This window comes from Mytilus galloprovincialis, chromosome 8 (genome assembly GCF_965363235.1).
Source record: "Mytilus galloprovincialis chromosome 8, xbMytGall1.hap1.1, whole genome shotgun sequence".
NCBI classification, from domain to species: Eukaryota; Metazoa; Mollusca; class Bivalvia; order Mytilida; family Mytilidae; genus Mytilus; species Mytilus galloprovincialis.
Genome location: NC_134845.1, coordinates 58126424 through 58186017, shown reverse-complemented (window position 1 = coordinate 58186017; position 59594 = coordinate 58126424). Strand labels below are relative to the sequence as shown.

The window sequence follows — 59594 nt, the reverse complement described above, 5'->3', positions numbered from 1 at the left end:
TACGTTAAATTTTTCCATCGCCATGCTCGTCCGAATTTAAAACTTCTCTTTACCAAAATCCTTGGTATAATAAATTTTAAAAAATCTAGATATAGGTTTAGTTGATCGTAGTAACTTTTTTTTTCCAGTAAGCAATGTTTAATAACATTATAAACCAACATATTATAAGAACAAACACAATTGTCCAATACATTTAATGGACTGAAATAAAACTTGGTATTATAATCATATACATTCTTATGTGATAATAAACTGCAGACTGTCGTAGTTACTGTGAGCACTTTCGATGAAATGACAACCACTAATTTTCTTTATATAATACGATGTACGAGGTACGAGGTACGAAATGATCAATGTACGAAATGACTTGCTGCCGATATAGACCCTTGTTATGGTGCCTTGGTAATGAATTATATCGGCATATGATGTTATGATCTAAGAAGAATGGGTCGAAAGAAACTTTTTTATGATGCTTAAAGGGAGGGGCCCATACAGTTCTTGGATGGTGTAAACTTTCAACTAACACCATAAACCATTACACCATACACCGTGTGCCATTACACCATACATGTAACACCTTTGCATCATACACCTTACACATTCTATCTACACCCACCCAAATTTCCAATAATGCGATTTGATTTTAAAGAAAGCGTGAGACTTTAAAATCATTTATTTATTTAAAAACAACTTATTTTGATCAAAATATTGTAAATTAATGTATAAAATAAGAAATCAGTTCTTTTGCATAGTTTTAAACGTTGAAACCCACACTTTATATACACGTTACACAATCACACAATTCCTCATACACCACTTCACTATTCACTTTACACCATACACCATAGCACCATACACCTTCTACCATTGCACCATATGCCATACACCATTACACCATACACGTTGTTTTTTTTTAAAAGTATACACCATCCAAGGGTTGTACCAGCAGGTATTGTTTTAACTATAGGAAGGATCGATAGAGATTCTTATTATTGTGCCTAGAGGTAGGGGTCTTATCACCAGATGATGTTAAATATGAGCAAGGTAAGGATCGTTAGAGACAATTTTAATGTGTCTAGAGCGAGGGTTTATATCGGCAAAATTATGTTATAACACGAAGTAAAACAACACGATATAAACACTTGTTATTATGCATAGAAAGAGGGGTCATATCACAGTTGTTATAAGTAGAGACAAGATCAAAAGAAATAATTTCTAATACTTAAGCTTTGCTTCTTAGAAAAAGCTGTATTTGACAATACTTTAAATAATATTTGGTTCCCAATGCTCTTCGCTTTCGTACTTTATTTGGGTTTTTAACTTCTTTATTATTTGAGCGTCACTGATGAGTCTTTTGTAGACGAAACGAGCGTCCGATAAAAAATACAGAATGTTAATCCTGGAATACGGATGAGTTTATTCTATGGTCCTAGTGAAGGTCATATCATCAGGAAGTAATGCCATAAACAAAGGAAAGGTCAATAGAAACAATATTATGGTGACTAGAGGGAGGGATCATATCGGTAAATGATGTAATAAGTAACAAAAAAAAATGATGTTTTATAAATTCACAGACGATATTGGATATGACATTCCTCATGTCGTAACTACAATTCCCTTCTCTTTTCACGAATGTGACCTACTGAATTATACTATTTATGGGGTTTGTAATAACATTAGCAACACGACGGGTGCCACATGTAGAACATGATCTGCTACCCTTCCGGGGCACATGAGATTACACCCGGTTTTTTGTGGGGTTCGTGTTGATAAGTCTAGTTTTCTATGGTGTGTATTGTGTACTACTTTTTGTCTGCTTGTCTTCTTCTTTTTTAGCCATGGCGTTGTCAGTTTATTTCAATCAATGAGTTTGACTGTTCCTCTCGTATCTTTCGCCACTCTTTTTTAATTACAGAAAGAGCTGATAGAGACAATGTTTATGGTGCTTAGGGGAGGGTCTTATTACATGTCAATTTAGTAGTCTTGTATTTATTCGAATTCAGTTGAGGACTAATTAAGCTTTTGCTACTGAATTAAATTATATACATCATTTGAAGATAGTTTTAACCTTTGTCTTACTATAATATTATGGATAAGTAGCATTATATGTTATATAAATACAATGGATAAGCATTCGTTCTTGAATAGAAACCGTGAGCTTAAACTTTAACTATTGTATTAATTTCTTTTCCAAATTAAAGCCTATTATTAATTGTAAGGTATTTTAAGTTGGTTTATTGACCATGATTGTAATCGTGTCCAACGATGCATTTATACATCTAAAATCACAACTAAATGGTTAAAATACAAATATATCTGCCTTTATAGGCACACTAGCTGTCAATTTAATGTTCACCTATTTGACTCAAATATTTATACTTGATTTATAACCATGTAAAACATTTATCTAAAATATAAAAAGTATAAAATAAAGAATTTACCTGGCAGGGGCGTGAAAATATATAGCTTCATTCCGTGTGTATTATAGTCTTGACACCATCTAATTAACTATCGATTTGACCTTCGAATATCTCCAATGACCATATAAGCGATAGAAAACATACATATAGATATAAATAAAAACCGTATTATATTTTTGATATGTCTGTTTAATTTCATATTATAGATTAAACATATATGTTTATCATCGTTTTTATCTGCATAATGACTAACCTTTATTTCAATTTTGACATTCTCTTCTTTTCAATAACCGAACACGGAAAATGCATGCGTTACCCATCTCTAGTTAAGGAGTTAAATTGATGTTCACACACATTCAATGAGGTCCAATTATTCACTTGCAAGTGAATAATTCATCATCAATGTTTTTAAGCTAAATTTGACAAAATTGAACCCTACTGACTGCTAAAAGGGAATTAATATTTCACTATTTCACTTTCAAAAAAAAAGTCATACTTTTGATTTGTTTTATCTCGTAGCTATTGCCCCTTTAAAGATTGTTATATTATCAGGCATCAAAATATTAATTATTTACATAATAAAACATATTCGATATTTAAATTTAGAATGAAAATAAGGAATGAATCAAAGAGACAACAACCCGACCAAGGAGCATATTTAAACTGATTTGTTTTCATTGTCAAAGATGGCGTCCAATCGTCAAATTTCAATGTTTTCATTTGTCAATCGGGGAAAAAAAGGCAGATGATGATTAAGAAAATACCAGACCAAATAAGTAAAATAAAATTGATAGTTATGTTGAAGTTGTGGAAATTGAACAAAAATCAAACAAACAATGGAAAAGACATGCAAGTGAAGACAAATATGAGCAAGACTTCAAATGGCTCATAGTCACAAAGGAAGGATACTACTGTTCTGTGTGGACAAAGAAACAAAGTCTGTTGTTGTTAAATCCATGCTGATGCATAAAATTGTACATGAAAGAAGAGAGACGAGATATATTGTTGAAAAAATCAAATCAAAGAATATTTGACAATTAATATGATTACTTCTATTTATGTTTGTTCAACTCCATTAAATGTGAATATTATACTAATCTTTATTTTTGTGACCCCCACGTGCACCCACATTAAATTAAAAAAAAAACGGTTGGACATTTAAAAGTTAACACCCGGTTGCAAGTGATTTTTTTAAAACACCCACCTTACCTTAGTGAAAAAAGGAAAACACTGATTAAAAGTATATATAATAAGTCGGCTACTGAAATTTCTAGCAAGAAGCCTAATTATAAACAATCACGATTTTTGTTGTATAGGAATTTCTTAATAAACATGTGTAAAATTATGTTGTAAAACAGATGAAATCATACTATATTTATGAAACAAAAATTGACAAATAGATTGTAATCATTTGCGTTTCAAATATGTGAAATAGCCAATAATAATAATAAAAAAGGTAAAACTCACTACTATTACAGAAATATCCACAATAACACACAAAACAAGAAAAAGAGGAAAACATGAGAAAAGGGACAACACAGAGAATGCAGGGATTCGAACTTAAACCGACAATTTTAACGAACTGATCTTAATCATGCTAACCTCGCGGCTACCAAGTTATACTATACGTTTGCCTATTCTGTGTGGAAGCATGTCATTTCGTACCTTGACCATTTCGTACCTCTTCCATTTCGTATCCTGATATGACATTTCGTACCCAACATTTACCATTTTGTACCCACGACAATATCCACTTCGTACCCTATGGGCAAAATGCATCTACCATTTCGTACCTCATGGATTTAGTACATGTTAGCTATTTCGTATCATATTTTTGTAAAGTTTTATATGATTTTAATGTTTTTAAAAAAGTTATTCATCAAGACGTCAATTTTATAAAGATCGATGATTGGTTTGATAAAGCAGCTCTTGGAAACTTCCGTATTTATAATTACACTTTATTTGTTTGCAGGATTTGATCTTAATTAATTGATAAACTCTAAAAGTATGAGGTTAACTTTAGTTATTTGTTATTTATGAAAAACTATCTGACAAAAGAATTAGCATGACTTCATTCAATACAGCACGATTCTGCATATATAGTGCACATTTAAAGATTACATGTTTCTCATCTTAAGTTGTATTGTCATTAAAACTCACATATATTCTATCATTAATAATATCTACTAACGTATACATAGACATCGTCCATAGTGTACGAAATGGTATACATATAAATCTTAAAAGAGGTTCGAAATGGCATAATATAAATCTTCCTTGAGGTACGGAATGGCAAACATGTAAATTTCCCATGAGGTAAACTAGCATACATTTAATTCTTCCATAAAGTACGAAATTGCTCACCAATGAAACAGATATAAATCTTCCATGAGTTACGAAATGGTATACATATAAATCTTCCATGAGGTACGAAATGGCAATCATATAATTTTTCCATTAAGTACGAAATCGCACATCAAGGAAACTGATCTAACTCTTCCGTGAGGTACGAAATTGTATACATGTTAATATTCTATGAGGTACGAAATGGTCAAGGGACGAAATGGTCAGGGTTCGAAATGGTTTTTGCCAAGGTACGAAATGGGGGGTACGAAACGGTTAGGGTACGAAATGACTATAATTCTTATGTATCCATAAATTTCTCGTTACATTGAAGACCTGTTGGTGACCTTCTGTTGTTGTTTTTTCTATGGTCGGGTTGTTGTCTCTTTGATACATTCCCCATTTCCATTCTCAATTTTATAAAGATACAAGCACTGTGTGTCCGTTGTACCGATGAATATCATATGTTCATGTATATATATAAAATAAACATTTAAGTTGTAACCCATTGTTACATCCCAGCTCCTTTGTTCTAACAGGGGTGATCTGAGCCGGATCACCCCTACCAGATCACCCCAGTTTGTGTGTCTTTGTTATGCATGCTTTCCTTTGTTCTGAAACATTTTGGCGGGAAGGACACATCCATTGTAAAACTTATAATTAATTATACGGAAAAGACTATGTATCAAAATTCACGTAGAAAAAATCCAGTGTATATGCTGGGATTCGAACTCAAGACCTTTAGCATATCAAGCCACGACACATACCACTACACCAGGACGACTGGATATAAACGAACAGTAATTTGACATACTTAACGGAAGCAAGATCTTTTGATAAATGGGTCGAGTTGGCAAACCTTTATTCAGTGGGGTTTAAACCTTTTTCGTTAATAAGTGAGATATGAGACTGATTGTTCAATTTGATTTTACACTTTTTTAAAAGTAGGGAGAGTCGGTAAACAAGAGTGTGACGATTTTTTTTATATAGTGGCGATATAGTGTGGGCCGATTGGCAAGTGGGGCGAGTTGACATTGTTTGATAACTGCTCATCGTGTTCGGGGGGTCACAAAGGGTATACATCATATAGTAATATATAAAGTATATTGTAATGGTTGTGTGGCGTTCTAAACTAGATTTTATGAATTGTAAATGGTTTTTCGTCTAATCTAAAACAGCTTGGATGTAAAATAGTTATCCCACTCGGACTTGGTGTGTCAGTGTAAGATCACCCTCTGGCCTCCGGCCATCGGGGTGATCTTACACTGACACACCGCGTCATCGTGGGATAACTATTAAATAGACGAGAGATTTCGCCGATATGTTGATGTCAGTCACACATAACAGATTTCAAGGACAGGTTCGATTGCCAGTGACGGTATATAGAAATTGAAAAAATAAAGGTAAGTTCTTAAATCAATTCCATTTGTGAACAGAAATAAGTAAATTAGCAAATTCAAACTTTATGAAATTAGGCGTAGCCGAGGGCTTTAAATCTTCATAGAACATGACCAAGTATTGTCTGACCAATTTAGAACATATTCGCACTTTTTGGTGACCTTACAAAATTATCCTTTCCCGTTGTCATATTTAAACCAAAATAAAAATCATTTTTTATAACGAAGTGAATGATAACATAGGTAAACATATCAAAAAATGGAATGAAATAGCACGAAAATAGTTTGTGAGAACAAAAATGATAAATTGTTCTAACATTTGAGTTTTTCTTCTGCTTCAGGTAAAATCTAACACTTTTAATTACAAAATGGAAAATTCTACAACCCTTTCCATCCTAAATAGAATAACGTGGTCAAAAATTGTAAAAGTTGTAACTTCTAAGATAGTACGGTTGTTGCATATCAAATAAAAGTCAATAAGGCGTGCCGTAGATTTCAAATACAATAGTTTTTGTCCCCAAAAATGGGCTGAGGAAACCATTAAGGGAAAAATAAATTGTCTTAGAAAGTAGGGTTGTTTCATAACAAATGAAAGGTCATCAAGTAAACACTACAAATATCATAATTCCGATTTCAAACATTAATGTAGATAGTGTCTTTACGTTAAAAAAAGGAAAGATTGAGGTGGTACCCAAACACCTTCACTAAAATTAATTTGGCTCGTTTAATTTTCATAAAATTTTGACAAAGTATTTACTTTAACCCTTTGACAAAAATATAAAAAATTCAAAAAAATTTGAAACGACCATTTCATCAGAAAAATTACACTGGTTATATAGCAGTTTGACAAACACTTATTTTGATAATTGAGAAGCTTAATATTGCCTTCACCACGCAATGTACTTAACACGTTTAGCTGATTTTACAGAGTTATCTTCCTGTAGTGTTAGGTACCACCTTAAGATGGTATTCTTGTCGTATATCAATTGAAAGGAGGTAAAGAGTACAAAAAAAATATCCGACTGTATTAGGGGAAAACCCTTTTAATTGATTTATAAATAATTTGGTAGTTGTTTTTTTTTTGTTTGGTTAATTCCTTTCGGTTTCATTTTGTTTTTCTTTTTTTTATCTTTACTTGCAGTAAGGCCAAATGAGATTTTCTAACGTCGTCGTCAACTTTTACTTAAAATGCTCTCCTCTGAAACTACTGAGGCAAAAATTATCAAAACTTTGTAACAATTCAGTCGGAAACCAGGTTGAAATAGAACAAAAGAATCGAAGCTCTTTGCTAGAGAAGGCGATAAATGTTTACTCTACTGTTTACTATAGTGACAAAATGTTTAAAAGTTAATAGAAACAAAAAAAAAAAAAATGCAATTTTCTTCTCAATTACGAGGTGTTTTATTTTAAAAACACCATTTGCATAAGTTTTCAATTTATCTAGTACATAGTTAAGCAGAACAATTAGATATCAAGTCGACGACATGGGTATCTTTCAAGTTGGATGAAGAAAATGCATAACCTCCGATTTTTTTGAAAAAATTACCACGGACGAAAAACATATCAATCTATTAGTTCAGTAATTTTCGTGTCTGCCCTTCCATTATGTGTCTCAAGACAAAAATTCCAAAAAATGGGTAATAATTGAATCGAAAAGAGAAAATCGAGTCCACCTTTTTATGTTAGGGCGTGTTTGAGTTGAGTATTTTGTCTTGATATCGTACAAAGTAAGAATATTTCATACATCGTCTCGCTTCAGATTTTATCATTTTTATATATTAAAGCTACAGGTTGACTTTATAACACAAAAAATCACAGTACTAAAAGATGAAATATATGGGTCAAGTGAAATACCTATCCAATGAGTCACAAAAACAGAGAAGGTGTGTTCGAATAGCTATTTTTTTACTGAAGTTGGATGATGAAAATGCATATCTTCGAAAAATTCTAATTTTTTGTGTGTGATAACTAGGGTTTATAGTCTTCATACACTAAAAAAATCTAGTCTGCCCTTCCGCGAAATATTTAATTAGAATTTTTTTGAATGTTTATGACTTTTGGAAAATTCCACCTGACAACCGATGAGACAATAGTTTTAAGTTGAATCAATGCAGACAAGATTATTAACTGATGCTCATTAGCTAGTTGATACATTTTTCTTTTAAAATACAACTGACATATAAGGATCGTAATGGTGCAATGTGGATAAATCATTTTCCAAGGGCAAAATTGGTAGCGCGTCATCCTTACAATGGCTTCCATTTCTACGATTGTGAAAATGAACTGGCGTAATGGGGAGATAATTTTGACGAAGTAGAATCCTGACTGAATTATCATCAGGTGATTTAGTTTTAAATATGTGTCACATGACCCCGAATGCCAAACAAGATAAACGCCATGGCTAAAAATAGAAATATGGGTAAAATGCAAGTTATGTCTTTAAAGCTGAAATATGATAGTTTTGTATATTATTCTGAGAACTGATATAGGAAGAGAAAATCTGACCTGAAGCGGGACGAACGTGCGAACTGGCGAACGGACGAACAAACGGACGGACGGACGGACCCACAGACCAGAAAACATAATACCCATAAATGGGACATAAAAGAAGCTTTAATCAGACACAAATATCAGGAAGACAATATATCTAAAGAAGTCAGACGACTCCTTATTGACCTTTTAGCACGATTTTTACCATATAATTTTACTTTTTGATGAATATCTAATCAAAATCTCTGAAACCACTTGCTAAATTTAATCAAAGTTTCTCCCAATCATCATTTTGGTATCTTATTTAAAAAAAAATGTCCAATGTTCCCTCAATTGCCATGCGACTTCTTTTTGGAGTAATTGCTTTTTGATAACAATGTTAACATATTGCTTCCTTAATCTGAAAACGACATTTCATGTTATACATGCATCATAAGTGTTAAAACTGAATGTTCCAAAGCTTTACATTTTTGTACCTACAGCTGTAGTTCTTCCTGGTATATGTCTTAGTACAGAATAAGTACTTTGTTCGTCCTGGTACATATCTTAGTACAGCATAAGTATATTTAGTTCGTCCTGGTATATATCTAAGTACAGAATAAGTAACAAGTTCGTCCTGGTATATATCTAGTACAGAATAAGTAATAAGTTCGTCCTGGTATATATCTTACTACAGAATAAGTACTTAGTTCCTCCTGGCACATATCTAAATACATAAAAAGTAATTTTCAAATCTATTTAAGATAAATTATTACAACATATTCATGTCAATCTAAGTTACACGTTGAAAACTTGAAATCTCTAAACGCAACCTTCGCGTTATTTCTAATGCAAATATGACTTTTAAAAACACTACTAGTATCTTATAAATCAGAATCATTAGTAGGGTGCCCAATCAACAAATTTTATCGATTTGCCTTAACGGAATAACATACGGCTATATTTTATATCCTTGTAAAGAGGAGAACAAGCCTCATCGAAATAGCGTTGTCGTCGTTGTCTGCCGTGGTCACGTTTTTTTTTAATCAGGGTCAAAGGTCAAAGCAAAAAATCAAGAAAAATGCACAGTCACATATAGATAGCTAGTTTCTCCTACATATATGCGTTTGGAGGAAAATAAAAACAACTAATTTAGAGAAAAATATCTTTTGTATCTACATTTAGAACTGATTTTATATTTTTATCGCCAAAAATGACTTTGAATTGACTTTTTTGCATATAGGGTGCAAATTTTTTATTTTCGAATAGCTGTGACCTTGACCTATTTCAATTTCTAAATTTGATTTTTTTGTATTAAATTCGCTACAAGTACGATCTAAAGATGTTTTTTAGATCTTAACTTTAATCATTTGTCGAAAAAAAAATGTGATTTTCACGTCTTTTGATAGTAAGGTGTTCGTCAATTTCTAGGTAAAAATCAAATTTCTGTTATTGTGTGTTAAAGAGTATCTATAAATGATTTGTTTCAATATTAACATCACATTTGGTTGAATATAAAGCTCTGTGTATAGCTTTGCTTTACAGAAGTAAAAATTACTGCAAACAGAGAAAAAGGGGGAGGGGGAAAAGTTTTGAAAACAAAACAGGTATTAGAAACAGGTAAAACACCCTATCCTACATATACAGATGAAAAAATAAGCAACAATTGGCTATAATGTTTACAAGTATTCCAAAAATATAATAAGGGAGAGGGTTATGTTCAGCATTAATGTATTTTACAAATAATTGCAAACAAAATAGGCGTGAGAAACCAAAGGAACATTAAAAATTTATAAACTGAAGACAAGCAGACTTCAGCATGGCAAAAACACGAAAAAGAAAAACAAATGCAAATAGAAAATTATGATCGAGGCTAGTATTACCTACACTGATCTACACTACATTCTATGGTCTCCTGTAGTTCCCCGGCCAACGTCAAAGAACATATTGCAGGTTTTTTTATTTTTATTTTTTTACATATCTTTCCCCACTAGATAGATTATTACTATATTTCCGACGATTTCAAAATTGAGAAGATGTTTTATATATTGTTTAGAAAATATTATGGACTGCGTTATTTTCATTCGATTGCTAACAATGATTTATAAGACACATACAGAAAAATGAAATCTTATACATCGTCATCTTCGTCGTCATCAATGTGTCTAACTACAACCACACGAGTATTTACATTTTGGCATATGTCATTTTCCTGACATGGGCATACATCTATACATGATAGATTTTGATCAAAGCAAATGCAACCCTTTGAAAACACAGAATTCCCCTTACAAGTAGAAACTAAATCTTGCAGAAATTCGGATGACATATGACCTCCGAGATAGAAAGGAACAAGTCATTGCCCATTTTGAAGAATGCTAAGGTGTAGTTCTGCTACACGGGAAGACATCACACTTACGTCTGGAGTGAAACTATTATTACATATTGTTTAAAAGTAGATTCGCTAAGAGGAAGTTTGACAAGGGAGAAATTTTAAATTGTCGCCAATTTTACGCTCAAATTGTTTAGGTCGCAGTGATCTATTTTTTGTTTTGACTTGAGATCATTCAACCTGACAACAAGATCTCGATCTGCATCTATAGGTTCAGCGATGTCACAATAGGAAAGGTTTGACAAATCGGTAAAATCATCTGGGCTGTCCTTCAAGACTAAAAAACAGTGCGCTTACTGATCCTAAACAGGGTCCAATACGTTGTATTGCATCATGTAACAGCACGTGTGGTAGAAAGTTACAGATGGCAAACCCGAGACTTTTACATATTTCGTGGACAGGTATACAGTAGTTGTCAATTGTTTATGTAATTTATACGCGTTTCTCGTTTCTCGTTTTTTTATATCTATTAGACCGTTGGTTTTCCCGTTTGAATGGTTTTACACTAGTAATTTTGGGGCTCTTTATAGCTTGTTGTTCGGTGTGAGCCAAGGCCGTACATTGACCTATAATGGCTTACTTTTTTTAATTGTTATTTGCATGGAGAGTTGTCTCATTGGCGCTCACACCACATCTTCCTATATTTATATAGATGCGAAAATCTTGTATTCAAGTAATAGTGTCTGTTTGAAACCATAGGTCATGTGTATGCTGCATGGAGTGGATGTAAGGGACGCATAAGATTAGAACATCTGTATCTTGTGACTTTGTTATTATCCTACCCTTGATTCCTTTTACACCTATCTCTTTGTCTACATGAATAGCATGCATATGTAAAATCATGCGAGTATCTACTTCATCGGGCGTACCAAATAATTCTTAAAACCTAAATACTATTTCTAAGCTAATTTAGGGTCCTTTGAAGTGCTAGCTAGAATATGACTTTCTCGTGTTTCATAGTAACTGTTGATCTACCATGATGCTGAACAATCGATTCCCCAAGAAATCTGATTAAGGCCTGTTGTATCTCACTGACTCAAAAAAACTTTTTCCAGGCAGGAATTTGACGACCTTCTATATGTTATGTCCTGAAACACTTTAACAGACGATCAAGAACTTCATTCAGCTTTAATGAAAAAAATTTCAGTTGTGTCTGCTAGTGTAAGATTTGTAGCAAGAATGATGCTACAACATTTTGTAATCATCAGTACGAAAATGGTCTAGGTCTGAAGCATCAGGCAATAAACTCAAATATTTCCGTGCTCCCATAGCCTCGATAAAGCTTTTGTTTGTGCTTATTACTCAATTATTAATAAGCAATTCAGTAAAAGAACCTTGAGATATAACACACTTATCCCATTGTATTTCATTCTTACTTCGCTTATGGTTTGATTAGCTTAGTTTAACAGGACTGTAAATGTGTGCCATATTCCGGGTCCGAAACGTGATCGAAGGATTTGATTTGTATATTACAATTATAACAAAACTATCAATAAAAAAAACCAATTAAAGTTATGGAAACCAACAAAAAATATTTCCAATTACAAAAGAACGATCTTCAAACTGACTGGACTATTCCAAATATACAATTTGACCATACGACAAGCAAAAAATAGAAATGAAGTTAGTGAAAATTGTCCTAGTTAATGACCTGGTAGTGTAAGCTACAAAACGGTTAACGGCACGAGAAAAGGCGTGTTTGAAACAAGGCAGAATGATCACTAAATTTGTGTTTTAAATCGCTATTTTCTTCTCACCGATTAACATTACACAATAGATATTTGGCACACATATGAACCACGTGTTATTGATGTAATCAGAGTAAAAATCCCGTGAAAGTAACACGTAATAAATTTTCTTTTGTTCAAAATGTGGTAAATTTCAGCTAAAAAAAGTAGCCATACTAAAATCATGAAATACTTATTTTTAAATTATATAAATCTTTTCAGCTTTCATTATATGATAAATTTAATTTTTAAGCTAAATGATGAGTATCATTTGAACAAATAACATAGAAATCAATAAATTTTTTTTCGTGTTGAAGATGGTCTGTATGACGAGGTTTCTGTGGGTACCCTAAGAAACCACAAAAATTTGAAAAACGTGACCACGGGAGCATACGACGACATTCATGATTAAAAAATATAATGATTTTCCAATCGTTTGCATATAAATATAGCCGTATGTTATCCGTTAACTTAAACTCGTTAACTAGACGTCTTTTTCGATACTGGGCACCCTACTACATGTCTTGTAATGGATTACTTTTACAAATTATAACTTGCATGGAGAGTTGTCTCATTGACTTACCACATTTCCATTATCTATTGTTTGATAATATTGTTTGAAATCGATAAGTCATAAAGGAAGGGCCAAATATACCAAACTCATAGATCGAAAATAAACTGACATAACTGTCAACCAGATTTCAAGTGACCATTAAAAGCCTATTTATATCAGCAAAATTTAAAGACTGCTTTGCATTAGAAAATATCTTTCTATTTTTAGGTTTGTTATAAGTAGAGGATCTATAGAGCCTGTTGTCGCTCACCATACCATTTACCGCATACAACAGGCAATTTATTACTTTGAATAATTTCTTTTATCATATCAGCAGTTTATGTTATAAGTAAAGAAAGGGTCATTAAAGACATTTTTTTTGGTTTCACAAGAGGCAGGGGATATATGAACAGGTAATGTTTCAGTGTCAATATAGACAGATTCTTTGGCGTTTTAGGGGAGGGTCATATCATATGTCATATTATATGTCAAATATCCCTTTCATGAATGAGATCTACCGAATAAGACTATTTACCGGATTTGTTATAACATGAGCAACACGACGGGTGCCACATGTGGAGCAGGATCTGCTTACCCTTCCGGAGCACTTGAGATCACCCCTAGTTTTTGGTGGGGTTCGTGTTGCTTATTCTTTTATTTTATATGTTGTGTCATGTGTACTATTGTTTGTCTGTTTGTCTTTTTCATTTTTAGCCATGGCGTTGTCAGTTTATTTTCAATTTATGAGTTTGACTGTCTCTCTGGTAACTTTCGTCCCTCTTTTAGCAGACTTGTATTTATTCTAACTCAATTGAGGATAACTATATCTTTCTGGTGATATGAAACTACTAAAATTAATTGTTAACATTATGATTTAAAGATGGTGTATACCCTTTTCTAACTATACATTGCAAATATGTGGCTAAGTAGTATGTTATTATAAAATATATTATTTTGCATCTTACAATTATTCGTTACATGCATACCTGCCAATTTTTCAAAATGCCCATGGGATTTCACGTGCAAGATGGATCATCTAGTCCCACAAAACCTTCAAGGAAGCCTTTAAATATATTTTAATGTTGTTTTTTACTTCTTCTTACTTTTACAAGCCTATAGCCATTATAAAATTGATTGTTTTGTTTTAAATTGTGAACAAAATTGTTGTTTCAAAATTACCATTTGGGAGCCTCCATGAGGGAAATCCCCCGCAAATAGTGACAGTCTGCAGGTATGTACATGATATCATTGCATGTTTACTTGCCTGTAGCAACCAACGATTTATCATATTATGTACATGTAATTTTCATATCTTGAATTTATCTCCAAGCATGTTACCGTTTCTTATAATTCTTTATTATAAAGAGAATATCAATTTTAATAATTATAATGTGATTCTTTATTCTAGGTATTTTTCAAATGCCGTTTTTGTTTATTTCAGGCTTTTATACGTGAGGGAGCAAAAATAACTGAACATTAGTTGCAGTTTCTACAAGAGAGAAATTTAATGAACTGTAAAAGCAAAAGAGGCGAAATATACCAGAGTTACATTCAATCTCATCAGTCGAAATTAAACTGATTACGTCATGGCTAAAAAAAAGATATAGAACAAACAGATAAACAAGAGTACAAAAACACAACCTAGAAAACAAAGAATGTACAACATGAACCCCATCAAAAACTGGGAAAATCTCATGTGATCCGGAAGGGTAAGCTACTGTTTTAGTGCTTGTACTTGTCAATTTGCAACATGTAACACTGCAGCCGAACATATCAAGAGCTTCCTTTTAAAGTGGGTATGTAAAAGGTAATCATTTCTGATTAAAAGAAAGACCTAACGATCATTTTTTTATTATATAAATTTTTTGGCAAATATTATTTTCTGTAATAGAAATCACAGAAAAGTACAATATGTTTATAAATGTAATGTGAGTTTATAAGTAATGGCAAGGATCGATAGAGACCCTTTTTAAAAGTGCCTATTGGGAGGACTTAAATCAGCGGGTAGTGTTATAACGGACGTGAAGGTCAATAGAGACATTTTTTATCTTGCTTTGGTTTGTAACCCGGAATTGTTTTTTTCGCAATCGATTTATGACTTTTGATAATCGGTATACTACTGTTGCCTTTATTTATTCATTCCAAAAGTTCCGGAATCTCAATCTCCATAAACTGATCTTTACAGAAAAAAGGCGAAAGCATTATTAAAGTTATCATAGGTATATCCCAATAAGCTTTCATTGTTACATATATTATCAGAAAGAAGAAAGGGAAAACTTTTCAAAAGACATATAAAAAAGAAGATGTGATATGATTGCTAATGAGAAAACTCTCCACAAGAGACCAAAATGACACAGAAATTGACAACTATAGGTCAACGTACGGCCTTCAACAATGTATACTTCAGTAAGGGAATTTTAGCATGTTTGGGTTGAAATAAAGTGATAAAATGATAAGATAGAATAGACATAGTAAGAACTAAAAATAAACCTTTCATTCAGTTGTTGTCGTTTATTAATGTGTTATATATTTGTATTTCGTTCATATTTTTTATATAAAAAAGGCCGTTAGTTTCCTCGTTTGACATTTGAATTGTTTTACATTGTTATTTCGGGCCCTTTTATAGCTGACTATGCGGTATGGGCTTTGCTCATTGTTGAAGGCCGTATGGTTACCTATAGTTGTTAATTTCTGTGTCATTTTTGGTCTCTTGTGGAGAGTTGTCTCATTTGCAATCATACCACAACTTCTTTTGTATACATCTTGTCGGAAACAGGATAAAATAAATATCATACCAAAAACAAAATGAAATATTAGGTACTAGATCGAAAATTATTTTTTTGCCTGCCCCAAAAATGAGACTGCATAGAAAGCTGTAAACATTAATGACACATGTATAGCAGGATCTGCTAACCTTTCAGAACACCTGAGATCACCCCCAGTTTTTATAAAATTTGATAGGGTTCGTGTTGCTCCGTCTTCAGTTTTCTATGGGTATTTTTTTAAACTATTGTTTGTGTGTTTGTCTTTTTTTAACCATGGCGTTGTCAGTTGATTTGTGAGTAATAAGTTTGAATGTCCCTTTTGTATATTTCGCCTCTCATTTAAAAAGATGCAAATTGAAACTTCAATGAACAGCCTTTACAGATACTTCTCGGTAAAGGCATAATCCACACTAAAGTAAAAATATTTTATTGACAGTTTATACCTGCCGTCGTAGCATTTTTTACTGATTTTAAATCAATTTTATAACTACACAGTACTTATATTATATACAATTATTTTTGACCAACTTTAACATCCCAGATTAAGATAAGACCAGGTACCCCAACCTCTGTTGAGAAACTCGAACGTGTTTAGAAATTAGGCATTAGGAGCAATTCAGAGGCAACATCGGGTTCCATTGCCAACGTTAATAATGTCTAGGTTTGGCCAGTCCGGAACGGTAAAATTGAATTATGCTACATATCAGGATACCAACATGCTGACTCGGTTTGGTTTAGGCATAAATACTTTTAAAAGGCAATGCATACCTTTACCTCTGGACTCATGGTCAACATGAATAATTGTTTTGTTTTACAAAGATAAATTGCGAAGCAATGAATGTGTTTTTATTTGATAGATGCTTTTGTGTTTTTGGTAAAATTGTAACACGATGATGACTGATGTACCCGTATTTTGACTATTTTATGTATTATGTCTGTTTAGCTCACGCATCGCTGGAAACATATAACGAAATTTGATGAGATTATCGTACAAGGTGAGAGATTTAACGCTATACAACCAGGTTCAATCCACCATGTTCTACATTTGAAAATGCCTGTACCAAGTCCGGAATACGACAGTTGTTGTCCATTCGTTTTTGATGTGTTTTGTCATTTGATTTTCCCATGTGATTAGGGACCTTCCGATTTTATTTTCATCGGAGTTCAGTATTATTGTGATTTTACTTTTTTTTAAACATTACACTTTTATTGATTGATATCTTGAGCTCTTTTCAATCACCAACTGTCAGTCCATACGTTACCAATGCAATATAACCATTCATTGCCGGTTCTATAATTCTTTGCATAATCTATGTGCCTTTTTGTTAATCTTTTGCGTGCTCTGGGTGCCATTTTTCATTGAAGTTACCATGCCGTTGTTCTTTGCTAGTGGAAATACTATGACTGATAAAACCTTATTTTTGACGTTTTTACCTATTATATCTGTTTGTTTTGCTCATGCATAGTTGTCAATATGATGGAATTTTATGCGACTGTCATATAATTGAAAGGTTGAGTTAGCTACAAAAACTAGGATTTATTCACCATTTTCTTCACTAGAAAATGTCTGTACCTAGTCAGGATAATGACAGTTGGTATCTATTCATTTGATGCGTTTAAACTTTTGATTTTGACATTTGACTACGGAGATTCGATTTTTTTTATTTTTCTGCAAAGTTCTGTAAACTTGTTATTTTACTGTTTATCCCCTTACACTTTCTTGTTTTGTGCATATAAGGCATTTTAGTAAGAAATAGTTGGGAGCTAAATGGTAATACTATGGATAACACAGAATTTGTACTTTCTCGATATGCATTTATTCGCGTTCTCAAATTTTATGCTGAAATCTCTGTATTTAAGATAAATATAGAATAAACAAATATTAGATTGATAAGTAGCAGAAAAAAAAACAACCAGCCAAGATCAAAGATGTGTGAAGCTAGTTTTGAAATTGACTCTAGTACTTGTAAGCTCCTTGGAATTATGTGTTTAGTTGAATTAGAAAGAATAATTTATATAAATTATAGGCAAGTGTTAGATAATATAGACAAAACTTTTATAAGATTACTATTTTATTGCACTTTTGTCATATCTAAATCAAATCATCTTTTTCTATCTATCTCTGGTCGAGATGAGAATATGTTGCGTAATTTAAATAAGGAATGTATGCAATTGCGTAGGATAATAAATCTGATAAGTTCAAGCGAGATTTTACATGTCAAGCATTTATTTAGCTGTATTTGGCAAACGTAGCTGTATTTGGCAAAACTTTTAGGAATTTTTTGTTTCTAAATGATCTTCAACTTTATACTTTTGTTGGCCTTTTAAACATCTTTTTTATTCGAGCGTCACTAATGAGTCTTTTGTAGACGAAACGCGAGTCTTGCGTATCTATATATTTGTTTATCCTGGTATCTAAGATGAGTTTATTTATAATGGACTTAAAGTTACACGGATATGATGAATGTATAACTCAAATTCAAATAGGGTAAAAAACGTCGCTATTATGTAGCAAGTAAGTTTTTTTTAACTAAGTTACATTGGTCTCATGAAATGGTCATCGATTGAATTTCGTTCTGAAGGTCTTTATTTTGTTAGATAGTAAAATATAGATCACTATCAGATTTGAATGCACAAAAACAATGGACCATTTGTATAGTTTTGCTTCTAATGTGATCTTTTCTTTTTTGCAATAACCTAATAGAAAAGAAAAAAGTGTATCTGTGTGTGCAAAATATGTACATAGCAGTATTCACTGCTGATTTTACTCAAATTAAAATTCAATCCAAAACATATATATGTATAATTATGTATTTGACTAAAATATCTTCTGAGTTATCTTCCTTACACCAGATAATGAATGTTTTACACAGTAAAAGTGAAAGTCTGAGAAGGCAGATTTAATGTTTAATTTAAAAGTTGGACTCGTTTTGGCACTTTGTTGTTATATCTATTTAATGTACATTTCTTAAGATGTCACATATTTTAGATTATACAGTTTTAAAAGAAGATGAATCTGAATGTCTTTTGATTTCACAAATACTATTGTAAACTCATTTTCGTTCACTCATTATTCATGTTATAAATATTGATACAGCTAAACACATGTATGAATGGTGATACAATTATAATCAAATAATTTTAATACATTTTGTCTCACATTTAACAAAAAAATACGAACTTAACATTAAAACAGATGGATGGGAATACGTTTTCCATTCATTGACATCAAATCTGAGAGGTGTAGCTTTTTTTTAAAATTTAAATCACAACGTTAACACTAATGAAGGTGAAAACTTTTTCATATTGCATATTATTAATTACTGTGAAAAATTGAAGACTATTCTCTGGATGATCCACATAGAGAATGCAATGGGTTGATACTCCTGCTAGTTGATTATCAGTCCTTAAGGGTATCATCAGCCCAGAAGTCAGAACTTCGGAACTGGCATGATTTATAATTTTTTAAATTATCAAATATCTTCGTTTTCAACTTCCTCAGACAACTTTGACCTTAGATGGATTTGGCTATAAGTTTTATGCTATTTTTTGCATATATATCTTCAATTATTTCGGTTTAAATAAAACTTGGCTTTCCAATATTTTGCTTTCCGCTTTCCTGCTGTATGTAAATCCAGAGGAGATCTTCGGAGGCGAACAAATTATATAATCTGTAGCTTTCATTCTTTACATTCCAATATGAAAGGTTAGCATGTATTGAAAAATATCTTTGACAAAATTTCAAAAGGAAGTTATTAAACCAAGATTTCCAAATGGTGAACTTGATATCATCCCTTCTCAAATTTTTCGGACGCCATCGCGAGCTTGTTGACCGTTACGGAATATCCGTTTCACAGATGATAATGGACATGTTGCTTATATCGTAACTACAATTCTGTTTTATTTTCACGAATATTCCCACCGAATTAGACTACTTGTACTGGGTTTGTTCTAACATGAGGTAGCATTCTACAGTAAGTTGTGTAGTTTCGCATTTTGACCCCTGTGGATTTTTCAAGTATGAGCGCTAGTGTGCAGTAAAATTCATTTTTGGATAACTGAGGATTGAAGAAGCCGTCATAGTGGGTTCATAGGAACATCAAGAGTATGTAATGTATGTAATATGGCCTATATTTTGTATGATAGTCCTTTCTGTTATATCCAGACGAAGCATTGGTCCGGTATTGGAATGTTTTTATACAAATTTTTGTCGCACGAACTTCTCAATTTTATTGTGACTGGCAATAGATAATGTTTCAAAATTAATTATAGTCAATAGTTATAAGTGTATAATTCCTCAACAAAGTATTTCAAGTTTAGTTCAGGGTATCATCTGATAACGTAATTATAATTGAAAGATCACCTCTGTAGCAACTTTCACAAGTATGCACTTCCTTTTCATTAAACTATTGTATACACATAAATGTAAAGTTTTCGCACACATGTTGTAGTTTTGTAGTCAAAACATCAAACGATGTAATTGTACATATTCAAATTAATTATTAATAGAAACTGGATTGAAATTAACATGGTGCATTTTAGCAAATATATTACGAACGATAAATTGGTTCAATATATTATTTCTATATTTATTTAAGACCAATAATAATTGAAAATAAAATATAAGAATTTGTTGATCTTCATTTCACATTATCTAAATAAAAATAGGTTTGAAATGAAGTTTTCAAATATTTTCATTTTATAGAACATCTCTTAAATTGTCCATTTACGGTATGGATGTTAATGGGCTAAATTTATGAACTCTTAAGCATCAATTTTTGTAAAAGTATTATACATTTTTGGACTTGTACTGTATAGAACACAATGTAACACATACACAAAAATTGCAAAAAAATCAAAACAAGTGGAAATTTTTGAAATAGGACAAAACTTGATTATACAATTAAAGCCTTTGTATGAGGTCGATGCGAAGTTATATCAACCCCATGAGAAGCATATCGACTGATGACGAAGTCCGAGGTTGATATATTCTCGCATCGACCTCATACAAAGGCTACAATTGTTATATCAATAATCAACAACTATTGCATGAACAATGGTTTTTTTTTGTAGAAAGGACATCTTCAAAACAATTTCTTACTGTAAAAGTTTCAAATATACGTTAACTAAATGATACAACACATTCACAGCAATCAATATATAGATAACTCTTGTTTAAGTGTAACAATATATAACAGATTATGTAACAAGAAATTTGCAACAAAACCATTTTGTATATGAGGATATTCTTTTGCAGGCTTGTTTACATATGGGTGATCATTGTTATTTATGTTAACAGTTACATTGCTACAGTTATTAAGAAATGGTACTTTAGTATTTGGATATGGTACTTTTAATCAATTTTGATATAGCAGCAAAGTCTCTTGTTTCAATATTTTTGTATTTCACTTTGAGGCACCTGTACCAATTTCTGTCAGAACTTCATCAAATTGATATTTCTTTCATATCATTTCCATTCTGTAAAGCTCTAATTCAAAATGTGCATTATTCAAGTCAACAGAAATATTTTCTTCTTCTTCAAATGTACTGTGTGACCAACATAGAAAGTCAATATTAGATAAACATGGCTTTACTTGTTTTGATTTCTTTCCACACCATTTTTTGCTTAATATTTCGGACGCATGCACTTTTTTCTCGCAAGGTTTTTCAAAGTATGTTTTTAGAGAGGTTTCTGATTTATGTCCTGTAACTGTCTGCATGGAATATCCGTTTCGTCAAGAAGATGAACAGTAGTTGCTCTGCAAGAATGATAAAAATATATCTGAGAACGACTTCCCATTTGGTGTTGGCCAAGTCAATTATAACCCAGAGGTATATTGTCATAATACAGACCTTCTTTAGGGTATGATAGTGTTTGTAGTAATATTGTTAAACATTTCGAATGCAACATTTTGATTTATTTTACAAAATACTTTACTAGACATCATTAAACATCGATAAAACCATGTAAAACATTCATAAGATAAAAAATATTAAGGGCGTTCTGCAGCAAATTTAATGTGCATCGTATTTACATAATATAAATATCATATTTGCCTATGAATGCAAAAAAGGATATGTAGGTTAGTTGATATTTTTAACACACTAACGGTTATAAATTCTGATATTAATCATGAGTATGTGTACGAGTTTTATTTAGGGTAAAAGTATTTGTGGTTCTGATTACTTACTGAAAAAGGTAGGTAGGTCGATATACCTTCTTTTTATTGAAACGCAATGATTTCATAGAAAAACTAAGGATATCCATCCATGACACAAAATCAGTACACGCACATTAAAATCACTCAAAAAACAAAGGAACAGCGCTTCTATTGCTGTTATTCAACCTAAAAAAAAGCTAAAGCCTTTAGCATGGAGCAAATAAAAAATCTCACCTCTATGCAAATTTAAAATGGTCCCTAGCACCTGTTGAGCGGAATTCTTTGGGAAAAAAATGTATACAGTTTGTAAGATGTAACACCACCTAATCGGGCGCGATAATATAAAAAAACAAATTTAATAATTTTTAATTTTAATTAATATGATTAATTGAAATGGACAATTTGCACACAAAATGATACTAAAGACACATACAGTTTTTTTTAATATTCATCATTATATTCAAATAATTACTCCTGTTCTCAATGAACAAATGATAAATATTCTATTGACATTGTACATGTATATATTGTTATAAGTGTCAGATGTATGTAAAAAAAATTCTGCTAAAAACATATATTAACATGTATAGGTTCAAATATACATACAAATATACAAACCTGGTAAACTTTTAAAAGAATATTTTTATTTCGAAAAGGATACAATAGAATGTGTTAACAATTATAAGTATTTAGATTTAAAATTTATATCTAGTGGACTTTTTAAGCAAGGAAAGGAAGAATTATACAAAAAATCACTAAAATCTGTATTCAAATTGCAAAGATCTTTATCATCTTTCAATCCAAGTATTTCTACTCTATTACATATATATGACCAAACAATAAAACCTATTTTAATGTATGGCAGTGAAATTACAGGTATGTTTAAAACTAGCTCTGCAGCATGCCAGAAAGAAATTGAATATTTATTACAGCACATTTATATGAATGATTTTTTAGATAAATCCAATTTAAGATATATGAAGTATATATTAGGTGTAAACAAAAAGTCTTCTAACCTAGCTGTGCTAGGAGAGCTTGGTAGATTCCCTTTATATTTTTCAGTTGTATTATCAATGATAAAATATTGGTTTAGAATAAAGAATATGAAAGATGGTTTACTGTATGATACCTATATGTGTAACAAAAACATGTTTAATTATAATATTGAATGCTGGTATTCATCCATACATTTCATTTTTAAAAAGCTGAATATTCATAATTTGGAGGTGAAGCTTAACTTTTTTATCAAGTCAGTTAAGCAAAAACTTTGTAATAGTTTTGTAAAATTTTAGAACACAAAATGAACAGATACACAGAGTAGTAAATTAGATACTTATTTCAAACTTAAAACTTGTTTTTCGAAAGAAATGTATCTATCTTTAAACAATTTTCAATTGAGAAGTGCCATATGTAAAATTAGAATCAGTGCACATGATCTCAAAATAGAAAGAGACAGGTATAAAACATTATATATAGAAAGAGACCAAAGGCTTTGTAAGAAATGTATTCTAAATCTGGTTGAAGATGAACAACATTTTATAACTAGTTGTCCAGCATACAAAAATGATAGGGAGATATTTTTCAAGGAGCTAAACTTTATTTGTCCTAATTTTATACATCTTTCAAATGAGGCAAAATTTGTTTGGTTATTTACTAATGAAAATTTGTCTGTACTTAAATATTGAGGGAGCTATATTATTACTTGTCTAGATGTTAGACGAAATGTTAATTAATGTATGTAATAACAATGATAATTGTAATGATTTTCTGGTTCTGATCCTGCCTGGAATTAAATGTTCACGATTTTTATAGAATGAAGATAATAACATCTGTCTGAACTTTTTTAATGTTTCATTTTAGTTTATAGAAAAGGTTTTTTCTGTTACAAATCATGATGTATTGTTTTATGTGTACATGTTATGCTGCCCATCAAGGGCCCTAGATTGGAACAATAAATATTCTTATTCTTCTTATTCTTATTCTATTCATACGGTACACACATTATAATTGTTTGTACACAATTAATCTTCTCCTATGTAGCAACCTTAACATCTAGACTTTCAGAGAACCTTTATTTTGTACACCGATAGAAATATGTATATGACAACGTTATGTTTAATGTTAAAATCGTGACTTACCAAAAATAGAACAATCGATTATTGTGTAATACACTCGACTAACTTTATGCCGTGATGCACTTTATCCTTTATCGCTGTCTCACTTAACTACATTACACTACGCAAAGATACCAGATAAATTGTCAGATGAGGAAACGAAAACGGAAATTACCAGGTCGTTCCATCTTTCCATCCAGACCTTCTGTTCATGTTTGTACAGGTATAATTCTCCAATTTATATTAGAGCAATTTCACTTGCGATATAGATATTATACTTAACATATCGAGGGGTTAATGCCAACAAGTCGTATCTGAAAATGTACTCAAAATGGGTTATTGTGCTTATTATATGGTGAATTGCATTATATATAATCCCTACAAATATTAGATCAATCAGATAATGCATTGATTTTTAAAACGATATAACAAAAATGTCTTATCTGAATTGAAATTAAAAGTCAAATGTCAAATCATTGCACCTTAGAATATTATAGAATGCAAAATAAAAATGAATTGTTAAATAACTTATTCTTTGACCAAACTGTATCATTTTGAGATAAATCTTTTTGAAGTGTTATAATACATTTTTGATTAATTTATATGTATGCACTAGCTAACAGTATGAACTGATAACATTTGTTGGCTCTGCATGATACATAATTTATTTAGATGCAACAAGAACTTGCATGGCTTATCAGTAGATGGATATGTTCCAGATGTTTATTATAGATACACGTGTAAAGTGAAAAGAAGTGGTAAACAAATATAAGTCGCTTTATTACTGCAATAATAGTTTACAGAAAATAGAAACTGATGTTGTTATGTAGTATATAATAAAAGTTTTGATTGGAATACAGACACAATATCTTTAAATGGTATGTATATCTTTAATTATACTTAATTTAATTATGTGATTGTATTTTATCAAATGAATAATCTACTTAAGATTTCTAGTCAAATCTAGACGCCTGCGTTACTTGCCTTTTTAATCTTATACGACACAAATTGATGTCTTTTTGTTATTACGCTAAATATTTTTGAATTCGATTAATAAAAGTAAGAGTCATTATTTTTTTTAATCATTAGTTATCAAGCAAGAGTTTATACTATTTTTCACTTGTAGGTAGGGATTAAAAGAGTTTTATAATTTATAGTACAGAACTCTTAGGAATATTCAAATGCAAAGTTCCTTATCAAATAGAAACATCACAAGCCCACACACATACAAATGACCTTTTTCTCCATTTTCAGATTCAGAAGATGTATTTGAAGTAGTTGATGATGACTTAGATTAAACCCCATCTAATTAAAGGTAAGATAAAGGAATGTTATGATAAATAAATATATTTGACACCAAGTCCAAATATTAATCAACAACAATATTTACATCTTGTTTCATGTTTTAAACTTTGACATTTGAAGCATGTATTTTTAAGATATTTTTGTTGAATGGTTATAATATATTATGTGTAAGAATAAACAACAGGCGCATGTCAAATTGCATGAAATAATTCTGAAAAGCCCTATTTGAGAAGCTTTATAATTATTCTGTTAAAATCTTGCAATATTTCATTGATCAAATATTTTGTAATATAATGAAATAAAATACTTCATCGTACTTATCTTTTTTGCTTTATATGTTACCATAAAAAAAAAGGAATACGACAGACGCAAAACTCAATTTAAACCAAATCTTACTTGCCTGTTAAAAAAATATAGAAACAAAGTGTTTTTTTTTTCATAACAGCACAGTTAACATAGGTTGGGTCAAGCTGTATTTGAGCTTAAAGGTGTGTATCTCAATTAAATAAGTGTATAGCTTAAGTTCGAGGTTTCAAAACTATTAATGTCATTTTTTTAGATTATCAAGATGTCGGATTACCAATGGTCATCTGACGAGGAATGGTCCACAGAAATAACAGGTATTTCAGAAATTGCAACTTCAATATCAACATTAACTACAGATCAGCAAACACCAACAGTAGTTACTGGTCAAACAGAAACAGAGACACCCACTGATCAACAAACACCAACAGTAGTTACTGATGAAACAGAGACACCCACTGATCAACAAACACCAACAGTAGTTACTGATGAAACAGAGACACCCACTGATCAACAAACACCAACAGTAGTTACTGATGAAACAGAGACACCCACTGATCAACAAACACCAACTGTAGTTACTGATGAAACAGAGACACCCACTGATCAACAAACACCAACTGTAGTTACTGATGAAACAGAGACACCCACTGATCAACAAACACCAACAGTAGTTACTGATGAAACAGAGACACCCACTGATCAACAAACACCAACTGCAGTTACTTATGAAACAGAAACAGAGACACCCACTGGTCAACAAACACCAACAGTAGTTACTGATGAAACAGAGACACCCACTGATCAACAAACACCAACTGTAGTTACTGATGAAACAGAGACACCCACTGATCAACAAACACCAACAGTAGTTACTGATGAAACAGAGACACCCACTGATCAACAAACACCAACAGTAGTTACTGATGAAACAGAGACACCCACTGATCAACAAACACCAACAGTAGTTACTGATGAAACAGAGACACCCACTGATCAACAAACACCAACTGCAGTTACTTATGAAACAGAAACAGAGACACCCACTGGTCAACAAACACCAACAGTAGTTACTGATGAAACAGAGACATCCACTGATCAACAAACACCAACAGTAGTTACTGATGAAACAGAGACACCCACTAATCAACAAACACCAACCGTAGTTACTTATGAATTAGAAACCAGGATACCCACTGATCAACAAATACCAACAGTAGTTACTTATGAAACAGAAACAGAGACACCCACTGATCAACAAACACCAACAGTAGTTACTGATGAAACAGAGACACCCACTGATCAACAAACACCAACAGTAGTTACTGATGAAACAGAGACACCCACTGATCAACAAACACCAACAGTTGTTACTTATGAAACAGAAACAGAGACACCCACTGATCAACAAACACCAACAGTAGTTACTTATGAAACAGAAACAGAGACACCCACTGATCAACAAACACCAACAGTAGTTACTGATGAAACAGAGACACCCACTGATCAACAAACACCAACAGTAGTTACTGATGAAACAGAGACACCCACTGATCAACAAACACCAACAGTAGTTACTGATGAAACAGAGACACCCACTGATCAACAAACACCAACTGCAGTTACTTATGAAACAGAAACAGAGACACCCACTGGTCAACAAACACCAACAGTAGTTACTGATGAAACAGAGACATCCACTGATCAACAAACACCAACAGTAGTTACTGATGAAACAGAGACACCCACTAATCAACAAACACCAACCGTAGTTACTTATGAATTAGAAACCAGGATACCCACTGATCAACAAATACCAACAGTAGTTACTTATGAAACAGAAACAGAGACACCCACTGATCAACAAACACCAACAGTAGTTACTGATGAAACAGAGACACCCACTGATCAACAAACACCAACAGTAGTTACTGATGAAACAGAGACACCCACTGATCAACAAACACCAACCGTAGTTACTTATGAATTAGAAACCAGGATACCCACTGATCAACTAACAAACACTGTATCAAAGTTAAAAAAAGGAAGAAAGGCTACCTGCAAAACGAAAAGAATAACGAATGCCACTAAGAGTGTCCCAAAGATCAGAACGAAAATATCAAACCAAAGAAATCCTCCATCTGAAGTGTCATCTGTGTTAGTTGATACAGAATTTCAAAGTAGTGATGACGACATACCATTGACACAATTAAGACCGCAGTTTATCACAGATAAAAACACTAAACACATTGAAGTTGACCACGATTCTTTGTATGACAGTGGTGACTCATACAAACCCTCAAAAGAGGAGTATAATAGCAGTGACTCCAACTTGTCTCCCCTGCAGCTGATTCTGAAAGTAGTATGGAAGATTTGATGTTACAAGGGAAAAAGAGAAAAAAAGGATTCTTAAAAAGAAACACACCAAACCGATTTTGAAGAAAGCAGTTAGAGAGAATACCTCAAAACCAAAATATTGCCGCACAGAGTTTGACAAGAACTTGGAAAATCAATCCGTTAGTAAGAACACACAAGAAAATACAAACACACTTTTTTCAACCAAAAAAGCAGGAGCAACAAGTATTCAACAAGATAAAGATGAAACATGCCATCAAAATAGAATGGCAGATGAAATTCTACAAACCCAAAGAGAATCAACAGACAAAGTTGACATTGCAATCTACACAGCAACACAAATGAGTGTACAGGAAGCAGCATTCAATGAATTTGTCATGACTCACCACGAAAAAAAAACTTTTTTCAGTCTGTATTGCATCACATTTCAAGCTCTGATTCAGTACAAAATTTCAGGCAAACAATTTGTAATCACATCACTGACAACGCTGAGGAATATGTTGGATTTTTTGCTATTTCAGACATGTCAGAATCATTTGATGAAGACATTGCCTGGATCGATTTTAGACAAGAGGTGGACTCACTAGCTATCAATGGAAGTTGGACAAGCAAGGCAGCTGATCTTTTGCCACTTGCTGTAGCAAACTGGAGTGGAAGAACTATTAAAATCTTTACAAGCTTATCTCATAGACCAATTTTGGATATAACACCAACATTGCATCACGAAACAAAAGGCGATCCAATCACTTTGGCTTATATTTCATCCGATAATACCACTATTTCTGAACACTATGATGCCTGCACTAAAATTCGTAAAAAGAACGTGTTTATTCCGAAGATTAGCGAGCCAGAGTTAGAAGATGGACAAAAACAGCAAGAAGGCTTGGCACTTCCAGATGAAAATATAATGAGGGGAAATGAAACAAATGAAGACAAAAACGATAGTCAGGACACCGAGAAGGAATATGATTCATTTTATCAAAGTCCTAAAGATGATAGCTTTGAAGAGCCTTCTAACACTCCTCACAAACCAAAGAAAAAAGGTAGACCTAAAGGAACACCTCCAAGAAAAGCTCCAAATTTTATTACACCACCAAAAAAGTCTTTATTTAGAAAACGAAAAGCGACCCCTGAAACATGGAAAAAGAATATTAGGAAAAAACTTAGACTTTCAGGAAAGGAGTATATTTCAGTGAAAGGAACTGTTGTTGAAGAAAAAAAAGTAAAACCTATAGACTGTTCAAAATGCACTTTTAAATGTAGTTTTAGCATAGACGACGAGCATAGGCAGCAAATTTTCAAAACATTTTGGTCTCTGGACACCAACGACAGAAAGAAGGATTTTATCATCGCTAACACAACGCAAAAGAAAACCAGAACATATTTAGATGATAACAACGAACCTGTTCAAAAAAAGAAAAATGTTCACAGATCGTACTCACTAAACGTTGATGGAAACCATGTCAAAATATGCAAGAAGTTTTTTTTGACAACTTTAGGGATCAGTGAGACCTTTGCAAGCAATGCATTGCAGAATCAACAAGATGGCGTTTTTATTGGAGAAGATAAACGTGGCAAACATATGCCCCACAACAAAACAACCAAAACAGCAATGGAATTGGTAAGACGGCACATAGAGTCCTTTCCTGTAGTAGACGGACATTACACTCGCAAAGATTCAAATCGGAAATATTTGGGAGCAGACCTGAATATAAAACGAATGTACGAGTTATACATAGTACAATGTAAAGATCAAATTCCTGAGAAAGACATTGTCAGTCAAGCTGTGTATAGGAAAATTTTCAATGAAGAGTATAACTTTTCTTTTCATGTACCAAAAAAGGACCAGTGTGCAGTTTTCACAATCTATCATCAGCGAAACAATGAACGGACTCTTACAAATGATATAAAGAAAGCATACGATAAACATCAAGAAAGAAAAATCAAAGCCAGAGAAGAAAAGAAAAAAGATAAAGAGTCAGCAAAGAGTTCACCTGAACTTTTTGTGGGCACATTTGATCTGCAAGCAGTATTGCAGACACCATGCAGCTTAGTTAGTCAACTGTATTACATGAGAAAGTTAAACTGCTACAACTTGTCCATTTACAATTTGGCAAATAATAAGGCAACATGTTATCTTTGGTCTGAAGTAGATGCGCAAAGAGGGTCCTGTGAGATTGGTACATGTCTCTATCTGCAACTTTTATCCATGTCATGTTCTACCACCCATGCTATATTTTATTCTGATGCCTGTTCTGGACAAAACCGCAATCAGTTTATTGCATCGTGTTTGTTACATGTAGTTAATACTCACCAAACAATTAAAGTTATCGATCACAAATTCTTGGAAAGCGGTCACACTCAAATGGAGTGTGACAGCATGCACTCAGCAATTGAATTTGCCAAAAAGAAAACCGAAATATTTGTGCCTCAACAGTGGGCAACAGTGATGCGAATGGCCAGAAGAAAAGATCCTTACATGATTGTGCCCCTAAAATACGGAGATATATATGACTTTAAAGATCTTTCAAAGAAAAATATGAAATTCAGAAAAGAAGATGTTAACGGCAAAAAGATCAAATGGCTGAAGATAAGATGGCTAAGGTACACCAAAGAAAACCCAGACTGCATTTTATTTAAGTACAAGATGGATGATGAATTCCGCGAAATGAAAGTCTCCCTGACATCTACAAGAGGAAGGTCAACTGAAGAGTACCAGCTTATAAAGAAATACACGTCACAACAGTCTATTTCAGCTGCAAAGAAAAAAGATTTAGTTGGGCTTTGCAAAAAAGGAATCATTCCTTCTGAATACCATGAGTATTACAAATCATTACCAGCTAACATAAATGTGAAAGACACTCTTGCTGAAACGGACGTTGAAGAAGAAAAAAATGACTCTTACCAGGATTAGACATGTTAGATATGACAGTTGTATGACATTGGATATTTAAAAGACCAGAATGCTGTATCAGGATATTATATCTCTGTTTCAATTTTGGTTTCCACGGATATTTCAAACTTACATGTTTGCTTTATTTTGTTTTTGAAAAAGAACTTCAAGAAAGAAATTATATATTTTTGTTAGTCAAGTGTATATACAATTTCAATTACTATAACTATTAAAAAAAACATTGTTTTTCTGAAAATCATCACTTAACATAGTTAAAAATGGATCAAATATGCATTATCTCTCAAACATAAATGTGCTCATATTTTTTTCATTTTTCTTGTGCATTTTATACTTTTCCTGTTATGATAATATTGTTTTTTTTTTTTGTTTTTTTTTATCTTACTGAGATAATATGAAATCTAAATGTAGATTAATTTTTGACAAATCGATATTCAAATGAACTGTATCTTACACATAACGCAAAATGGTACTTTACTTTTCCATTTTATTAAAATGATAAATGATCTCTAAAGATAGTTTTTTAATTATTTCCTCCAAACTTAATTCATGTATATTTTCTTGCGTTTTCTGGTCATATCAAATTGTAGATTATTAAATTGATTCTTGAGAACTAGAAAGAATTATCTGACAGCAATATGTAATTGCATTACTAACACATGTTGATTTTATAAATAAATATTTTAGCAATGCGTCTTATCAGTTGTAACTATAACCTGTCGTTAACATCTGGCATTAGTCAAAACAAATAAATTATGCCTACTACATGTACTAAGTGTATATGATAAAGAAGTGTTTATCAAATTGTATGCTGAAATGGTTATTATGGGATTATATTTCTTTAATTAGACACGTATTGATTTACCTTTTTGCAGAAAATTGGGCATGTTAGGTAAATAATAAATGAAAAAATAACTTTTTTTAAATTAACCAAAATATAGAATTTTTTAGATACGACTCTTTGGCATTAACCCCTCGATATATATGTTGTGTACATTTTATTATTATGTACAGATTATAACTTGTACAAAAACTTTGTATGAGTAATTACTTGTATGATGCCATCATACAAGTTATAACTTGTACGATATAATTGTACCAGTAATTACTTGTACAATTTGGTGTTGAGAAAAAGATAATAACTTGTACAACACATTATCTTTGAGTTATGTTTCTTTCTTCTTTTGCTTTAAATGTTTTTGAACAGATATATCATGTTATGGAGGGGTATTTACGAAAAATACCAGTCAAGGGACTGTGAAATTTCCCGAGCCGCTAGACGAGTATACCCCTCCATAACATTATATATCTGTTTAGTTACAGCAAATGATTTGAAACTTTCTGTAAAGGTGCATATCAATCTTTTTTATGCCCCACCTACGATAGTAGAGGGGCATTATGTTTTCTGGTCTGTGCCTCCGTTCGTTCGTCCGTTCGTCCGTTCGTTCGTCCCGTTTCAGGTTAAAGTTTTTGGTCGAGGTAGTTTTTGATGAAGTTGAAGTCCAATCAACCTGAAACTTAGTATATATGTTCCTTATGGTATGATCTTTCTAATTTTAATGTCAAATTAAAGTTCTGACCCCAATTTCACGGTCCACTGAACATAGAAAATGATAGTGCGAGTGGGGCATCCGTGTACTGGGGACACATTCTTGTTTACTTGTAAGCTGTAATGATGTTTATGTATAATTTTGAGGATATGTGGATATTATCATAGAACCGGTGGAATTATAAATGTACTTATACTCGTAAGCTCGCTTTCTTTATGTTAAGTCATATCCGAAATATTTTGGAGGGAAGATGCTTGCGAGGGTTAAAACGAAATATCCCAAATGGCAAATATTATGATATTTGAGGCATATTTACCAGCAGTGGTAAAAAAACCCAGGCAAATTCGTTTGAAATATGCGAAAAAAACATTGGCTACCAACCAATGAGTGCACACTTTGTCTTTGTTTCTTATTTTTTTAAGTGTATTACTATTATTTTTAAATATTAAAATATTACAGACAAATGACGGACGCAAAGTAACAACATCAGATAACATGACACCTTGAGAAAATTCAGCTAACCAGATTGTTGCCACTACTGCTGCAAAGTGACAACGTCATTAAAAGCAAAATAGAATAAAATCCTTCTAGCATTTATTTTCAAACATAAATCATAATATAATAAAAAAAAATGCATATGTAATATCATATATTGGAAACAAAAGTAAAGCCTAATAGATCAAATAACCCATGTATTCGTACAAGACAAGTAAGCATGACAACTAGAATTACACCATTAGCTTAATCTCTTGTTTTAACATGTTCCTGTCTTGAAGCCACCCCGATAACTTCAGTGAACATGGCTTTGGTCACTACTTTAAGATAGCAGTTGTATTGATTTCATGTCGTTAACCTTAGTGTTCTCTGGTATGTCCAACATTGTCAAATCCTCTCAATTCAGCTTCCTTTACATTACTAATTTTCTCTCTGTATCTTAAGCGTGGACATACCGAATTGTTAGAAGATTTACTGTCATGCCGAAAGTTAATTATTTAATCATACTATATTTTTTTTACACTGTATGCATCTTTACGCCTTAGTTTTGACCTTTTTTGAAATTTTGCTCATATATTTGTTACATAAAAAGTACACATATGTTGAAGTTTATACCTTTAGGTCTTAGTCATCATTCAAATTGGTTTTTATATCAAAATGACTGAAACACTTCAGTTTTTCTCGAATCAACAAATGAATGTGCATGTATTAAAAGATGATAAGCATATTACTGATCATCAACATTATTTTTTATTCAATTCGTATAATCTTTTATCTTACAAAATGTTTAATATATTTATATGGAAAGGAAGACCATGCCTCCATTCAAATTGAATTTAAAATTTAAATATTGTTCTTTAATTCTAAAAAAAGTCATCAGTTGTGACAACTAGGGTCCGTGTATATCTGCGTCCAATCGTTTTTCGTTTTGAAATATCAAAAACAAAAAACAAAAAACGAAAGTGTTTTCATTTTTCGTTTTTGATTTCTAAAAAACCAATATGAAAAACAAAAGTGTTTTCGTTTTTCGTTTTTGATTTCACAAAACAAAAAACGAAAAACAAAAGTATTTTCATTTTTCAATTTTGATTTCTCAAAAACTAAAATCGAAAAATGAAAGTGTTTTCTTTTTTCATTTTTGATTTCACAAAAACAAAAAACGAAAAACGAAAGTGTATTCAATTTATCATTCCCCAACACTGTTTAATTGTCATTCAAAAAATGACAATGTTGTCATTTGTCATTCATTTAAAGGTCGTTAAAGTATACATGCACAGCGGTTGTCAGATCAATACTACTTTAATCGAAGATAATGTCGACGGATGCAAAAGTCTTTATCAATCTAAACAATAAGGGTGCGTGATCTTTACTTTTAAGTTTGAAGAGGTTAATCTAAGATGATAATAAAGAAGCGTAACTAGCCTCTTTTACAAATAAAGTAAACTATATATTGTTGGCGAGGGAAGGGCTCAAGGACCCCAGAAGAACTAGAAAAAATGATACAAAGTCTTTCAGACCCTGTCTTAATCTAAAGCGCAAGTTTTGTTTTATCTATTTTATTATGTTCTGGTCTCGGAGCAAAATATATAGACACAGTGTAAGACTTTTAGTATTTACATGTATGAACAATATCAAAAGACATATGTAGGATGAAGAAAACAATAATGTAATCCACAAAGTCAAGTGTGTGGCTATTGTTAGTTCAAACATATTAATTAATAGTGGATTGGAAATTTTCTTCCCGGAACGGGGATCGAACCAGGAACTTATGTTTTTGTAGTCCCATACACTAACCTATGTTACTTTTGTATAATGAGGATCAATGGTCTAGTTCCTCGTTGAAGACCCTCCAGCTCCTTTCAAGATGAAAAACAGAAATAAAAGCCCTGTTCATTAATAATTTGTATTTTTTCTATATATTGTGTGCGATTTTGTCCCGTGTATATTTACTCCACATCTCTTTATTTTCTATTTAGGACCTAGACATGGCTCAATGCTAGTTTAACCCTCCAATGTTAAAGGTCATGTCCGGTTTTTAACTTGTATTTACAGCAAAGATAGCCAGTTTTGTGTTCTGTAATATACTGTAACAGTTTAATTTAACATGTCCGGTAGCACCGTAACTTCTCAAAACATCTTCCGAACAATATCTGGACATCGGTGTCGTGGGCATGTACAATTGCCAAACCACACATGAACGTTCTTTAGTCTTCGTAGATCTATTCCAACTTGAAGTCTTTTTGAGTCTACAACAAGCAGAACATGATATTTTATACCATTGAATATTGAAGCCATAGTCATGAAGATCGAATGCTTGATTGGTGTTCCCGTTAACGTAGCCGCGGAACAAAAACGCGAGAGCTACTTTTGAATATTTCTACAATTTTAAGTAGTTTTCCACTCTCAAACACAATAATATTTTCAACATTTATTAAAATATTTTTTTTTACACTTTTTTACTTTTATGTTGTTTTAAAATATAAATTTGACTTGAATTTGCGATCCCGCTAACATGTCTAACCCCGCCACATTCAAAATGTATGTGCCTGTCCCAAGTCAGGAGCGTGTAATTCAGTGGTTGTCGTTTGTTAATGTGTTATCTTTTTTGTTTTTCGTTCAAATTTTGTGCATAAAGTAGGCAGTTAGTTTTCTTGTTTGAATTGTTTGATATTGTCATTTCGGGGCCTTTTATAACTGACTATGAGGTATGGGCTTTGCTCATTGTTGAAGGCCGTACGATGACCTATAGTTGATAATTTCTGTGTTATTTTGGTCTCTTGTGGAGAGTTGTCTCATTGACAATTATACCACATCTTATATATCACATCAGTATATTAAATAAACATGTATATACCAAGCTAAGTCAGTTTATATCTTGTTTTTCGTCTGACTATACAAAAGGCGAGGAGAGCTACTTTGATAGATCAGGTTGACTGATAAGCTGTCTATATAAAGTAATGGGACAATGCATGGCATGAAGACATCACCAAATCACCGTATGCAATACTCAAAAAGACATCCAGAGCTTACCATATAGTCATCAACTACCCACCAACCGTGAGCTTTGGTTGGCTCTTAAGTGAAATCGAAGAGCACAGCAAAATGTCAAAATATTATATTCAAACTGGGTGACCTGGGAGAAAAACATTGAAATTTTCCAAAGAAATACACACACCCCTCAACTTTTAATATTGAGATTCGGTATTAATGCAAATGAGTCAACTATCCCATAAAGTTCAAATGTAGTGGATGTAAGCAATTATATATAGGCAACCATATAATCTTCAACAATGAGAAAAAACATACGATATTGTCGGCTACAATAGTCCATGAATTGAAAAATATGAAACAGTTCAATTGAGAAAAATAACGGCCTATTTTAAAACAACATGAATTACGAAAAACACATATAAAAGACATCAACAAACGACAACCACTGAACTACATGCTCCTGAGTTGGAGCAGGCACATGCAATATATTGTGGCGTTTAACATGCTTGTTACATGTAGCAGCTGGGACAGTTTTGTTACAGTACAGCATAAGAACAAACTATACAAATCAGTGGAAAGGGCTTAACGCATGAGATCGATACAAAACAGAAGAAAAAAAAGGTCTAACAAAAACACATACCGAATGTGGCAGGGTATTTTTACCTCGTTTTCAAACAATCAAAGTACTGAAGTACTGAACATCGAATGACTACAAGTTCTTTTGGATTGTCACAAGCACTTGTCTCAGAAAAAAAAATCACATCTCTATACCTGAAAGTGAAGTTAATGTACAGATATAACTTTTTTTGAAACTCAGTACACATATTCTATATCATATGATCTTTTTAATTTTAATGCCAAATATAGAGTTCTGACCCTCAATTCAATGGTCCACTAGACATGGAAAATGATAGTGCGAGTGGGGCATTTATGTACTATGTACACATTCTTATTCAAATCCTTTATTAAAGAAGTCAGTAAATTTACTACAGATAATACTACATTTGTAAATTAGACGAACTAATCTAATTAAAAGGTATATCTCTGATTTCGTTATACTTATGTCTATTAGCACATTAATATAGATATGAATTTTAATAAGATTGTTGAACGAACGCGTTCAATCTTAGGATTTTATTCTTGTCAATTTTTCCGAGCAGAACGAGTCGAAAACAATTAGAGAGACGTCTTTCAAGCCAAAATTAATATATTTGCTATACACACATATGTTTTATTAAACTTGGTAATCAATTATTAATCCAAAATACAGTCCTAGATAATAAAAAATCATGAAATATTTGGTCTATTTATTGACTTAATTTTCCAAACGTTTATTAGAACCCAATGATTTGGCAATGTATTGCAACCTGAAATGCAAAGAAGTTACAGCCGATTGCATTGAGTGTGTAGGCAAAGGTAGCATATCTTTGGTTAGCTTGCTTGTATTATTAGGTTAGGTAAGCTACCCTCCTTTAAGGGTAGACTAGTTCGACAGATAACCAATCAATCTGTCTGTAGGACTAGGCTCCTTCTACAGGAGGGTGGTATACCTTACCTAGTTACTTCATAGTCCAGCTAACAAACAAGCGATCTAAAGATATAACCTTTGTCTACACACTCAATGTAATCGGCTGTAATGAAAATGCGGAGTTTGTGAGACCAGGCTCAAGCAGCCAGTCGGTAGCAGCCAGTTTTCAAATATATAAACACAAATATTGCATAAGACTCAAACTTACTTCAAATGTTTTTATTAATATATAACCACTATATCATCAGTTTTCAATATATAATTAAGCAGTCAAAGACACTATTCAATGAATTTTAAAATTTCATTTCTGGTTCATTAAAGAATTGAATGCTTTTTTTTTTTGTTACTTCATTGAGATGTAAAGCGTTGACTGAAATACATTTTGTATGAAACGCGGAAGCGCTTCATTCTGAAAATGTGCGCACGGTCAACGCTTTTACAACCCTATGAAGTTACAAAAAGAAGCATTCAATATTTATAATTACATCTTTTAGCTAGGATCATGAAAACACGATTTTTATCAAGTTTTTATTAAATTCCCCTTTGCACTTTATTGTGGGACCTCGTGTCAACATGAATGATGAATTTCATTGTGTAATGCAATTGCGTAAGGAATAACATGAGATGTGCAGTTAGCCAATCAGAATAACGAATTATAATGAAACATACATCTTATGTAATTATTAGTTATACAAAGGCAAACTCAATCGCTTTCGATATATTACACAGCGTACTGCCCGCTTTACATTTTTTTTAAAGACATATAAACGTTTTATTCCTAAATATTTCCTGTGTACAATTACCTTAGTCGTCCAGGATCAGGCTAAGGGTCCCTGTTTACAAAGTGAAACCATCTATCCAGGGGAAATAGAAGGCAATAAAAAAAGTAGTCCACTTTTAACCTTGGATTTACATTTAGTGTACAAAATATAACCATATAATGTTAGAAGCATCTAACAGTTCTATACTGTAATACAAAATAGTAAGTAAATAAGTATAAGATACCCACATAAAAGATTTGCATTTACTACAATAAACATGATAAGCTAATACTTTTTTATCACTTTTTTTTATGTTTATATAAATTGATACATTAATCGATATTCTAATACTATAAACCATAAAAAATGTACTTTGAATCAAGCTATATTATACTATATTAAATGTCTAAATTTTCTTTATTACAGACTCCAATTTTGTCTTATCTATGATATCAACGCCTTTCAAAAGAAGAACAAATTTAAGATTAATTTTCAAGTTTTGTTTCCAGATTTTATAAATATCTTGTGGTGTTTTAGGCGTTTTGTTAAATTTTATTGAATTCCTAATTTTCCATAGTGTACATTTAAAATATAATATAATTATGTTTAAAAAAATTATCATATTTTAGTTCTCCCGTGTTTTTACCCAATAAAGCGTCCTTTTCACCAAACGGATTGTTTATTCTTATGTTTGACTTGATCAGTATTTCTTGGAGGTTTTTTAAAATTAACTGTGATGTACAACAACTGAAAAATAAGTGTTGCAGGGTTTCTATATTTTTGTCATTTTGACAAATGTGGCATTTTCCATTTGATATCTTCATTTTTTTTAATCTTTCTTCAGTATATAAAATATTGTGCAAGGATCTCCATTGGAATTCTTTTACTTTATTTTCAATTTTCAAATATTTCAATCCCGACCACATATTTTCTCAAGGTATATTTGTTCCAAATATTTCCTCCCACTTAATTTGACATTTTGGAGATACATCTTTATTTAAAACCGTACGAATATAATTGAGTTTTAACTTTGATGGTTCAATTTTATGGTTGTTTACGTTTAGGATCTCAAGGTCCTTTGATATCTTTAATTTACTTTCATAATGCAAATTCTGGTTTCTGCAAGATTTCAAAATTTGCACTAAATATTTAGGAATTGCCTGTTTTATTTATAATTGCCCGCTTTACATTTTAAATAGTCAACACTTTGAGTGTTTATAGAATCGTAAATAATTATGATTTTTTTTTTAATGATGGCAAAATTGCACTATTGGGTGAAATAGCTTTCCTTATTATCGACATCCTGTCAAATTGTTCATGAAAAGTAATAATAATTCTGCATTAAAAGAAAAGAAAGTTGCACTCGTGCTTTAACTTTTTTTGCCACACAAAACTGTTTTTACAAAACATTCTACCTCTGAACTGGTGGATTTCGCTCTATAAATATGACTGGACAAAAGGTTTATTTTTTGTATTCAAAGTATGGTGGGCAAGTATATTATTTATTAGCTTAAAAAGATTGATCCGTGCTATAAATTAACTTGTAATTTTGATCAATTTTGACCCCAGCTACCCAGCTTCCCTTTGCACCTAGTGAGGACAATTCTTACATTTTCGGTAAGGGTGGGGTGTTAGACTCCAACTTTGGACCTATCTTTGAAAAATTATAAGCTAAACAGCAACCTTGAGTTTTTTCTCCAGCAGACATCAGCTACCCAGCTCCTCTTTACACATTGTGCGGACAGAAGTAATTCCGTAGACATTTGTTTATTAACTTTTGTGTAATGATGGGGTAGGGTGGGTAACTGAGGTCCACTTGAAAAAAATTTACAGTGACTCCAAAGTGGTGTGGTCTATGCAGAACAATTACCGGAAATCTATGGTAGTTTGCAAAATAGTAGTCTTTTTTTATAATGTGATAAGTAAAATGTTGGCAAATAACGAAATCACGCTTCTCAATTAATAGACATAAAAATAAAGAAAACCGTATGATAACCAATAACAATCTACCAGAGAAAAACTAACGTTCATTAAGGCAACTAGTATGATGGTCTGGTTTCGGGGTTCTTAATTTCTGTATTCTTTGATATTTTAGGCCACCATATTTCTCTATTCTTTATACTTTTTGACAATTATTCTCTTCTCATTACATTTTAACACCATTATTCTAGCTATTTTATTTATTTCTTAGTCCATTGTCTCTATTATTTATATTTTTTGTCCACTATTCTCAATTCCATAATCCCCCATCAACGGCCTCTAGTTAATGTCACCTTATAGTCTTCACAAATAAGCAAAATTAACACCTTATAGGCTATAAGGGCAAACCAAACCAATTGAAGGCTTTAATATCCCAGTTTGATTGTGAAATTGCGGAAATCTTTAAAATTTGATCAAGCAAAATACATTATCGTCCTCGTAGTTCGTAAAATACTGGCAGATGGGCCTTGGTCATCAATTCTAATAATCTTGGATCGACCTTTCTAAACTTAAAAGTAATAAAGTTCACGCACCCATATTGTTCTGATTGCTAAAGACTTTTGCATCCGTCGACATTATCTTCGATTAAAGTAGTATTGATCTGACAACCGCTGTGCATGTATACTTTAACGACCTTTAAATGAATGACAAATGACAACATTGTCATTTTTTGAATGACAATTAAACAGTGTGGGGAAAGATAAATTGAATACACTTTCGTTTTTCGTTTTTTATTTTTGTGAAATCAAAAATGAAAAATGAAAACACTTTCATTTTTCGATTTTAGTTTTTGAGAATCAAAAATGAAAAATGAAAATACTTTGTTTTTCATTTTAGTTTTTAAGAAATCAAAAACAAAAAATGAAAAAACTTTCGTTTTTTGTTTTTTGTTTATGATATTTCAAAACGAAAAACGAATGGACGCAGATATACACGGACTAACTAGAACCAACATATATAAAAGTCTATTATACATTTTGTGATTTGAATGGAATCATCATGCACTATTCAAGCTCATATTAACAGTTTCCTCTCATATAAAATAACAGTGTGCCAATTACTCATTTACACTAAGGTTCATATTGTTAATATGTAGTGTAATTTTTGTCAGCTGTTTCTTATCATATTGACACACTGATAGTTTTTATAAAAAGACCTTGTTTCACAACGCAATATTCATGATATTTGAATCTTTACTTTTTTCGGGTTTGAAATTAAATATCAATTAAGTTAGTTGTTTTCCCATCATTCAACACATTTTGTCATCCGACATATTCTGAAGGGAAAAAAGAATCATAGAAAACACTCACAGTTATTTGTTATCACATATTCGCTGACTTGCGTTTGTTTAAAGGATAATGCTTTGTTTAAACAAATAGTGATATATTTATTTCTGTCTCGATTGAATTTATTTACAACTTTTTTAAAAATCTTTTGACATCGTACCTGATATGAAACAAACTCATCATAGCTATCAGGATTAAAATTTGGTATTTACGACTGACGCGCCTTTGAATGTTTTACATAAAATTGAAAAATGTAAACACTTTTGAAATATTCTTCATTAGTGAAAGTAAAATTTGATTCAACGTGGCACAGTACTTATGTCGTCAAGAAGCTGATTAATGCTATATCACTGTGTCTAAACCACACCGGCAAAATTTGTTCGGACTCGATGGTATCTAACATCCGGCACAATGACGGAACATTAATAGACAGAAGAAAGCTAGGTTTCTCCTTATTTTCTTATTTTCTTATGATATCGAAGAATATATCTACATGTACAACTATTTTCTATTGTGATATGCAATATTTTCTACAACCGTTCTATATTAACGAAGAAATAAGTAAAAATGCATGTCAAAATGACGAATTGAGTGAACCTTGCCTCGAAATTGTTTAATTTCTCGTTAAATTGTTCACATTGTACGGAAAGTACGGGAAGATAGATACTGACACGGATATTGCAAAACTTGTTTTTATGAACATTGTAATACTTGTATTTCTGAGTATGGAACGAAAGAAATGGGTCACGTCAAAATGGAACTGGCCGGTTTCGTCAATGTTTACCACCCGGTTTGGTCATATATTTCACAATGCATAACCCGGTTTGGTCAAATAAAAAAACTCATTATCGCATCGCATTATAATTGATAATTTAACTTCAGTGTTAAAAAGGAGTTTTGTGACCGGGTCGTTGGAAAACAAGTTCTTTCACAGGACAACGGCTTATTATTTATATGATTAGTCTCAGATTCAAATAAATAATAAGCAAACACTAGAATTCCTACTCTTATACTATAAAGTGAAATCTATACTGAATGATGTTGGCTTATCGTTTGTATGGGATAGCCAAGAAATTCTTAGTAAAAATAGTATAAAATATTATGTTAAACAAATCTTACAAGACCAATTTGTACAAAAATGGCACAGTATGGCTGAAAGTGCCTCAAGAGGGGAACTTTATTTATCATTTAAAAGGGATTTCTGTCTTGAAGGCTATTTGGTGAAACTAAATAAACAAAGCAGAGTACAATAGGGTAAACTGCGATGTTCAAATTTAAAATTCCCTATAGAAGCCGGTAGCTGGTTAAATATACCTCGTGAGGACAGAATATGCACATTATGTGACATGGGGGTGATAGGAAATGAATTTCATTATCTGCTAGTATGTTGTAACCCTAATATTGAAAGAATTAGAAAAATACATAAACCAAGATATTATTTGTTTAATCCAACAAGCTATTTGGTTTGCTATACTATTGTAATATAAAAGTGCTCAATAATGTCGCATTATTTTTTCAAAAAATCATAGAGTATTTTTGATAAAAGAAACTGTTTATAACTTACCTAATTCAAGTTGTGTGTTATAATCCAATTGATCATATCATATATATATATATAGGTATGTCATGATATGTGTATTTGTTTGGATCGTTTAAATCACGTGTCAAACAACCGTATGTTCCAGTGTGTTTGATTACTTATATTAAATTGATCTGTATATATGTTTATTTCAATTTTGTTCTGTTATAATACGATTCTTATACCACTTATCTCAAGCTGTATATTATGTATATCTTATCTGCCTCTTGTAACAGTGTAAACTGTCAGAGTGTACAATAAAATCTTGAAATATTGAAATCTTGAATATACGGAACACAAATAATTTTAATTTTACTTTGCATTGAAAATTGTTTAACAGCAGAATAGTTAGAAATGAAGGCTATAACGAAAATTGAGGTTAAAGCTCTCAAATATGCGTTTTCTTCATGAATTATGGAAAATATGTTTAAACTTGAAATTAGAGTTAAACTTTACGGTCTTCAAAAATCGAAACACACAATTGATATGTGATATTTTCATACAATAGGATAATCTAATCATTCTATGTATGTAATCTTTTCTATGATCGTTAAAAATAAATCTTCTTAAGGATAAACGTCGATGATAAGACAAATGTATATATGCATGCATAATCGACATGGAAATTGAATGTTTATAGGAAGAAAAGGATTACAACTACCATGCATCAAAGGTGGGGTCGGGGGCGGGGGCAATCTAAATGTCTTCTAGATGATCATTCGCAACTTATCTAATAAAGTGTATACCGAATTAAAATATTGTAAGAAATAAGAAAACAGGGACACCCGCGAAATCGGATTATGTGAGTTTGATTATGTTTATTATAAACATTCTCATTGATATTTTTAAACAAGCGATACTAAGTGATTCGAATTCATAGCGTTTTGAACTATTTGTATAAAGCTGCGTATGTCAAAAGTTAGAAGGCTTGACTGTAACATACATGTATACAAGTATGGAACACAGATATAACGATTTTCCCCCTATTTGCCATATGTCCATTGCCCTTGACCTCATTTCTATATCATTTTTCCTTCGGCCACAGACCTTCATCATAAATTGAATTGCGACCATTTAAGCATTTGTGACATGTCAGTGCGTACACCTAAATATAAATAATATGTCTTATTTTTTTTATTAAAAAAAAACCGCCAGTGAAGTTGTTTGCTATATCCGATCCGGTTCGTGAAATTTGAAATTTTCAGTTGTTACACTTTTTTCATTTAAATTCAAGAACGGTGCTATTTTGTTTGGAATTCTTGATTGTTTTTAGCTCACTTGACCCAACAGTAAAAGTTTTTTTTCATCACTTGGCACCGGTCGACCGTCGTTCGTTATCTTTCAATACAATTTTTACATAAATGTTCACATCTAAAATTACTAGGCTGCATTTAACAAATTTTATTTAAAATCATATGTCTTTTTTAATTATAATTAGGGTATCTAGTTTTAAAAAGTTTACTGTGACCCCGCTTGTCAACCAAGAAATAAACAGGGGGGCATGCAAGTGCATGATGCCAATTAATTAAAAACAGCCGTAGACATAGTCAATTCGAAAGGGCCAGATTATTATCTTCAAAATGTTGAGCTCTACCATTTGTCCATTTACTATAAAGTTCTCACATTAGTTCTTAAATGAGTTATTGCATTGCCCTTAAATGACGAATTTAAAGTTCTTTTTATCAATTTCTATCTATTATTTTCAAACATATATATAAAAGTCATAAAGCAAAAATAGAAGATATACAAATAAATCGACTTGGCCGATATCATAATAAAACTTATTGACCTATAATTTAGAGGTTTTTTTTTCCATTTCATTGTGTTTTTACACGCCCGTCACATTTTTGACTGGACGTATTATTGTATACATCCGTCCGTCCGTCTATCTATCCGTCTATCCTTCTGTCAAGCGTAAACATGTCGCACCGTAACTTGAGAACAGCTTATCTAGTTTTCATGAAACTTAACAAAGTTATTTCTTGAAATTATCAAACGATCTGTAAACCTTTCAGTGAAAATCAAATTTAATCTTTTTGAGTTACAGAACTTTGTAAATAAAACAAGAGTGTGTTTTTTTTAACATGTCGCGCCATATTTCAAAACGATTTATCATTATTGCATCAAACTTTACACACTTCTTAGTAATATAAATCTTTTGCATACTTTTTTGTGATGTTTTAAATTTTGTTTCTTAAGCGTTATTTAGTTTTTTTTTTTTTTAAAAAGGGGGGGGGGGGGTAACATATTGCGATGTATCTCAAAACCTGTATAAAAAAATATCATAATGTCAATGTTAAAAAAGTAATTAGATATCAGTGTTTTCTATTGAGTATTTATATTCCATTTAAAATTAGTTTGGAGATCAGTGAAATAAAGGATATGCATTTCATTAGGAAAATGTGTAGTACTATAATTACCTATATAAATAAATGTAAACACGCCAAGTTTACTTTATAATAAATATATATTTAAAATCTTTCGAAAGACAATGTTCAGATCCGTATTGACGTTGCTTTTCATAAATTGTTGGTTATAAATTATTACATACACGATAAAATTATGTTCACAGCAAATTAGAAAATCCTTCACGTATGCCGAACATATCAGGTTGGGTTTTTCAACTTATATATGTGTTGTCAACAAATACCTGCACTGAAAAATAACATTAAGTCAGGGGTAATCCGTAATATATGTGTAATTCAGGTCTCAGAAAGGGTATATACTGTGACATTCCCGGCTTAGGGCTTATAAACTCTAAGCCGGGAATGTCACAGTATATACCCTGTCTGAGACCTGAATAACATATAATATTCTTCGATATCATAAAAAAAATAAGAAAATAAGGAGAAACCTAGCTTTATTCTGTCTATTAATGTTCCGTCATTGTGCCGGATGTTAGATACTATCGAGTCCGAACAAATTTTGCCACCGTGGTTTAGACACAGTGTATATTTAGGAACGATAACATGTTTAACAAAAGTAGTGCAAATAAGACTACGCGGATTTGATTCTGTACAAACATTATATATATCGCAAATTGCAATAAACATAGCAATAAATTAAACATAGCATTTTTGAATGAACAAATTTTGAAACTGCTTATCCCTTCTCAAAAATATTGTTTTCCAGTCGTATGATTTTTTTTCTCTCGCATTGTTATGCAATTGTATAATTTTTAAAATTATGGGATTGCGAAGTGTTACTTGAAATGTATTTTATTTTATAATATAGATTTTCATAATACAGCTTAAATTAGGAAATTCCATAATATAAATATTGAGTTCGCTGAATGCCTGTTTATCCTAAAAATCCTAAAACAATAAACCATTTAAAACAATTTTCACAGACAGCGAACAACTAGGAATTATAGGAGCATGGCTATCACAACAATCAACTTCGTATGTTTCATTTCATTGACCAGTGTTTAAACTTTGACAAGTATCATTGTCAAGATATATCCCAACATCAGATCAAGCAAGGTCTTACTCATACATTAACGTGTTTTATTGCACGCGAGATTCTCCAAGCTGTGCTTTGTCACTTTTAATATGTTAATTTGTAAATTGCATGCTAAGTATTTGGAGTACTACTAACAGTGTTTGAATTTGTAGTAAACTTTTGATCATGGTTCATATGAACCCCTGATTTGTAATGTATATTACACATAATTTTAAGTTCGTTCGATTGTAGGATCATTCTGAAAGACAAGGTGTAGTTGTACATAGTGACTACAGTGGTGTAAGAGGGCAATATTGTAACTTATAGATGAAACCATTATAAATAAAACAAGAATAAAACGACGATGACATACTAGCAGATGAACCAACATGAGTCTAACAGTAGAAGAGTCAAACTTCCTGAGATTTTACTTCCTGAACTTAAAGATTGCTTCAAAGGCTGTCAGGGCGTATTTTGATTTAGTCCATCCACCAGCTGGACTTGCCAACGAACTTGCCAATAGTTCTGCAACTTTGAGAGGACTCCGTTTTATATCACAACTACAACTTAAAATTTTATACCCAAGTCCTGGTAAGTTGGAGCTTGTTTAAGTTCTGGGGTTTACGATGAACCAGATTAGATATAATTTAAATGATCATGAGTTAAAGACACAGAACGTTAAGATGGTAGCTAGGAAATAGGGTGGATGTGCATGATGCAAAGCTTTTGAAAATTAAACTGAACAGTATTTCCCTATTCAAATACAGAAATTGCTAAAAAATATATTGTGTAAAAACATGTTAAATTATGCAGTTGAAAAACACTAAAAATGACAATCCACATATATGTGTAATTTGTCATTTGTCATATTGGTTCTTTTTGGCTTGTTTAAGCTAAAGGGAGTTTATTTTCATTCATAAATCTGCGTGTGTAATATTTGTCCTTGTTATATTGGTAAATTGGTACCGTTAATGTTATTCGTACCACTGGGTTGATGCCTCCGCTAGTAGATTAATAATCCTCAAGGATATCACCACCCCAGTAGTCAGTATTTTGTGATAATAGATATTTGGTTAACTTATCCTGCAAAGTGATTCGAAATTGTAAAATTTTAATGGCTGCTTGCCATGCTATTTTTGACTTTTAAAGGTCAACACAAACTACTCTGTCACCTTGGAAATGTAGAAAAGTGGTTTCTTCATTATAGTACAAAACTATCGCATGATTCGCATGACATTTTTTTATGTCGTCAAATTTGATTTAATTCTGAAGCATACACAATGCTTAAATACGTCTGATAAAGGAGGAAAACATATAACGCTTGACTGTAAAGGTTCTAAAATCAAATTGCAGAATTTCCTTATTAACACATGGAGAATTTTTGCCATCAGAGAAATGGGTTTAACAACTCGTGAGAATATATCACCTGATATCGGCTTGATACTGATAAAGTCAGTCTGGTATATCATTATTTTGAAATTGAAAATATCCAACCCTCACACATTTAAATTATATCATAATATATTTGTTACAGCAAGTAATGTTAGATCAGATGATTTTGATACAACACTGATAGTTTGCCTTTTACGGAACATGAGACCACGTGAAACTGCCCCTGTTACCGGTTGGGATAACTTACCAATTCCGGGTGATACAAGTACCAGTGCAGACCTTGCTAGAGTAAAATGGTACAGAAACAAATTAGCACATACTGAAGATGGGAAATTGTCCCCTTCAGATTTTAGTCAGTACTGGGGCGATTTAGAAGTTGTAAGTATCGAGATCATGACCACTAAACTAACAAACTACTCCAAATGTTAGATTTGTGGTGACACCTTTGTGCATGTTAAACATAAGCTAGTATCCACTTTTAAAATCCAGCTCATAATTATAAGGACAAATTTAAGAAACAAAAGATTGGCTTATGCATCACGAAGACAATTCGATGTTATACAAAAGTCTTATGCAATTTCCTCCCGATTGATCATGAAACAATGTGAGATAATTGTATTTAATGTGTGACTGCTATTAAACCTTAGAAACAATGTTCATTCGAAGTTTCATTTTTAATGCTAATTGGATTCAGTAAAAACATGACATCTTTGTAAACATAATGACTCAAATTTGATTCACTAAATTGTGAAAATATAACATAACGATAATGTCATGACTGAGAGTGAACTCGATGACAATAATTCTGACGATAATGATAAATAAAATAAAAAGATTCTCAGCATGCGTTGGTTGAAATAATAAATACCTGGTTGTTTTTGTCGATGATGTCACCAATACTTTCAGTTGTTGATGTCTAGTTTATTTATTCCTGTTATCTTTTTATCTTTTAGATACGAGCAATAACAACGTTACTCCAAAATATATGATTATAACATGTGCAAAATATTTTTTATGTAAACATATATTTTTATTAACAAAAACTATGCGTGCAACGGCCAATTCAATGGAAATACGTGAATTGTGACACATGTATAACGTTTTGGTGATATCACAAGGTTTTTTCTGCATTAGGTTGTCAACATTATTTCAAGCTGTTCATTTATAAAACAAAATGACATAGTTTTAGAATGCTTGAATAAGTTTTCTTTTATGTAATTTCAGGAGCAAAGCAGCTTTTTTTTGTACAAACATTATAAAAGAATCCTTTTTTGACCTCATCGATCTATGCGTTTGTAAACTGATTTTAATATTTATTTATAATTTTTAAAGGCCATTGGACGTCTTGGTGGACCATCACTACGGATTGAAGCGCAGTCTGTATTACATTTTGTCATGGATAAATCTTTAACAGATATTTTAACCCTTGTCAGAAACTGTAAACAAGATGTTCATGACCTACAGATAACCAAAGAGGAGCAAACCAATATGATCGAAGATCTTATAACAGCAATGGAAAATCAAAAAAATTGTAAAGCACTTCACGAGAACAAAATGCAGAAGCTCAATGATTCACTTAAAAAAGGTGAAACTGAGGCACAGAAAGTTACAGCTGAACTTAAAGAACACAAAGGATTCATAGATATATCGATAGAGAAGGTTAAAGCATTTGAAAAAGAAATAGAGAAGAAAGAAGATATAATCAAGGATATACAAGAAAAAGCTGTCGAGAAACAAAATCAGATTGAAAATCATTTAGTCAGTCTACAATGTAACTTTGATAAAAAGTTTAAAGACATTGATGAACAGTTAGTAAAGCATGATGGACAAATGGCAAAATATGGTGGACAGTTGGTAAAAAACGATGAACAGATTACAAAGCAAGGTGGACAGTTAGTAAAACATGATGAACAGTTGGCAACTTGCGAAAAAAACATTGATGATATGAAAGAAGAATTACATGCTACTAATTTCACATCAGGTAAGACTGGTTCAGTATTCAGTTGATGTATTTTTCTCTTGTCATAATAAACCACGTTCAATATTAAGCCCAGTACTGTATCCATGATATTGCACAGTACAGAAATCATCTCTATGACCTATTAAAATCTATAAAATTGATTTGCCATCGAATAACCTTTAAGATATTATTTTGAACAAAAGAAAATACAATGCACTTATGAGATTTAGGATAAGTTAAAGCGCCTTGTGGGCAAAGTTTTAGTGTGACTAGATTAAAAGGAAATATGTTGTTGTCATTTAATGTGTTTGGCCACACCCGTATTATATATATATATATATATATATAAGTACGTCTGAGTCAGTGACAACTCTACGTCTGAGTTAGTGACAACTCTACAACAGATGTATCCATCGGATCGCCATCAATGATGGTGATACATGGCTGTGTACATAATGTATATACAACTCGTCTAAACATCAACCCAACAATGTTAGATCTGTAAATTTGCTTTCGCAAATTTTTGGTTCTTCCCTCGCCGGGATTCGAACCCATGCTACTGTGATATCACAAATTTCGTTGTAGAAGGGTCTAAAAACAGCACAAACAACATTTTCCAAAAGACCAAATAAAATTGATCACGAGATGTAACAAAATGGATCTTAATATAAATTTAATACGTCACAGAATTTTTTTTGTTAACTTGTGGCCACGATGTTGTGCCACAAACATTCGGTGTCAATATTTCTTTAGTACACCAGATCTAGATTTCGACAATATATGTCTCTTCAGTGATGTTAGGGATCGAAACGGTATTTGGAAGGCCATATAATTTACTCTCAATTTAAAATTGACTCTTGAATTTAAGAGTCAATATAGGATGAACGGATCATATAAACCGGAGGGAAAATATGATACATGCCCAAACAAAAAATATAAACGAGTCTAAATTGAAAACTACGTTCAAACCTATGATTGCGTTGGATAAAAAGCGCAATTTTTATACGTGTGCATGTCAAACAAATTTCGTTGTAGAAGGGTCTAAAAACAGCACAAACAACATTTTCCAAAAGACCAAAAAAGTGAAAAAGTATATTTAAACAAAACGCATTTGACTAACAGGTCGAACAACTGATGTTCTTTAACCATGCTGACTGCCATTGGCGATTGCCAAATAAAATTGATCACAAGATGTAACAAAATGGATCTTAATATAAATTTAATACGTCACAGAAATTTTTTTTTGTTAACTTGTGGCCACGATGTTGTGCCACAAACATTCGGTGTCAATATTTCTTTAGTACACCAGATCTAGATTTCGACAATATATGTTTCTTCAGTGATGTTAGGGATCGAAACGGTATTTGGAAGGCCATATAATTTACTCTCAATTTAAGATTGACTCTTGAATTTAAGAGTCAATATAGGATGAACGGATCATATAAACCGGAAGGAAAATATGATACATGCCCAAACAAAAAATATAAACGAGTCTAAATTGAAAACTACGTATATATATATATACAACTCGTCTAAACATCAACCCAACAATGTTAGATCATAAATATATATATTTATTTCTAATGAAATTATGTGATTTATACTTGATACACATGCTATCTGTGCTATTAAAGTATTCTCCATTCAGAATGATTATAGCCTTCGTTTTTGATTGAGAAAAATCTATGAATTATCTGCATTTTAATACGTTCACCTACAAATGAACTCATGAAAAACCATAAGTCCCAGTCGTTACCATGATTATCATTGATGTTATGGCATCAAACTTTCATGACTTTTATATGAGGTCAATCTTACTATTTGAGCAAAGTTTTATTAACATCAAACAATTTTGCCTATTAGAGTGGCTGGTTACCTACAATGTACATATTATATAACCAATTACAGGCCAATGATCAATTAAGGTAAACACAGTCATCTCTTTAAGGATTGCAAATCCACCACTAACCGTTTAACTAAAATAAACCACGCGCACGTTTGGCATATTATGTAACATCTTAAATAAAATAAAGAAAAAATAGAAAAAAAATTGACCAGCAATACAAGATAAAGTGATCATGAATTAAATTCTAGTTGGAGAGAGGCCTTTGTTGAAAATGCACACGAATATAGGTGAGCGACACGGGCTCTTTTGAGCCTCTAGTTTTGTACTTCTTTTCAATGTATGTTCGATTGGAAAACATTGCAATTTGTCTAACTGACATTACTTTAATACTTTTGTGTAGTAAATTAACAGCTCATTTTACAACTGTTATATATATTTTTTTTAGTCGGCAGTAAACAAAAAAGACTTGAAGGTAAATATGTACCTGTAATCTAGATACTAATACCTATTTAAGGAATGCGTAGCGCGTTATTCAGTGTGCACCAATTTTTTTACGTTATTTCTTCATAGACAGACAAAATATTACAGCCATTCCTTAATAATTTAATTCTAAATTCCATTTTAAACCGTAGAAAACCATAAAAAAACGTTGATGACGTCACGGTCAAATGACTAAATTATGTCTATGGGCTAATAACAAAATAATGTCAGCCAATCAGAAGACGCGTAACATCCAAAATTAGATTATTGATAATTAATGTAAATATATGTTGTTTGTCATCTAATCTGGGTTTTTTTTTATAACTAAGTATTGTCATTATTGCTAAAAGCCTGGTTTTAATACTTGGGATATCCATGTATTAGCTTGCAAGTTTAACAATCAGTGTTATATTAAAACATGTCTTTCTTCAAAAACATATTTTGATGCCTTCAAATTCAAAATACTTATTCCATAAATGTATGCTGATACCATAAATGTATCAATACACTAAGTTTAAACATGCACCCTGAATAAAACATATTTTACAATGCAAGCTTTTTCACTATACGAACACTTTAAAACATATTATAAAACTGTTTTATTGACTTCTCCGACCTCCGCATGATCATCTCTGGAGACGTATCCTCCAATCCTTTATGCCATGTAATATCGTCATACTTTTTTACTGCATCAATAAACAATTTAAATGCAATCTACTTATCATTCAGTTAGTTTAAGTTTTTTTCTACACTGATAAAATATTAAAGTAAAACAAAAGATTAAGAGTCATGGATGGGTAAAGATTCCTATCGTTTGTAAAGTCTCAAAATTAGGAAATGCAACACAGAAAACACACAAAAAGCAAATGAACTGTGCATGCTTAAATCAAATGATTAAATACTAAGTGTACAGTTATATAAAAAGTAATTACAGATCAATTTCAGCTTTGTTCCGGTTGAACAATTTTTTATTTTTCTATGCCTAAATTAAATGATTTAAGTTTTAAGCTTACAATCATATCGAAAGTAGTTATAGTTATAGGTCAAATTAAGTTTAGTCCTGTTATTTATATTTATTGGCCTGAAAAGTTGAAATGTTGCGGAAATTAGCGATAAAAATAGACAAAAAGAGACCTTAAAAAGAAGTCTCTAAGAGGTCCATTAATTTAGTGGTATTTATCTTTCTAAAATTAGTTTTTGTATCATATTCAACTGTTTTAAGGCGGATGAGATAACTATGTGATCATTTATTGGTTCACACTATATTCTATTATGATGCGGCTTGGTTTGGATTTGTAGAAGACACTTTGCTCGAATCCCTGTAGATGTCGTCTTTCATAATACTAGTACTAGATTTTTCTAAAACTATTTAACTGACTATCACACAAGCATTTATTGGTTCACACTATATTCTATTATGATGCGGCTTGGTTTGGATTTGTAGAAGACACTTTGCTCGAATCCCTGTAGATGTCGTCTTTCATAATACTAGTACTAGATTTTTCTAAAACTATTTAACTGACTATCACACAAGCAGTTTATTAAACAATAATGTCTTCTTTGGGTGTAATACCACTAATTCAGTGTACGTCACATCCATTTGTATACGAAAATAGGTAAAAAAAAATATATTCCCATTAATTTGACAGTTGTAAAGGGGGGGGGGGGATTTGGTTAGTTAACTTCAGTAATGGTTATTTTCTTATAAGCAATGAAAAGTTATGTGATTTTTTTCTATAGTACGGGACAGGATAAAACTTCACTCATGTTAAATATTTCGTTATTTGAAACAAAGATAAATCCTGCGCCATTTTTTTAAAAGTGTAAATTTAACAAAGAGTAAGAGGGGGAAATCATTGGTGGTATTACACCTTTCATATTAAATTCTTTTATGATTCAAAGTGGTTGTAATTAAATAAATCTATCTTATTATTATATGTTCGATATCTTTTATAGATGATACCAAAGCTCTGATTGAGAACGATGTGAGAGAAGGTACATTTGTTACCACCAAGGCCTTGACAGATAGTTTATTATTGCTGAAACAAAATGGAGTCTTGTTGATAACTGGACATGCAGGAACAGGAAAAAGTCGTATGGGTCGACAACTTCTTCATTTGTTTTGTGCAAAAAATGCTTCATACAAATGTATTAAACTCAATTCATTGGAAGAATGGGAAGATATGGTAAATTTAGAAGATAAAGTTGTGGTGTTGATTGACGACATATTCGGTGAAACAAATTGTATTTATAATAGAGAGAAAGATACACCAATTCTAGACAAGGTTCATGCATATGTAAGTAAAGATAATATTAAAGTTATTGTAACGATCAGAGTAACTGTCAAGCGACAATGTCAAGAAGTGTTTGATAATCATAGGTTACTAACGTTTGAGTTTATTGATTTAAGTTCAAAGAAGTATGCACTCAGCTGGGAGGAAAAACATACTATTCTAAAAAACTATATGAAAACAGTTCGTCAATCAGACTATGTTGACAAAATAGGTTTTGTGAACCATAAGGATGATACAATTTTAGAGGAGGATGATATTTTGGCAATACAATGGTATAGTACAGTCAGAGGTTTTCCATTAGCAGTTTATCAGTTTGTCAACAATGACAATTATTTTAACCTTGGAGGAAATTTTTTTGACAGGCCAACAGAGGCCATACTTGAAGAAATAAATGAAATAAGACGTAAGGGGGAAGAGCATAGGAAATTTATGATACAATATGCAGTTTTGGTCTTCACAGAAATAAATGAAAACTATATAAAACCTGATGATTGTTCAAATGTTGCAGAAGTTGAAAAAATAATCGATGCAATCTATGGAGAGACCATTAAATTGAAAAAGTGCAACATATCAGATGCAGTTAGGGAACTTCAAGGAAGTTATCTTATAAATATTCCAAATCAAAAATCATACCGATTTCACCATGCAACACTGCAAGAAAGCGTCATTTTATCTTTTGCTCAAATTGATGACGAAAATATCAATAAAATCTTACCTTTAATCAGCTGGTCATTTCTCATGAGGATGGTTAAACCAGAATCATACATAGAAAACGAGGGAGAGGTAGTATTGAGAATTCCAGTTAATAGTTATCAACTATTGGCAGATAAATTAATCGATATATACATGGCAGAAACTCAGAGTCATAGAAAAGGTGTATTACGTGACTTAAGTAATACTGAAATATTCAAACAAGATTTTTCTATCCTACTACCTTGCTTATTTATCGCTTTAGAAAGAGAAGATAACAAAGATAATCATACTGAAAATATGATAAGATGTGGTGAAATGGAAAGGATTGATTATATTTTTGTATATATGAATAACAAAGAAATTGTCCTTTCTTACTTACTTGATATTTTTTCTAAATCAGAAAAGCAGTTAGATATATATTGTTTTGTATTGAAAACATTTAACCAATTAATCAAAACCAGCAATGACTATTTCACTATTAACTACATGAAATTTTCATTGATAAAATCTTTATATATGATTTGTTCAACTAAAGATGTAAGAAATGTTAAAGCCACATTGGATATAATAACAGAACACAAAATACCTGTTATACTCGATCAAGGTGTTAATCTTACACAGATAAAATTACCAGAAATTGCGTTTTTAATGGCTGATGAACCGACATGCGTTTTTCTTACAGTATGCATATGGAATGCATATAAAGTATTTAATAGGCCTGTGTTGGAGTTTTTACTTTCAAAATACAATGAGACTCCATTTGATGTCAATTTATATTTGAAGATGATTTATAGGAGAAAGTGGAGAAGGCCATTGTCATCTTTATCTTATATCCCTCTTAAATGGATAATAGAAAGATATACAGACCAAGAATTTATTGATACTGAATTCATCTTAAGAACTGCTTGCTACTGCCAGTTGTTTGATACGGTGGAGTATCTTGCAATCGGATGTAAAACAATTGATTATATTTCCTGTCTGAAAACATTCATAGATAGAGGACACGACGACTGGAATTCATCTATGTTATTTCATCATAATCAAGAATTGTTTAATTTTCTTCTAACACAAATCGACACGAAATCAAACGAAATGATCCCTGCTATAATATCAATTTTACAGAAACGTCATGTTCCTAATTATATAGTTGATGCCTTCCTTTCTGTTTGTTTAAACAATACAGAAATATTGACTTCGGCTTCCAGGAATGGACAGTTCTATATTGTCAATCTAATAATTGAAAATAGCCATTTTCAGTTTGTAGAACTTCAGTCAGCTCTTACGGCAGCATGTATGAAATCGAACGTTGGAAACTGTTTTACATCTGAACTGAAATCAGAAATTGAGGTACAAGAGTTAAAAATAGTTGCATACATAGTTGGAAAATTTGGATTTAAACAGTTCGATTTGAAAGCTGCATGTCAAGTAGCATGTGAATCTAGAAAGTTCCATATTGTAGAATGGTTTGTTTGCAACATAGATATAACTTTGTTTAATGTGATTACCATTATAAATTCAGCTTTAGTGAACAAAAAGTCAGATGTATTAAAATGCATACTGAATAAGATTGAAATAGCAAGTTTAGATAAAAGCGAAGTTTTAAAATCTGTAGCTGAACATTATACTGCTAAATGTTCTACTATTATACTGGAAATAGTGCGCACCATCTGGGCTAGTACCGATGATAAAAAAGAATTACAAATGGAGGAAATAGTGAATACAGCTTATGAAGGTAAATGCTTCGAGCTGTTAGTGTGGGTTCATGAAAATTGTAATTTACAGATATCTATTGATGCAAGGAAACTGTTAATGTTAGCATGCACAGCTTGCAGGGTAGATGTGGCAAAGTGGGTTCTCCATGCGTTTGAACAAACTTCATTAGATATTGATGACGGGCAATTATTCTTGTTAGCATGTGATAAGATAGTAGATCCTGAATATTGTGAGCATGGAATAGGTATGGTTAAGTTGGTATGTAATCATTTTCAAATAAACCTCACTGATCTCAAATCAGGTTTGTTGAAGTTGTTGAGTCTGGATGGTTTGGCTATAATTGATATAAGAAAAGAGTTTTATAATTTAGTTGTTTCGATATTGGAAAAGTACTTAAAATCTCTGTGTACAAAAGACGTGGAAATAATGATAAACAAGTCTCTTGATCAAAAACATTATTATCTTGTGAATTGGTTTCTTGAAAAAAAACGGTCTTGCTCTTTTGATCAACAAAACATTTTGAACAAAGCCTGTGCAGATGCTGCCATTGAAACCATAAAGCTGCTAAGCAAATATTTCTATGTTTTGGATATAAATCAAGCAATGATCAATACATGCATTTCGGTTTGTTCCGAACTAAAAAAAGAATTGAGTGGTTTTAACGATGATCGAAGAGTTGATTGTTTGAACCTTTTGTGGACAGAAATGGACCATGATTCAATTAATATAAGAACAATAGTGGAAACAGTATGTGAGGAGAAAAAGATAAGTAACAATGTAATGACATGGATTCTTCTTAATCTTCCTCATGACAGAATTCCAATCAATCAAGTTTTGACAACATGTTGTCGACAAAGAAAAATCAATCATGTGAAGTATATAATTCATGAAGTAGAAAATGGACAGATTGACATAAAAGAATTATTCTATCAGGCATGTCGAACACCAATGTTATCAAAAGAACTGAAATCATCAAAAAATGTTATGCTTGTTGATTATTTATTTCGAAAGTTGCATGATAAACAACTAAATTTATCCTTAATTTTGAATGGAAAGCGCCATGATATAATACTGTACTTTCTGCATGCAGGATATTGTAGAAACATTGACATGAAGAACCTTTTGAAAGAAGCATGTAGGAATGGACATGTTAAACTAGTGCAATGGATTGTAGAAAATGTTGAGCATACAGAACTGGATATTAAATATGCATTGCTAGAGGCTTTCAGTTGTACAAAACATTTCGGACATATAGAACTGGATGTTGAATATCATGAACACATTTTTGATAAACCGAATAAAGAGAAACTAAAATGTGTTGTTCTATTGTGGCACTATATACAGGATAAGCCGCTTTTTGAAATACCCACTGGGTTAAAATTAATGACAGAGGAACCATCAGACATGTCTTTTACAAATTCAAATGATAACTGGAGGACCTGGTTACTAAACTTCAAGAACATGAATCAGAAAATGATTAGGAAATTTGAAATTGAAATGTTCAATAAGGGAGAAAATGCATACCGACAGAGTCAGCAAGTATATGATGGTCAATGTGAAAAGAAATTGTTATAAGATTCAAATCACAACAATAATTCACACAGCAGGAGACACTGTCCATCACCAATGAAAACGTAGCGTTTGGAAAAAGAATACCAATCATAACCATTTGTAAGCTAGTAAATAAAACAAAATGTATTATGTAAGGCCTCAGACATTTATAAGTATACATCACTGTATTTTAAATAACATGTTCAAACTTGAATTAAAGATAACTGTATGATAGTGCATTTCATGATCATACTTGGGTTAATGTTAATCTTGATAATCAGTATTTCAAAAAATGTTCTTGTTCAATTTTGATAATGATTGTACTATTAATATTAGCTTCAAATAGTAATAAGTATATTTGAAATCATCTTATTCTAACAAAGGTCAGTAATATTCACTGTATAGTAGATAATATGTTGAAGCATGGATTAGAAATGTTTTTTTTAGAAAAAAATCATTTCAAACCTTTTTTTTTCAAGTAAACATTGTTTTACATTGTCTTTTCGGGGCCTATTATAGCTGACTATGCGGTATGGGCTTTGCTCATTGTTGAAGTCTGTACAGTGACCTATAGTTTTTAATGTCTGTGTCGTTTTGGTCTTTTGTGGATAGTTGTCTCATTGGCAATCATACCACATCTTCTTTTTTATATATTCAATGTATTGAAAGTTTATAATAGTTGACTTGGGTCAAAGTTTATAAAAACCTTGATTTGGCTCAGGCAGTTTAACCCTTTGCAAAGAGGATCGCTCATTCTGGAATGTATTGAAAAGTAATATAAAAACAATACCGAAATCCAATGAAAAAAACCCACATCAAACGAATTGCATTTCCTTCTG

General features: G+C 31.8%; 2 protein-coding genes across 3 annotated transcripts; both read left to right on the top strand.

Annotated features, from left to right (window-relative positions):
* The first annotated feature begins 24479 nt into the window (after positions 1-24479).
* LOC143042278 (uncharacterized) lies at positions 24480-58989 on the top strand. Of its 2 annotated transcripts, XM_076214540.1 has the most exons (6): positions 24480-24564; positions 47079-47417; positions 48361-48596; positions 49551-50199; positions 52470-52496; positions 54461-58989. In XM_076214540.1, the coding sequence occupies exons 2-6, from the start codon at positions 47216-47218 to the stop codon at positions 58777-58779; spliced, it is 5433 nt and encodes a 1810-aa protein (XP_076070655.1). In that variant the 5' UTR covers positions 24480-24564; positions 47079-47215; the 3' UTR covers positions 58780-58989. The 2 variants fall into 2 exon arrangements, with proteins under 2 accessions (XP_076070655.1, XP_076070656.1); XM_076214541.1 differs by lacking the exon at positions 52470-52496.
* Positions 28819-31841, top strand: LOC143042277 (uncharacterized). Its single transcript, XM_076214538.1, has one exon. The coding sequence runs from the start codon at positions 28828-28830 to the stop codon at positions 31216-31218; it is 2391 nt and encodes a 796-aa protein (XP_076070653.1). The 5' UTR covers positions 28819-28827; the 3' UTR covers positions 31219-31841.
* Positions 58990-59594: the final 605 nt, after the last annotated feature.

What these genes read in the sequence shown, in the direction of transcription:
- LOC143042278 (XM_076214540.1), top strand. Translation starts at nt 47,216, where the DNA reads ATGAGTCTAACAGTAGAAGAGTCAAACTTCCTGAGATTTTACTTCCTG. An exon ending in AATTTTATACCCAAGTCCTG is followed by an intron (nt 47,418 to 48,360) that starts GTAAGTTGGAGC and finishes TATTTGTTACAG; the next exon opens with CAAGTAATGTTAGATCAGAT. An exon ending in ACTGGGGCGATTTAGAAGTT is followed by an intron (nt 48,597 to 49,550) that starts GTAAGTATCGAG and finishes TAATTTTTAAAG; the next exon opens with GCCATTGGACGTCTTGGTGG.
- LOC143042277 (XM_076214538.1), top strand. Translation starts at nt 28,828, where the DNA reads ATGTCAGAATCATTTGATGAAGACATTGCCTGGATCGATTTTAGACAA.